At 35.1% G+C, this 72089-nt stretch overlaps 1 protein-coding gene across 1 annotated transcript; it reads left to right on the top strand.

Annotated features, from left to right (window-relative positions):
- Window positions 1–31250: 31250 nt before the first annotated feature.
- Window positions 31251–66504, top strand: LOC149569388 (Pentatricopeptide repeat (PPR) superfamily protein). The gene is made up of 3 exons (XM_089822108.1): window positions 31251–33400; window positions 65715–65858; window positions 66108–66504. Exon 1 carries the CDS (start codon window positions 31394–31396, stop codon window positions 33203–33205), a length of 1812 nt encoding a protein of 603 aa, XP_089678234.1. The 5' UTR covers window positions 31251–31393; the 3' UTR covers window positions 33206–33400; window positions 65715–65858; window positions 66108–66504.
- Window positions 66505–72089: the final 5585 nt, after the last annotated feature.

Below are 72089 nucleotides of genomic sequence, written 5' to 3'. Positions count from 1 at the left end.
GATTTACCTAATATGCTTTCCTCAAAATTAACACTTACACCTAGTATTGGACATTGTGATTCTCAAGAGGATCCTTGTTTGGAACTAGTCGTCATTCCTACCATGTTGGATATAGTCCCTCTTGTGACTTACCCGCCTTCCCTAAATGAAATACAATTAGATGGAGAGAGTAGGTGACACACTTGATTGGCTAGTCCTTCATGGTATCCCTTTTTGTGTTTATTTATTGTACTATGCTTCTCCCATAATATGTTTGTTAAATGTTGTTAGATTCTTTTATATGATCTTTGTTTCTATGTTGGTGCAAGGTGATAAAAGCATTGAACCTATTGTATTATTTCTCTATATGTATCTCTATTCTTCTATATGTTGTTTCATGTTATGTTGTACCTATGCTATTGTTCGTACATGTTTTCTTGTACAATATGCTTGGATTCATGACTTGGTAGCACTGATTATTTTTGGTCTCTAGGTCATGGTTTGAAAAGATTCTCCTTGGTATCTCTTCTATGATCTTTCCTCCTTTGTGATTGTAGCTCTACTTTCTTTGGGGAATCATGTCAATTCATTTGCAATAATATCATCTATATAATGATCATACTAACTCCATAGTAGGTAGATCCCTTATGTGTTCTTTGTATGTTTATGTGGTATTTCCCTTGAGTTGTCTTTTTTTGGGGGCATCTCATAGTGGAAACGTAATCAGTGTTGTTTATGGTTTTGTCAAAGCCATTGCTCCTATTAAAGTGTTAGCAATCAATTTAACATGGGGGCATATGCTCTGCTGACTTATTGCACACATGTACTTTTCAATACATATAAATTATTTTTAAAGTTACATTTTCTTCCTTTTTGGATTTGTGACTAAGTCTTAAAGCATGGATTTATATTTTAGGATCTCTTGATCCCTCCAGTTTCAAATATATTTTTGGTCCCTTAAGTCAAAGGTGTCCTTAAGATTGGATCTCTTTCTACTTTTTCATTTTACTCTTATGCAATAGAATATTCTTAAGAGTGAATCCTTGATGGGTTGACTAGTGAGTAGCCACATTCACTAGGTGGTTCAATTCCATCTTTCCAGTTGCACAATTTCCTTGTGTGGTTCAGAATGGGGCATAAGTTCTCATTAGGTGAGATATTCACACTCTTTTTCTTTTCTCCTTTTTCTAAAGATGTCTATCTTATTGTGATCTTAGAGTCGATGAAGACTTAATTCTCTAGGGGCTTGAGTATCTCTTTGTCTCTTTGATTTTAATAATATTATTTTTTTATTATGATCTACTTTACCAAGATTTTTCATCAAGTCCATACTCTTGCTAATGTGGGGGCTAAATGTATCATCTTAAAATGGAAGCACTTCCATGTTAAGATTGTTTAGACCCACAAGTAATTGGTATGGGGTCATGTAAAGTGCCTTGGATGGGTCTTTGCATCGATCTGGATGTTCCCCCTATTTTGCTTCTCTCTCTCTCTCTCTCTCTCTCTCTCTCTCTCTCTCTCTCTCTCTCTCTCTCTCTCTCTCTCTCTCTCTCTCTCTCTCTCTCTCTCTCTCTCTCTCTCTCTCTCTCTCTCTCTCTCTCTCTCTCTCTCTCTCTAGACCCACAAGTAAGTGGTCTGGGGTCATGTAAAGTGCCTTGGATGGGTCTTTGCATCGATCTGGATGTTCCCCCTATTTTGCTTCTCTCTCTCTCTCTCTCTCTCTCTCTCTCTCTCTCTCTCTCTCTCTCTCTCTCTCTCTCTCTCTCTCCAGCCTATTTCTAACAACCTACTTTGTGAAACTGAGGACTTTGACTTCTGCATCAAGGATGATCTAGTGGGTCAAGGTCAACCTCAACCTTGACCTAGGTCATAGATGACCTTGACCCTAACCTAGGGTAGGGTCGACCTCACCCTTGACACCAATATTTTTTTTCAATTTCCTAAAGTTTTTGGATCTCAGGCTTCAGAAAGTTTCTTTTCCCACTTCCGGGCTAGTTGTTTTGAGTTTCAGAATGGTAGGCTCTTAAATTACATTTAATATAGGTCTATTCCTAGGGTTTAAGGTTAAATGGGATTTAATGCTCCCATCTCGGCCTTCTTTAGGAGTTAGTGCCCTATATCTCTATATAAAGAAGCCTTCTTCCCTCATTTTGACATCTACTTTCCATCTACAATCTATTATCCACTTTCTATGAGCGAAGTTATTATCTACCTTTTATGAAGCACATCCACCTACTACGAAGTGAAGATCTACTAGCATTTAAGCATTTCAACTATTCAAACATCCAATTTATCAAGGAGATCCATTGTTAGCCATTGAAGGATCCAATCTCTATGGAGCCCTGTTGTTGAAGATTTTTCCATCCATATTCTTTCAAGCCTTTTTCTATGAAAAGATACATTCAAGACTGGTGTTGAAGATCTAATACCTTCGATCTGAGACATCCTACATACATTTCTACATTCATTTGGAGCATCTGCATTTGTGGACTCAAGGATTTGAATCCTCCTCAAGGATTTCAACATAAACAAGGTGAATAGTTCCATTTATTTTGTTTAGTTATATTAGAATTTCAATTCAATTTCAAGGTTCATTCCAAATTGGGCCCCCATCCAAACAAACAAACCATTTTTCTTGTAGATACATGTGTGGAACAACGAATTAAAGAATAGATTCAGATACCCTTTTCGTCAAACTTGAGAGATCCGCAAACATAAATTTCGTTGGAGTGGTGCAAGTCAAGGTTGACATTTTAGGGTACAATTGTGCCTTGTTATTAGGGTCAAGGTCAACCTCCCTTCAAAAAGACAAAAGATTTCTGGGTTTTCTCCATCTCAACATTTCCAGTCTAGAATATGTTGTAGAATTCCCCAAAACTGTACACAGACATCAAAAATGAATATTTTCCATATTGTAATGCCTACCCCTACTTGACTTTTCTTTTTTATTGTCGAATTCTTTTAGGTCAAATTTTTTATCATGTTTTATGATTATCTGTACTTAGTTAACGGATTTGATTATATTTCATTTCATACTCAGATGATTTATGTGATGAGTTGTTCAGTCATTTCTTGTGTTTATGTTTATCCTTTCAATGATGATATATGTATGTTCAGTTAGTGATTTCAGTTATCTCATGATGGTTAGATAGATGGATTAATTATATTCAGTTTCTATGGTTACTTACCCCATACTTACATGTGTATAGTGTACGTGTCTTTTTTATATTATGATTGACGTTCTTGATATGGTTGAGCGAGGAAGCTGTAGTCACCTGCTAGTCGGGATCTACATGATGTACCACTCCCCACTATTGCTTTTTTAGTTTAGAATATATGTGTTTGTACATGCGTGGATTCTATGTAGATTGCAGGTATTGAGTATCAACTTCCCTGAATTACTAGGATGAGTGTACCCTATCACAATAGCTCAATGGTATAAGTGGGGAGATAACTCTTGAGTCCAAATTCTAACCTAAGCCAATTGTCCTAGAAAGTAGGACAAGTATCTGAGTTGTTTACCCGTCTGAATTTGTCAAGTGACGTGAATTCATGATTTTGACTTTAGAGTTTGGTTTAGTTTTATGTTCTGTATGATGGGTTTTCATATTTTGTTTGGTGGAGTTGTGATGATTTTCTATTTTAATTAAATCAAATTAAAAGATATTTTATGATTTAATTTAATAGAAATTTTATAAAGAAAATTCATTTTTTAATTAAATTTAATTAATTGAGAAATTAATTAAATAAAGGAATTAAATTTAAAGATTTTATTAAAGTTCTAATTTTGCCATTTTATATTTATTTTATTTAATAATAATTTATTTAGGGTTTTATTTTAATAATAAGCTCTAAATAATAGTATTAGTTAAATTAATATAGGATTAAAGACATTAACTATGAAACGATGGCTTGCAGCGTGAAATGTGAAAAAGCGAAATGCGAAAAAGCAAAATTTGTAAAGGCAATTAACCCAAAATCAGTCTTACAGTGAAATACATAGAAATGTCACCCAAAAAACTAAAGTTTCTGGCAACAAATACATCAGAAGCTTCTAGCCCAAAGGACAGATCAAAGCTCCTCTCTAATAAAACTCAAACAAATCTCAATTTTGCAGTCATCTCAAATTCATTTGCCACTTTGGATGAATTGCAAGATGCGAATGAGCTCAACGCTTCCAAAAAAATCCATAAAGTGGGGGTTAATTTTGATCTTAATTGGACCAACAACACGAGAAAATATAGGTTTTCTTCTCCAAAGAATACATGCAGTAGCCGGAATGATTGATACTCTTATCAATGTTCAGACAGATTTAGATCTTCTATCCTATCTACTTTGAGTTTAGATAAGAAAATCCATTTTTTTAACCTAACTAAATATGCAGGTTCCAATCTTAATCCATTTTATGCCCAGCATATAGGTGATGCCATTAACCCCCTGGATGTTCCTTCAGTTCCTGAGGAGAAGCAATTTAGGAATGGTGTTAATTTGAGCTCCATGTTTGCTCCATCCCCATCCAAGTCCTATATTCTCCCCCACCATAGGTCACCTAATCCTAAACCTTCTCTTCATTCTGATGCCTTATTTCCCCTGCTTCCTAGTAGTCCTCCTAAGTCTAAAAATGAGGTCCTTATCATCAGCGACCAAGATAGCCAAAATCGATTGTAGGAGTGTCTAACGGTTGGAATGTTTGCCATTTGGAATAGACCAAGAAAAAAACTACAAAACCTTATTGATTGGCTTGAGGTGTATTGCTGTAATCAGGTAAGTATTTCACACCATATTGATAGACTAATCTACATTCATTTTAGTGAAGAGTCTGTGAAAAAAAATTTCCTATATGCTTTAGACTATTTTTTTAAAGGTCATGTGGTTAAATTTTTTGAATGGTTACCAGATTGCATGGAAGAAAACTTAAAATTCTAAATACCAACCTGGTTTTCCATTAACCCTATCCCCCTAGAATTAAACCAAATAGGAACCATTAAGAAAATAGGTCATTCAATGGGAGATTTAATTGGATTAGATGCTTCTTTTGAATGCTACAATAACATAAAATTTTTAATTAAATGCAAGGCTGACAATATGAAACTCAAACCACTCAAAATTATTACAAACAAATCTATTTACAAACTAAACTTTTAGAGGTGTGAAGGCAAAATTTCAAAAATTATTAGGTTAGATGATGAGAGGAAAGTCACCTTCAAAACTTGGCCAGCCACATCGGATCTAACACTGCTTTCCCCATGGTCAAAATAAGGAATCATAGAATGAATCTCAAAGAAAATTCACTTGAGCTAAATTATAAGATGGGCATAAAAATAACTCAAGGGAAGAAGTGTTAGGAAATGGAATGGGAGGAAAGGCATGCAAAACAACTTCAAGAAATGATAATAGTATACCTTCCCCTAACAAGAAAGTTCAGATGGAAGAAACTAAGGCAACCAAGTGGAATAAGAACGAAAACTTCCACACCATGAAGTCTGATAAGTTCCCAAGAACTGAGAAGATTAGAGACATACTAGACTTCCCAGACATGTTAGGAATTGAAGGCAACAATCTTAGCTTAGAGCTTCAATCAAAGTCTAATAAAAAGAGCCTTAAAATCCTAGGCACAACAATAAATGAATACCCACAAGATGGAACTAGATTTTGATTGCAAAGTAAAATATTTTGTAACAGAAAAGCCAAAAGGAAAGGAAAGAAACCTGAGAAGAGTAATAATTCACAAGAATTAAATGAAATACAGTTTACAATGAATTATGACTCAAGATTTCAAGACACTAAGACCACAAATAAAGCACTCAGAAATATAGAAGAAATGGTAAACTCACTTTTATTTTGTGATATAGATTCAAACTTTGAAAAGAGAAACCAACCAAAAGATAAATTGAAGGCCTTGACGCAGCAAACAAGATAATATACAAAGGATACCAGTCCATCTAGAAATAAGTTCTCAAATCAGCTCATCAAGTTTTGGCAGACTCCCCTTTCAAGGAAGGAAGGTCCTGAACACAAAATCAATGAGAGCAACATAGAGGGAAACATGACAAAAGAAATCCTAGTGCAAGATTTTCAAGATTTTTTGAATAAGGATCTAGAGGAGGAGGAAGACTTAGAATTAGTGGCACTAAATGAGAATGAAAAGGAAAATCTAGAACTGCTTTCAAAAGAATTGATCTAAGTATTTGACTTTGAGAATTTAAGCAAGAGTAGCAACTCATAGAAAGAAGAACTAAGGCAGCGAGTCCTACAACTAGGTCGAGACAATTATACCTATGAAGATCTTTAAAAATATATGTTATCCTTTGAAGCTGGAAACAAGGTACAAACTTCCCAAGGAATAGATAACAAAGTATCAGTGACTCATCGCAATGATTATGATAAAAATTATTTCAGAAAAGAGTATCCTTCAAAGGAAATTCCTTTCATAATAGAGCAACTCATGAAAGAACTAGGAAATAATGATATTAGCAAAGCCAAGGACAATCAACTGAATATTGCACCAAATATGATTAGAAACACATATCAATTGGGAATCTAGAAGAATCAAGAAGGACTTACTTCACCAAACTATGGTAAAGCTAAAGCCAAAAGGGGAAGGAAATCCCTTAAGGAACTCAGGGAAGCAGATGGGAAGGCAAAAGAATAGCAAAAAATCAGCTATCTACTTAATGAAGGGAAGGGGAAGTTCCTTCCCAAGGCAATATGAAGATTAATACTTGGAATGCTAGGGGCCTAAATGCCCCTAGCAAGAAACAAATATTAAAACAAAACTTAAAACAATTTGAATAAGAAATTATCGTGCTTCAAGAAACAAAGTTAAATTTAGAAGAAGGATCAAAATTAGAAAAGAAACTAGGCAACTGGAATAGTTATTTTTTTGAATCAAGAGGAGCTTTAGGTGGTCTAGGTATGATTTGGAACCCTAGGAAAGTTTCAATAAATATATTAAGTTCAAATAATTCATGGCTAAGCAGTAGAGTTAGTAGCATTAAAACCAATTTACACATTATTCTTGTAAATATATATGGCCCCACATCTAATCATGCCAAAAAGCTTTTATGGGATGAAATAAGTGTCTTCATTAACAATAATAGCAATGAACTCATTTTGTTGGGCGGTGACTTTAATACTATTTTAAACCTAAATAAAAAATTCAGAGGTATTCAACATGTTTCCCAAGCTACTAAGGAGTTTAAGATTTGGACATAGCTGAATAATCTAATAGATGTCCCATTTAACAATGGGAAATATAAATGGAATAATAAAAGGAAAGATTTCATGTATATAGTAGAGAAACTTGATAGATTTTTCATTTAGGGTGATCTCAACAACCTTAAAACTGAGATCCAAGTCTCAGTTCTTCCTATAGTAGGTTCAGAGCACTTTCTTGTTATATGTACATTTGTTGAACCTTTTAAACCAGCAAGAAACCCTTTTAAATGTGAAAAAATGTGGTTTCTTGGTAAAGAATTCATTGAACTCATCAAAGACTAGTGGAAGCAATTTAATTTCAAAGGGTCTAAAATGTTCATCTTTATATCCAAACTCAAAATGATTAAAGAAAAGATTCTCAAGTGGAACAATGATCATTTTAATAACATATTTAAAGAAAAATAGAAATAGAAAGGAAACTAAAATAATTAAATACAAAAATAATTAAAAAGGGAATGAATAATGATAGCTTTAACTTCGAAAAAGAACTATTGGCTAAGCAGGAAGACATCTTGGCCAAAGAAGAAGTCTTTTGGAGACAAAAGTCATGAGAAAAATGGTTGGAAGAAGGTGATAGACACACAAAATACGTTCATAACAACATTGTCCAAAATAGAGCTCAAAGAAGGATAACTAAAATTAAGGACCCTCTGGGCTCTACTATAGATAATCTAGAAAAAATAGTTGAGGTCTTTGTTAGTCACTTTCAAAATCTACTTAATAGCCTTGAATACTCAAACCTAAAAGTTCAATTAGAGATGTTGAAGGCTATCCTGAGAGTGGTGTCCTTTGAAGATAATAATTCATTAAACAAACCAATATTCTTAGAAAAAGTTAAACATGTAGTTTTTGATATGAATCTAGACAATTCTCCTAGCCCATATGGCTTTCGGGCCTTTTCTTTCAAAAGTGTTCGGACATCATTGGTATCAACCTATGGAAAGCCATTGAAGCCTCTAGAAATGGGCGTTCAATATTATCAGAGATCAATAATACCTTTCTTACCTTAATTCCTAAAAAAGAAGATCCTGAAAGCCTTGGTGATTTTAGGCCAATAGCCCTTTGTAACACCATTTATAAAATCTTATCTAAAATCCTTGCCAATCATCTTAAACTGATTTTGCCTAAAATTATATCAGAAGAACAAACCAGGTTTGTTTTAGGTAGATCCATTTTAGATGGTCTATTGATTATCCAAGAAACTATGCACTTAGCTAGCAAAAATAGATTGGCAAGCATGTTTATGAAACTCAACATCCAAAAAGCATATGACATGGTAGATTGGAGGTTTCTATGCAAGGTCCTAGAAGCTTTCAAATTCTCTCATCAATGGATAAATTACATTTATTAGTGTATCTCCACAACCAAAATATTAGTTCTCATTGATGGTACTCCTAAAGGTTTCTTTGAGACATTACGAGGCATTAGATAGGGTGACCCGCTATCCCCATCTCTATACATCATCATGACACAAGCCTTTGGAAGGGCTATAACTAGAGCCCACCTAGAAAGAAAAATAAAAGGCATCAAGGTCATGAAAAATGTCCCTAATATCACTCACCAATAGTATACTAATGACACCATACTTCCTTGTGAAAGCACACCTTCAGAGGCCAGAAACATTAAATACATTATCCAACAATTTATGGAAGCTTTCGGCCAAAAAGTGAATGCCTCAAAGTCCAAATCTTTTTTTATCAATACCAACTCTAATAAGGAAACCTAGAGCTGTAATATTATGGGTTAAAAAAAAGGAACCTTTATGTGCAAATATTTAGGTATATAATTAGAAAAAGGTAGCAGGTCAAACAAGGCATAGCTTAATGTCCTAAATAAATTAGAATCTCATATAGGAGATTGGAAAGACAAATGGCTTACTAAAGCAGGTAAAGCCACTAAGATTAGGGTTGTCTTATCTTCTCTACCTACCTATCCCCTTTCCTATCTTCCTTTAGCTAAAAATATGTATAAGAAGTTTGAAGACAAATTCAAGAAATTCATTTGGAATGACCTGGCAGATTCAAATAAATTGGCTTTAATTAAATGAGACAACATATGTAAACCAAAGGATCTAGGAGGCCTAGGCATTAGAAATCTTTGCTGGCAGAATGAAGCTCTTTGGGCCAAACTTTTGTGGCACCTCTTCATTGAAACAAAACAAAATTGGGCCAAAATTCTATATACCAAATATCTTAACTCGGCTGACCCCTATTCAATTTTTAGAATGAAGTCTCTTCCTAAAGGCTTTGAGAGCTGGAACTTCATTTCTAAATATCGAAATCTTATTTGTAGATTCCTTACCTAGGATGTAGGGAGGAGGGATGAAGCCCTCTTTTGGGAAGACCTGGGACAGACACCCCCTAGTAGATAGTATGGGGATCCCAAAAAGTATTAAGCATTATCTCATAAATACTTGGGGACAAAAGGTCAATGACTACAAAACTAGATCTAGCTCGAAGGGAGATCTCAGATGAAAATGGAAGTCAGTAGATGATTTAGATATAGATCCAAATTCAAAAAAAGTTTTTACGATTCTCCTTCGGGATATGAAAATTAGGCAACTAGATTGAAAGGACAACCTCATATGGGCTGCTTCCAAAGATGGGAGATATAGTGTCAAGTTTGGGTGCAGAGTTATCATTAACTCCTTTGATTGGGATGAAGTAGATATCCTGTCGAAGCTTTGTTGGGATGCATCTTGTCTGCCCAAGGCTAGCCTTTTTCTCTGGCTAGCCTTTCAAAACAAAATACTAATAGATGATTGATTAAAAAAGATAGACATTGAGGGCCCATCAAGATGTGAATTATGTAGGCAAGAGAGTGAAGAAACGAACCACATTTTATACAAATGTTCTTATTCTCAACCTTGTTGGGAGTGGCTTGGATAGAGGTTAGACTAGATGGCTCGTCTGCTTAACTCCCTCCCCAAAGTCCTCAAGGGATGGCCCACTAGACCATGAAAATGTGTGTATAGTAATATTTGGAATATTAGTCCATCTATTTTGATGTGGGAACTATGGAAAGAGAAGAATTTTAGAATCTTTTACAACATGGATATGTGGTCGGAGGAGATTCTCGAAAAAATTGAAGCTAGCATAGTAGAAACCTTAAATTCCCACCTTAGAAAATCTCAGATTGAGGAAGGTTCTTTCTCGTCTTGGGATAGTTTTATTAAAAAGAACTAGACAAATCTTATTAATCCCCTGCTTACATATAAAAAAAGAACAAAGAAGCAAGGGATCTCTGCAAGTGCACTCCACCTCCATTTGGTTGGATCAAGTTAAACATTGACATGGCTTCCAGAGGTAATCTTGATACTATCAGTATCCGGTGCATCATCAATAACACAGATGACAGGTGGATCACTAAAAAAGCCAAACCTTTAGACCCTACCACTAATAATCTTACTAAACTAGAAGCGTTGCAAGCAAGTCTATAAATTTGTCTTGATTTAGGATTTGAGAACATCATCATAGAAGGCGATTCTCAAATTGTACTTAATGCTATCAGGAAACACTCGATGCCAAACTAGGTCATTGATTCCAAATTAGAAGAAGTTCTTAATATTATGGACCTCTTCTCAGATATTCAAATATGACATATATTTAGAGTAGGTAACAAAAAGGCAAATAAATTGGTTGATAAAGCAGTTGATGGAGAAGAATTTCTAATTATTAATAATTCATAATACTTAGCAGTCTTTGGTTTTGGTTCTTCCTACCTTATTTGCATGTTTATCTTATTTTTTCCTATAGTCTTCTTTAGGCTTGTTTTAGTTACTTTTTTGGACACCCCTTACTAGTTGTTTTCCTCTTTTCCATTTAAACATAGGCTTATTATCTCTCTAGGGAGCTAGATTTTTTTGTTATTACCCATTTGGTTACTTTTTCCTTCTATCAGTTTTTCAGCTTATGATAAGGTTGTTCTCTTGTCCTGGTGATGATGTCTTCCCCTGATGATCTCATCATTATTACGTTAGTTCTGCCTCTACCTAAGATGATGTCACTCCTTCTAGGTGCTTCTAGTTTCTTCCTTTGCCCTTTTCAATTTATAGTGTTGATGTTGCTTTCTTTCATTGGTTTTGGGTTTTCTCTTCTCATTTAGATGGATGCAAACATTAGGCTTTTCCACACTTCAAAAATTAGAACCATGGCTTTCTGGGGTAAGGTGAAACTAGAGAGATGGAGTAGAATCCTGAAGCCAATTGATGCCATGACAAGGATAGTAGGCCACTAGCGAAGGTTTTTTCAATTATGAATACACTTGGTGGACCAATACTGATATCATTAGAGCATTCATCGGTGTTCTATCCAAAGCTAGGGTGGAGCCATAGGCCATAATCAAGCTATGTTGTAACATTTTTGACCCAGTCTGGCAAAAGGAGCTGGAAGAAGTAGTTAAAAGCATTGATAGCAAGCTTTGGATTCCACTGTTGAAAAAGTACATGGCTTTCTCCCTAGGCAGCCCTGACCTAGAGGTAGTTTTTAGATGCCCATCATTAGTCATCCGAGAGAGTTTGGTCTTCTATTAGGAATGGCCAAGGATGGAGGCTAGTCTACAATTCCTCCTCCACTGGAGAGGGATAGTATAAGATGAGAGCAAGGACTGGCTAGTAAATTATCTCAATTTTTTAAAAGCCTATATCCACCCTGGGGTGGTTTTCGACAACATTGAAGCTCTAGACTTTAGCACTCCCAATTTAGAGAAGTCCAAAAGGGAGAAATTTGATTACGAATTGTCACCCAACTTTCAGTAGAAGAAACCCAGTGCTATATCAAAAGTCATCATGGTATATTGGAAATAAGGGAGTTCACAGATCTCTCGATGGTGGCTTCTCCTTGTCATTGGTATTGTGTTTGGTTGGTTGTAAGTTCTCTTTGTTTTGTCCTCCGTTCTTAGTTTGGTGAGTGTATTCTCTTTGTTCTCTCTATGGTCAGGATGGTGGTTTTGTTCTATTCCCTAGTTGGATGGGTCCTCTAGTTTTCTCCTCTCCCCATTTTGTAACTGTTAGCAGGGAGGAATATAATTTGGTTTTGTATCGTTCTGTCAGGACCCCTTGCTGTAGTAGACTATTGTTTGTATGATCCTTATATATGGTCTTATATACTTGTATCCTACCTAATGAATAGATTTGGAATTACTATATTTTAGTTTTGTCTCTAAATGCATGGGCATTTGTACCTTTTTTTTAGGAGGTGCACCCTCTTACTATTTCAAATATGGAATTTTTTTCTTAGTATAGAGTAGTTTGAACTCTATCTTTTATTTTGCTTTGTTTTATCTTGTATCCTCCTCTGTTTTAGCTCTTTCTTTATTGGGTTAATTATAATACCCTGGTGAGTGAGAAAGCAACAACAATGATATACTGTGGATAAGTAAATCACATATATGTTAGAAAGCAGTAGCAATTTTATTGATTCATAAATCTAGAAGCTAAATGTCAGTTTGCCAACTGTTTTCAAACAACTTATTAATTTCACTTGGGACCTTTTATAGCTATGAAGGTAGTATTGTTTGTTAGAGTATATTATCTTATTTCTTTCCAAATCAAGTAGACTAGATATTAAATTCCAGATCCAAAGGACAACCTAGACAAATCAGAATTAGATATTGATATTAGTCCATTAAAATTAACTCTCGTAGGTTTAAGGTATCAGATATGATGGGGATCTTCCTTTTAGCGACTTTACATTCTTTTCTATGATTAGTTTTTACCATGTGCTCTATTTCTTTAATTCACCTAGATATATTATGAGAATAGGGTATACTTGATGTTCATAGAGTTACATAGTTAGGTATTAGGCCACCATTGATAGAGTAACATGCAAATTTAATAAGCTCAAATTTTCTTTTGTTGTGTATCTAACCTCTAGCGAATCTATTGTTAGTATAGGGTTTACATATCCAGAATCATGTTTAAGTTCTTGTTCTAATATGAGATATTATTTTCAATATCCTTTGGTGGGTCTCTACTCTAATATTTTGGTATTTTCTTTAAGTTGTTATTTGGTACCTCTACATTCTAATCCTCCTGGATAGTCATAGCAGTTGATCATTAGTCGCTCAGGTTCTCATGTCAGCATATAGTTTTATCGACTCTTCCTAATTTTGTGCACAAGTGGATCATTTGTGCAACATGTTCTTATAGGGAAAGCATTCCTCATAATAGACAAGGAAGGATATTATCGTTATTCTAGCTTTGGTTATCTACTCTGACATTGAAGTTACAAAGTTAAAATTCAAAAAAGTTTATGTATCATTCTAGTTGTACTGGATAAAGATCTATATTGATAACCAAGGTATGCTCCTTTTATATCTATAGCAATATAGGACTAAGGTCCCAGACAAGACTAGAGGTTTACTTCTCCATTCTTTCCTACCAATGCCCGTTTGAATGGAGAAATTTTTATGTATTCTTTTATTTAATATAATCAAAGGCTTCGACCATTTATCAATTAAAAAAAAAACATTATTAGTTAAATTAATAAATATTATATTAAAAACATTTCGCAAATTAATAAGAGAGAGTAAGAAATAATTTAATAAAGTTTATTATAATTAAATTGCATAAAGCTTATGCATGAAATTAAAATATAATAAATTAATTAAAGAGAGAAGAAAAATTAATTTAATAAAGATATTTTAAATTCCAAAAAGCGTGCATGGAGATGCAAAACATAATAAAATATTAAAAGAAATTGATTAGCAAGTTCCCTCCCGTGATTGCACAATCAGAGCCCCAAATTAGGGGAGAACTCTCTATCAGAGATCTAGAGCTCATTTTGCAATTACTAGGATTTGGAGAAGTAATTTTCAGAGAAAGAAGTTTTAGAAGAAATGAGTTTTCTCACATTCTTCGTGTGATTGTGTGTTTGCGTGTTAGCATCAAATTCAAGTAAAATCTTGTGTTTGATTTATGCAATAAGATTTCTATTTTTCAATCTTCTATCTACATTGTGTCTGGATAGATTCATTCTCAGATATTTGTAGATTTGTTTGATATCATTGATGAAACCTTGTTGTGAATCTTAGTTATTTTATTTTCAAACTTATATGTGTTTGAGGAATAAATTTTTTGAAACCCTCATTCTTATGAATTTTAATTAGATGGGTTTTGGATTAAAAATTGAATTCTAGATGTAAATTTGAATGTTTTTTCTAGGTTTCCCTATCAGAGTATTTGATCACATTTTTTATAGAAATAAATAAATAAATTTGATTGTACTACAATTTTGTGATTTTAATAGGGGTATATTTGTTTTGTTTATTTAAACAAAAAATAAAAATAAAAGACGAAGTGGTGGGCGGGGCCACCAACCTCCCACCCACCTCTCCATTCTTCCTTTCGCCAACGGTTGTTGTCATGCGCATAGCAGGCCTACTACGATAGCAGTAGGTATGATTGCTGATGCAATAGTATCCTACTATGACCACAATAAACTACTACGATAGACCTTGCTAGGCCAACAGCCTTTAAATATGTGAGGATAGTTTTGTTCTTATATATGTTTATATAGGCTGATGAGCCTTTAAATATGTTTAAATTTTTAAATTTTTAAATAATTTAATAAATTTTTTCTTATAGCTGTTAATTAGTATAATTAATATAATTTGTTAATTCTATTATTAATATTGTTATTTATTATTTTATTAATATATTAGTAATTATTTTATTAATAATTTATAATAAGTTATTTTATTAATAAATAATTATAATGATTAATAATTTAATAAATTTTGGTTGGATTTTAATAATATTTAATTAAAGGTTTTAATTAAGTTATTATTGAAATGTATATTTTCAGTGTATTGTGAATGGTGATTTGGGAAAATGGGTGAACTTGAATTTTACTTGACGAATTTTATATGAAAATAATTTATATTAATTTGGGGAAATTGATTAGTTATCTTTTGATATTTCGATAAACCTTAGTAATTATAATACTTTGTGAAAATGAAAACGTGAACCTTGTTTGGAATTGAAAACTCCATAAATAGTAATACTTGGAAAAGAGAACAAAAACCATAGAAATCTTGATACTTTGAATCGATGAAAATTGAGACTCTGATTGTATATCAAACCTTGTGTTTTGAAAAACAAAAAATGAGAACATGAAAACCTATAGCAAAAATTGAACTTGTGTGTTTTCCAAAACCTAATGAATTATGAAAAGTTACTATAGCACATGTTGTTTGCGATGTTGATTTATTGTTATGGTTTTGGGGTTGACTTAGCTTTGACCAAGTTAGGATGTTTACCAAAGACTTGGGAGTTTTATTCTTGGTGATGTCATGTTATGATGTGGGTTTGGTTTATGTGCACTTGATTTTGGATCAGTCTTGTTAGGATGATCATATTGGTGAAATCTATGATTATGATTAGTGATATTTAAGTGCTTTCTAGTTGCTTATTTAAGAACTAATGTGTAGTTTACAGTCATTTGAGATCTTTTTCTTTTGTTGAGATTAGGGTAGGTTTTTTGTATGTCATGTTGGGAAGTGGCTTGCAATGGAGGCTGAGGATTTTAATAAGTGATAACATTTCATTAAATGGATTTAAAATGAATTAATAAGATATTGGTACCATAGAAAATAACTAGGGAGGCAGAGTATTAAAAGACTGCCAGGGTAACCTTAGAGCTGAGTTGTTAGTATGCCTTGTCCAGGTACAAAAGGATACTGACACTGCATAGAGACACTAGGGGGTCAGAATATTAAAATTCTGTCGGGTAATCATAGAGTTGGCTCATGCAATGACACTTTCCCACTTGCATAGTAGATTTCCTATGTGTTTGTGTTGCCTCTAGGTTTAGTTGATACTTGTGTCTCGGTACCCTTTGAGATAGTTTGCTTTTAGGCGATTCCTTGAACCTAGATGTTTTTTTTGACTTTTGAGTTTGTTATCCATTTGGAAATTATCTCCTCAACATGGTGAGAGTGGGCCATTTAGGTTCCACGAGGTTGGGTGGTAGTGCATTTTCTTACCATTGAGATCCAACAGTTCAATGTTGTGGCTGGAGTTCCCTATTCTATACTGTCTTTCATTCTAATCTTGTGTTCTTAATGGATGGTTATATTCTAAGTGTATTGTATTTGATTTCATAGATCTTACAAGATGATGTAATCTATTTCATGATGTATATTATTTCAGCCTTTCATACACTATGACTTGTACAGTGGATGATTGTGCATTATGATTTTTGCCAAGTGGCATCCTACAATTATATATTGTGTAAATGGATTTGTATTTGTAATTATTCTATGAGGTGGATTTTGCTTATGTGTTAGATTTAATGTTAATAAATTTAAATGTGATTCAATGTCATGGGAACCTTAAGAGATGTAATCTGTTTGATGGTTGTATGTATGTGAGTTAATGCTTCCACTATTATATCTGTTGTTGTTTAATTATTATCTTTCAAAAAAAATTTTTTGACAAACTTAGTGAAACTTTAGGTTAATTTCTTTTGGGTTCTCTAGCAGGGCACTACACAAATTCAAGGTTAGTATTTGTCTTTTATCTATTTCAGGATTTAAGCACATACTCCTCATAATAGAAAGATCATAGAACCCTCCTTTCTCCCTATTCTCCATCACATGATACATTTCTACATTGATCACTTTTTGGTGCTTAATCAATTTGGATTATTCCTTTTGGAAATTAGGGTTAAGCAAGGAAAAACCTTATTAACATTATTTTCTTTCTATTCACTCGATCCTTCAAATTTTTCTTCATACCACCACTGATATATATTATTAAGAAATTCTTTATCTAGAAACCACCTTTTTCACACTTAAATGGATTTCATGATGGTTTTTGTAATTCACCTATTTCTAGTTTAACAAGATAATGATAAGATGGACTGTGTTTGGGAGAATGATTGTATTGGAAGGATGATTAAAATATATTAAATTTCAAATAAATATAATTTTTTTCAATCTTTCTACTATATTACAGAAGCTAACTCATCTATTATTCCATGCATTATTTTCCACTATATCTGTGATATAATATGTTGATTTGGAATACTTTTCCCTATTATCTTGAAACTTGGGAGAAGTCATTTTATTAGTTATTTCTTTACTTTGATCTATAACTCTATCTCAAGCTTGAACATGTTCACTATTAGACAATCTCCTTTGAATGGGCCTAGTCTCCATGGTTGTTGTATGGGTTTGAACTAATAGATGTCCTTTGTGTGTTTCCTCACATAGAACTATTTGATCTGTCAAATCATTTTGAATTAGAATTAAATCCTTAGTTAGGCTTTTATAAAGGTTTAGATTTCCTTTAATGTCTGCATTGGTCACACTATTGAAGTTTATTGATATTTTCTTCCAAGCCAGTGATTCCATCTTTCTCAGTTCCATTATCACGAGGATTTTCCTTTGTTGTTGTTGTGACATTTTTGAGATCTGCTTGATCTCCCACTTGGGATTTGGTCTTTAGATTATTAGGGTTGAGTAAGTTACCATAGTTGTATTCCTCTATTTCTTCCACTATTTCTCCTTCTTCAAGCATTTCTTCCAGGAAATATATTTCACTTGCCAACCTTGACCCCATCTTGCCTATGTTGTTTTGCTTTGGTATTGTAGGATTCTTAGAAGGCTAAAATTACAAACTTCCTTGGATATGTGCTATCTTATCCTGATTTCTGTTGGAAGTTGTCATGTCCCCTTTTCAAATAATTAAAAATAATAATATTTGCTAAGGCAGGCAGGCCCAAAAAGGTGAAGTTTCAGAAAAAGGGGATAATATTTGGAAGCTAATGGACTAATAAATAAAAATTATTATTAAAATATGTTTTATTAACCCCTCTTGGATGTGAGTTAGGGTTATGCCCTCTTTTAAGGGGTTTGGAGGCATTTTGGGCTCATTCCAGAACTTGATTTTTGCGCATTGCTTTGTTGTTCTTCAGAGGCTGCCAAATCTATGAAGAAGGAGACCCAAGAATGGGAGTTTGTAAGTTTCCAGGAAGGCTAAGGATGGTATTTTGAAGCCATTCCATGTGCATTCTCATGCAGAGTTTGCCTTTGTGCTGAACAGTGCAGATTTGTGGTTTTTCGGGTGTGTTTTTTGTAAGAGTTTGGTGTTTCCGGTTGAGTATTTCATATTAGTTTGGGCTGCTACTGTATTTTAGACTTTTAGATGTTAAAATAGAGCTGAATATATGTATTTGGTCGTGATTATACTTTTTTGATAGATTACTAGTGTTTTTGTGGTGTTTTCGGGCTATTCTATGTTGTTTTTGGGAGCCTGATGAGCATTTTTTTATCCTCCGTTTGGGAGCTGTTGTGTAAATGTTATACGGATCTGAAAATGTCATTTTGTAGGCTGTTATGCTGCTGAAATTTCTATAAAAATTTCCTCTTTCAGATTTACTAATAATATGTGAACTTGTGAAGTTTTTGGCACTATTTCCGGCATACCCGATTTGGGGTTTATTGAGAAACTGGTAGATCTTTGAAAGATTGGTTGTTTGATCTTAAAGATCTGATTAGAGGCTTGAAATATCATATAAAATTAGAAAAGGGACATTTTAGTGGTATCAGAGCTATGATCTTGCCAGCCTGAGGGTTTGTAGAAGTTTGCATGTCAGTTTTGACAACTACCCAAATCTTGCATGTCATAATTTATGGTTGCATGTTGCTTCTAATCAGCTGCATGTCAAAATTTATGGTTGCATGCTACTTCTAATCATTTTCATGTTAGTTCTTGGTTAATTTGGTGGTTTCATGTTGCTTATAATCAGTTGCATGTCAAAATCTATGGTTGCATGCTACTTCTAATCATTTGCATGTTAGTTCTTGGTGAATTTGGTGGTTGCATGTTGCTTCTAATCAGTTGCATGTCAAAATCTATGGTTGCATGCTACTTCTAATCATTTGCATGTTAGTTCTTGGTGTTTGAAGAAGTTATAACCTATTGGGGTTATACTCTACTTTATCCAGAATGGATAGGTATAGTACAGAGTCTCAGAGGACACGATCTTGGACAATTGATATCCAGAGTCAGAACAGTAGAAAGGATGGTTATTTAGACATTCGAGATAAACTTAGGAAAATAAGCCATGACATGTCTGAACAGTTGGTTGAGCACCACCATATGATGAATGACATGTTGTCTGACCCATCTAAGGTGGATAAGTTGACCAAATTTCTATTTGGCAAATTTTCTCACAGGGCAAGTGACACAATTACTAAGAACTTGCATGAGGAGTTTGAGAAACTAGCTTATAGCCAGGCAGAGGTCTCAGATTCTACTCCACCACAGGAGGTAGTGAGAAAGGATATTACATAGATTGATAGTAATGGTCAACTTGATACTCAAATTGAGACAATTGTATATAGGTCATTAAAGGGTGACATCACAGGTATTCAAGATGGTATAGTTACAACAGGTAGTGACTACAACATAGTGGGTTCAGATGATGATTATGAGGATGTCGTTGTGCATGATGGTGAGATACCTGGTAGAGATGAGCAGACATTGAGCATTCATGACTTTGCTGAGAAAGAGTACCAAGCACAGTTAGATGCTTCGTCACATGAGGTTGAGGCTGGTAGTACTTCACACGATTTGTCCAGCTAGCTGAAAGTGAACAAAGATAGTATTGTGACTTCATTATCTCATCATGAAAGGTATGTGGAGTTAGTTGGTATTGGTCATATTACTCAAGTGAGGATTTTGCTTGAGTTACCAGCTGATTCTAGTTTAGAGATATGGACTCGAGATTGTTATATTGGCATTTGGGATTCAGCTGACTGGAGATCTTTAACACTTTTTGGTAGCAATGTTTGTTTAAGTACTATCATGGATTTGATCAGCAGATTGCATGGTGTTGTCTTTTCTTGTGCTAGCAGCTTGTCCGATGTTGGTATTAGTTTTTATACATCAGTGTTGGGCTTTGTTCATATATCCAGTCGACCATACTTGCTAGAATGTGTTGATGATCTTTCATATTTGGCAGTGTGTATAGATGAGTCCCAAGATCATATTGGCATTGATGACATCCAGGAGGATGCAGTGGGCAGTTTTGAAGACTTAGTTTCCTTGGGTACAAAGGAGTTGGACAATAGTGCTACAGTTTTTGATACTCGGTATGTTGATATGAGCTTTAGAGTTGATTCACAGGATATGGATGGTAATACTCTAGAGACTAGTAACTTTTAGGATACTCCTTTAGACAATGCATCAGAGGAGGTTTGTAGGAGACAGTCAAGCCAGTGCCATCATGTGTCTAATCAGTTGAGAGTTAGTGAGTGAGACATTGCTATCACTTGCCAACATTTCAATGCTACTCGTCAATTGTTAGCAGTTTATGGATGGGGTTCTCCTACTAGTAATGAGCAGGGAGGTAGTTAACTTTCCTTGACAGAGTTCCACTCTTTATGGGAGGCTATCTAGATTTTGAGACAGGATTATATACAGTTGGTAGCCGACAGAGATTATCTTATGGAGTGGGGCAGTACAGCATATGATGCATTATTGGCCAAGGAAGATGAGGTGAGTGAGCTTACTCAACAGCTTGAGGTGACTTCTGAGATTCTTGAGAGTACACAGGCCGCTTTCAAGGAGTCACAGTTTCATTTGGCTAAGGTGACCATGGAGTTAGAGCAACTATAGTCTTTACTAGATTTTGTACAGTCACAAGCTATGGTGTCTGATGATCCGAGGATGTCCATGGTTGAGATTGTCAAAGATAGTGGAGATGGGGCTGCATCCATCCTTGATACTAACATTGGCATATCGGGTTCATCCCCACTAGAGTCAGGTTCAGTTGAGTTGGGTGCTATAGCAGATTGTTGTGGTATGCCTGACATGGTGGTGACCTTTAGTACTAATGGCACGAAGACTAGAGATGATGTATTAAAGACCATGTGTGATGTTGGTGAGCCGACAGTTGGCATGGTTCCTGCTAGTAATACTACTCCCTTGGCGATGTCTTTAGAGGTAGTAGTCAATTCCAACTTGGTTAGTGATCGATTGCAGTTAGTTACATCTGGATTGCAGTCTGAGCCACTGACTAAGATTGGCGCATTCTATCAGCATTACATTGTGAGGCATGCTCATCAATTTACCTTTGATGACCATGTTGATGAGATGATGATACAGAGATGTACTTCGGTTCCTAGTGCTTATCATTAGTTATGGGATAGTTTGATGCCTCGAGATGAGAGTTGTGATGGGCATGACATGGCGATAGGTTCTGCAGTTGACAGCTTGATAATACGTGACATAGAGCAGGAGTTTCAGAGTGATGCTTCAGCGGGTGTTGTTATTGATTCTACTCCTTTGGCTATGACATCTCTTGACTTAGCTGGTGATTAGTCACAGTGGGTTGTATCACTTATTCATGGTGAGCTATTAACTAAGGTTGGTTTTTTTTATCAAGATTATATTGCACGGTATGTACATCAGTTAGCATTTGATCCTTGTGCTGAGGAGTTGATGGCAGAAAAACTTGGTTTGGGTTCCATTTCTTGCTGTTTATCTTGTGATGGCTTTTCATCATCAGGGATGCATGGGAGTTATGGTTATGAGACAGTGGTCGGTGATCTGTAGAGTTGTGTTGACTGCAAGAGTTGTACAGTGTGTGGATTCTCCATACTTGGTATAGTTTCATTCGGGAGCATTCACCATTGTTGCAGAGTTGGATTGTACATTCCATATAGGCCAGTGGGATACGTTGATGGTATTTACTATGTTGGAAATTTGATTTGTCCACTTTACTTGAGTTTTGATGTTCTAAGAGTTTGTGTCTCGTGGATTTCTGACTGTGGAAGTTGTGACTTTGGAGTTTGGTTGAGTAGTAATTGTCAGTTTGATTATGGATTCCTCTTGGTTATATTGCAGAGGATATTGCAGGAGCCTGTGTTAATTGACAATAGTATAGTTCATGACTACATTTGGGATCTAGGTGGATTGATTGGTCTATTGTTCAGCCATTTCTTGAGGACAAGCAATATTTGGAAGGGGAGGACTTGTCATGTCCCCTTTTCAAATAATTAAAAATAATAATCTTTACTAAGGCAGACAAGCCCAAAAAGGTGAAGTTTCGGAAAAAGGGGATAATCTTTGGAAGCTAATGGACTAATAAATGAAAATTATTATTAAAATATGTTTTATTAACCCCTCTTTGATGTGAGTTAGGGTTATGCCCTCTTTTAAGGGGTTTGGAGGCATTTTGGGCTCATTCCAGAACTTGATTTTTGCGCATTGCTTTGTTGTTCTTCAGAGGTTGCCAAACCTGTGGAGAAGGAGACCCAAGAATGGGAGTTTGCAGGTTTCCAAGAAGGCTAAGGATGGGATTTTGAAGCCATTCCATGTGCATGCTCATGCAGAGTTTGCCTTTGTGCTGAACAGTGCAGATTTGTGGTTTTTCGGGTGTGTTTTTTGTAAGAGTTTGGTGTTTCCAGTTGAGTATTTCATATCATTTTGGGTTGCTGCTGTATTTCAGACTTTTAGATGTTAAAATAGAGCTGAATATATTTATTTGGTCATGATTATACTTTTGTGATAGATTATTAGTGTTTTTGTGGTGTTTTCAGGCTATTCTATGTTGTTTTTGGGAGCCCGATGAGCATTGTTTTTATCCTCCGTTTGGGAGCTGTTGTGTAAATGTTATACAGATCTGAAAATATCATTTTGTAGGCTGTTATGCTGCTGAAATTTCTATAAAAATGTCCACTTTTAGATTTACTAATAATATGTGAAGCTATGAAGTTTTTGGCACTATTTCCGGCATACCCGATTTGGGGTTTATTGAGAAATTGGTAGATCTTTGAAAGATTGGTTGTTTGATCTTAAAGATTTGATTAGAGGCTTGAAATATCATATAAAATCAGAAAAGGGACATTTCAGAAGCATTTGGGAAATCTAATTTAATATTTGTTGTTTTGTGTATATATTTGAATCTTGCATTATCACCATTCCTTTCTATTAGCACTATGTGTTTTATATGACCTTCAAGTTTCACTAAATTATTTGAATGTTATATATGGATCTTTTAGTGATTATTTTTATGGGTTTAAAATCACAATGGTTTGGTTTAATGTAAACTAAAATCTTAACATCATTTTCTTTTTTACAATTAGCATCAATGTCACAAAATTCTCTAATTGTAGATCCTATAAATTTAAGAATTTAGAATTTTAGTAGTTCTATTGTTATGGATAAAATAATTGCCAAGGTTGGTAGGTTATGGTTTTTGATAGAATGCTCATCAAAGTTAGGGGACCAATTTATAAAATTAATGCTAAACACTTTATAAAAGCAAAGAGGATCTGAAAGAATTTTTTCTCTGATATCTTTACTACTACAATGCAAACAAGCCAGACAATTTGACATGGAGGATATACTTACCTATTGCATGCAAAATCTTTCCAACCATTATGTTAGTTTGGGATCCTTCATTTTAGGCTCATTCTAGAATGCGAAAATGCCTTGTCCTCACACTCAAACTAGTGTCCTTCCCTATGTATATTGCTAATGATTAGGAGATTCTCATTGAATATCTTATTTATGTGACTTGATTTCTATTGTTGTTGTTGTGAAATTTTTGATATTTTCTTGATCTCCCACTTGGGATTTGGTCTTTAGATTATTAGGGTTGAGTAAGTTACCATAGTTGTATTCCTCTATTTCTTCCACTATTTCTCCTTCTTCGAGCACTTCTTCTAGGAAATATATTTCACTTTCCAACCTTGATCCTATCTTGCTTATGTTGTTTGCTTTGGTATTGTAGGATTCTTAGAAGGCTAAAATTGCAAACTTCCTTGGATATGTGTTATCTTATCCTAATTTCTGTCGGTAGCATTTGGGAAATCTAATTTAATATTTGTTGTTTTGTGTATATATTTGAATCCTATATTATCACCATTCCTTTCTATTAGCACTATGTGTTTTATATGACCTTCAAATTTCACTAAATTATTTGAATGTTATATATGGATCTGTTAGTGATTATTTTAATGGGTTTAAAATCACAATGGTTTGGTTTAATATAAACTAAAATATTAACATCATTTTCTTTTTTACAATTAGCATCAATGTCACAAAATTCTCTAATTGTAGATCCTATACATTTAAGAATTTATAATTTTAGTAGTTCTATTGTTATGGATAAAATAATCACCAAGGTTGGTAGGTTATGGTTTTTGATAGAATGCTCATCAAAGTTAGGGGACCAATTTATAAAATTAATGCTAAACACTTTATAAAAGCAAAGAGGACCTGAAAGAATTTTTTCTTTGATATCCTTACTACTACAATGCAAATAAGCCAGACAATTAGACATGGAGGATATACTTACCGATTGCATGCATAAGCTTTCCAACCATTATTTTATTTTGGGATCCTTCATTTTAGGCTCATTCCAAAATGTAAAAATGCCTTGTCCTCGCACTCAAACTAGTGTCCTTCCCTATGTATATTGCTAATGATTAGGAGATTCTCTTGAATATCTTGTTTATGTGACTTGATTTTTGTCTTTTATTTTAATTGATTGGAGGTCTTAGAGGATTATCTTTTGGATTCTTGCCCTGGTCTTGCTTTGAATATTTGGTTTTGGTGAAGAAATTGATTTGCTTCTTTAGTGCATTGTCTTCCACTTCTTTTTGGCCTAGGGTAGTTTTACAAATGGAGGATTGAAGGAGGTTGCTTATTTTAATGTTATGGATGACATCATCAATTATTTGGAGAACTTCAAATTTGTTTGATAATGTGAGCAGTTTAGCATATTTTATTTTATTAAAGTATCAAGATGATTTCACATTGAAATTTGCACTTTCAGATTGCTACACCATTTTCCTTTTTTGGATTTGCATAGGCTTCAAATCTTACTTCTATTGTGAATAATGTATTCAATGCTCCTCCTTCTGACATTCCTCATAGATGATAAAATGCATAAATCTTTTGATGGATGTGAGTTATTGCTTTATTTCCCTAAAAAAATCTCCAACACTAGATACATCTAGTTTGATTTTGCTCTTTAGGGTACAAAATTAGTCAATGTCATCAATTTTCTTTGAGGCTAAGATTGTCAAAATATTATAAATTGAGTGAAAGTCACAAGAGGGCAATAATCAGGGGCTTGCCTTTTGCAATCTAGATACAAGGTTTAATTTGAGGTTCAAGTCATTCCAAGGATTGATTTCTAGGATGTTAAGGCTTCCAGAATATTCTTTTGCACTTGTTAATATTTATTCAAACCTTTTGAGCATGTGGTTGTATATTGATCATTCTGTGGGAGATGTGAGCTTCAGGTTCAAGAACAAAATTTGTTTGATAAAATTGACTCTCTATTAGACTTTTAGTTTTTTAATCATGATTTATGATATCTATATATTTCAAATTATTTAAAATTCTAATATTTTAAAAGATTTTGTTAATTAAATTAAATTAAATTATAAATATAAAGTAAATAATAGTCAACATTTCTAGATCTTTTGAATTTTTTATTAAGAACATTTTTTTAAATTAATAGTTATTTTAGAATTGGTAGAAACCTACAACAAAATTAACATAATCTAGTTACCAACAAATTAGTGTACAACACTTACATCAAATCCCCATCATTGAATAATAGATCATTGTCAAAAGCTAGGATCTTAGCCAGAATTTTTGCTCATTGATGAAATTCACTTTTGATGACAAGAACTTCGTACTAGATACTTCAAAATGAGGTGAGTGTTCGAACATAGAAAAAAGATCACCATTAAAACTTCCACTAAAGAAAAACACTAGCACATACAACTTGATGAAACCCCTAATGTTTTCAGTTGGCAAGATGATTTACCCTCCTCTGTACCTTAAATCCATAACAACTCTCACCAAAACACACAAAATCAACAAATAGAGGAACACCAATTGATAAAATTAAAATAATAGTGGATCAAAATCAAATAAATTGATCAACGGTCATTTATTGAGAAAAGAAAAGCACCAATTTGGATAATCTTTGCCTCCTTTCTCACCACATATCTCATACTATTGTTTCCATTCGATCACATCAATATCTCTAAAATGAATGATTATAAATTTATACAGAAAGATATAAATATAAGGAGATTGATGTAGACAAAGATATCAATAGAAAGAAATATAAATATGAGTACAAGGGAGATGCAAACAGAAATAAAGACACATATACAAAGTAGTAGAGTTGGAGTGAATGAGAGAGAAGGGAGGGAATAACATAAATGGATAGAGATATAATGATATAGAGATGAATAGAGAGTGATAGAAATAGATAGAGAGAGGTAGATAGAACTAGAGAGTTATGGATAGGAAAAGATACAAGATGTAGCTAGAGATAGAGGGATAGAGAGAACTAGATAGAGATAAAGAGATAAATAGAAGTACAAAAAAGTAGAGTCAAATAAAGATTCATAGAATTATTCATAAATAATAATCTCATTCTTTTCTATCTATCCTTTCCTCTTAGATATATTTTCATAATCGATCTTGAATATCTTCAATGTACCAAAGTGCCATTACTCTTAAGTGATATTAGATTTCCACAATCCATGATAATTAGCCGATAGGCTTTCCTTGTGAGGTTGCTTGCAATTAGGAGTTGTCTCACACTGGTAAACAACCTTCTCAAAATGGTTTTCTGATCATTATTTTGGGTGAATGGTCTGTATGACAAATCAAATGTGCACTCAAAATCTTTGTATGTCAAATCAAATCTGCGCTCAAAATCTTCTTTGTAGAATCATATCCAATCATCAAATCGTCAATCCATATGCTATTTTTTTATATTGTCCGACAAAGCTTGATTGGACTACGTTGCAAAGATAGGTAGCATTTATCATGTTATTTAAGGAACTTCATCACTATTAGGTGGGGGTTACAGGGTTGAAGACCTTAAAAAGAACCTACGAAAATGCACCCATCTAGTTCTTGTCTTCGGCTTTAAGGGATGGCATTGCTTCAGATGTAGGATCCCCTATTGCACCTTGGTAGGCATTGGTGCAATGTTATTTTGATTCCTCCTAGAAGCCAAAAACTACTTCACAAAGGGGGTCTCCACATAATGAGACACATTCAATACCTTACTATGCAAATTACTCTTCGAGGTTTTGGATTTCAACACCTTACTATGCAATTTTCAAGGCCATTTTCTCAAGATTAGAGGCTTCAACTCGTTAATTGTGGGAGCAAGTTGCAGGGAGACAGTGCTTGTATTCAAAAGAAAAATGAAGGGCACTCTTGTTGTCCTTCCCAATAACTTTTGTACAATCGGGTGGCTTGTTGATCAAGGAACTAATTCAACATATCTTCACAACCCTGTCGTGCTGTATATTGAATTGCGTCCATTTTGTAGTTGTTCTTGTGTAGAGCCATATCTAGCCTTATTGTCAATAACTACTCTATTTGAGCTCTAAACTGCCTATAATTGATGCAAAGTGTAATAGAACGTTGTCTACAATGTCTAAATTTTCTGCCAAACTGGGCCCAAATCAAAGAGGTGATATTTAAGATCTGTCAAATTGAATAAGGATTGAAATTAGCCAAGATCTGTATATTCACTTCAAGCTTCAAAATTAATTTCTTCAATGTTCCTCAAATGAATACAATTACATGGTGCACCCAATAAATGTGAGATAGTTTTCCAATTTTCCAGTTATCAATAAATATGTCGCTACAACCACAACTACATTTTCTTGAATCTTTCTTAGCTATTTTTAGTATTTGTCTATCATTAAAATTTTTGAGAGCACGTTTCTTTGGCACAATGTTGAAAAGGGTTCACGTGTTTTTATGTGATCTCACACTTGTGTTTTTAAATTTGAAGAGCCAATATATTAATAAAAAGTTGTTAAGAAACCTTTCAAGAGCATTGACTGAAAGAAAGTGTATATATAGTGGCAAATCATTATTCTCTTTTTGTGCTTGTGCGTGCATGCAAGTTGATAATTCAGAAAAAAAAAAGTTGATGATAGTAAGTAAATGAAGAGAGTCCAATGTATTGTGAGTAGGAAGCCACCCACTTAATACCCACTTGGAAAAACATACCTAGGTAATAAATTTATTTCTTCAATTCCCTTGGAATGTATATATCAACAATTTTTTTTATCTCACAATTAATGCTTATTTAGGGTTTTCTTATTGCTTCCAAATTACTATATGGATCACTACAATATTTTTTTGGCAAGAGAATGAGAAATTTTGTTTGCAGGAGGTATTTAATTTAATTTTTTTTTTGAACAAGTTGGGGTTGTTCTTATGTGCTTTCAAATCTATTTGTTATATCTTCTTTTCCAATGCTTCTTTCAAATTGTTTTGTTACAACAATGGTAGATGGGCTTCTGAACTCAAAAAACATGTGGTCTAGTTCATTGACAATCATCTATATATTTCATTCCCTGAAGGATATTGAGTAAAGCATTAATATCTATTTTTAAAAATTTAATTTTGTTCTTTTTGAACTCATTTCTCCTATTCTCTATTAAAACATACTTTTTGAGATTATCTTAATGCACTTTAGGGCCCATGTTCTCTATTTTCTTCAACTTTTTCTTGAGACTATCACAAAATCATTTATTTTCCTGTCACTGAGAGTCAACATTTGACATCAAATATTTCATCCAACTATATAATGGTATGGTAGATCTCACCATTACAAAATATCACAAAACCATTCTCCATAATAAGTGCAATTAAGTGGGGCATTTAAAGATTTGCAGGAGGCTAGCACACTATTAGAGTGTACACTACTATCTTGCAGAGTATTAGTTGAACTGTAAAACATGTCTTGCAAAGTGGGGTACTCCATTTTTTGAGTTTGCAATTCCACTTTGATCACCCTTGTTTCAATCATTTATTTTCACCACTGCTATAAGATACCAAAGGTTTAATAAAGAATCCACAAAACATAAATTAAATATCTTGTTGCGAAGCCCTAAAAAGACTAGCTTCATAGGATGTGTTTCTATAAATCCCTATATTTTTGTAATGCACAAGAAGCTAGTAACAATCTATTGCCCTTTATTTTGTTAAAACCATGGATGATTCGCAACAAGCAAAATGGGTTTTTAATTAAATTTTGTTGATTAGGTGATTTAGTTTTGCAAGTAGAAACTTCTTTATAATCTTTTATCTAATTATAATGATTTTATTGGTATCATTTACAAATTCAAAATATTGATTTTCTCTCTCCAATTTAAAAAATACAAAATACAATATTTTTTAGCAGATTTCTTGGTATTTTCTACTAACCATTGAAATCAAGAATAAGCCATACTGAAATTTTTGTCAAAATTCACTATAATTTTCAAAAAAATAAAAATCAAACTTGCAATTTGTCCAAAAGACCTTTATTAGTTTATTTGCAGTGATGATGACTTTAATATGTATGTTTGAATTTTTTAGATATATATAAATGGATGGATCTAAGTAGGTTAACTGCAATTTAAGTTTTTGCCCTTGTGGTATTTTTCTTAGTTTTTATAGTTGTAGCCTAGTAGGTCCAATGTTTTGAATGACATCATTTATTAATTATTTTTCATTATATCTAGTTATGCCTCTTGGATGGAACTAATGTGCATTGCACTCTGGGGAAGAAATAGGAAAAAAAATACGATGGAGAGGGTCAAACTCAATAAGATATAGAGATTCTACTATAAAGAAGTTGCATCAAGTGTGTTATTATGTCCTTTTCCACATTATTCATAAGAGTGATTATTGTTCTTATTAATTGATTTGTACATACCAATTTGTTATTCATAAATAGTACATATTTAATTCAATAGATTAATAATCAATGGTTGGGTGTTTCATTGTTACAACACATGATTTTAAATCAAAAATTGATTTGTACATACCAATTTACATATTCAATTCAATAAGTCAATAGTTTGGTGTTTCATTGTTAGAACACATGATTTTAAATCATCACTTTTTTTCTATTGCAATGAATAATAAAATGTATTAATGTGTGTCAAAACAAGCTTCATTCACATTATTTATCAACAATACATGTGCTTATACATGCGCTGACATAGGGCAATTCAAAGTTGTATTTGGCAATAATGCTTACATTTACACAATGCATAATACATAATAAATTTAAATTTATTTGTTTTTAGTTGTGGTTGTAACTATAGATACCCTTTTAAGAAAAAGGTGAATGTAAATGAATAAAAGACATAATCTCTTGTCAAAAAATAGGAAGATAATGAAGAGAAGAGAAAAAGCTTAAAACAAATAATTTATAATTATATTCATAAAATGAGTCATGTTTGGATCCATTCTTTAGGCCGTTCATGACATGAAACATAGTCTTTATCTCATAAAAGTACTTAACTAAGATTGTTTTTAACTTTCATTGCATTTAAAGAGTTAATATGTGCTAGTGAAGTAGGAGAAAAAGAGGTTCTCTCAAACAATAAAAGAAAGCATAACACATTTGAAATACACATAATTCAAAAATCTTCTCGCATTTCATACATTCGAATTTCACACAATTTAAAATGGACTCTAAATTGATCTTGAATTTTTTTCAAATATTCATAGGTAAATTTCATAGATTTAGATTGTCAATTAAGGAGAATATTATGTGAAGTTAATTATATGCCCCATTTTTTTAGTACTAATATTATTCAATTTCTTTACATGGAATTTATTTTTCTTATCAATTACACCATTTTCTCTTCTATGAATTTATACCTTCTAATCAAGAATAGGAGTAAGAATATTTATAGTTATAAATACAAGAATTTCAATGTTCCTACAATGATATATGCGTCTACACTAATACTTTTATATGTTTTTTTTTCTTTATAAAATTTTATTTATTCTTTTCAATCAAATACCTATGGGAGTATCCCTTGCACCTTTTTCAGGTGCAAGTGCTAGTAAATTCTTGAGCGTACCAAAGTGCCATTTCTCTCAAGTGATATCAGATTTCCATAATCCATTTTTAACCATCATCGCTTGCTCTTATTATTAAATTAATAAGTTCATAAAACCCAACATTTTTAAATACGAACGAATCTTTTCACGATCCACTTTAGCTGTGCTGGAATTTAAGCAGAAACTTGACCTTTGCCCCGAATACTCAGTTTCATTTTGCTGCTGTGGCGAAGCGTTGCCAAGTTTCCGTGCAAGTTCTCTTTGTCATTTATCTATATTGTGCTTCGAAATTAATTTCGTTTTCTTTCACAGTCCTCTCTGCACTGGATCCTGATGGTAAAAATAAGTATTCACAGGCCAGCTTTTTTGATCAATCTCTTCAATGGCCACCGGCGATATCATAGAAGCTTACCAATTAATATACCCATTTCGCGTGTCCTTGCCGTCCATCCTTCCTCTAGCACAAATCATAAAAATGATAGCGCAGAAATAGTTCAGAAGCTCTACATGGCATTGAAAGAAGAACCCACTTTCGATTCTCTGAAGAAACTTTCTCACAGATTGACGGCTGATCATGTGATTCAAATACTACTTAGAGGGCAATTAAAAGTGGGTTGCTTGCTGGATTTTTTTAACTGGGTAGGGCAGCAGCAGGGTTTCAGACATACGGTTCAATCCTACTGTACCATGATTCATGTTCTGTGCCAGGCTAGAATGTTCCCGCAAGCACGATCTCTGCTGGAAATCATAGTCTCAAGGAAGGGACGCCATTCAGCAGCTTCTGTTTTCCAGGTACTTGTAGAAACACAGATTCCCAGAAAACATACACCACCTGCAGTTTATAATATGCTAATGAATATATACACACGGTGTGGAATGATCCCAGATGCCATTCAGTGTTTAAGGTTGATCAAAAAGCACAAGTTCGTGCTTTCGTTGCAGACCTGCAATGCCATAATCGGTGGTTTTCTTAAGTCTCAATCTACTAATTCTGCTTGGGATTTATATAATGAAATGGTAGAATATGGAGTATGTCCCAATGTCTATACATTAAATATGGCTATTAATTGTCTTTGTAAGGATGGGAAGCTAGGAGAAGCATGTAGCTTGTTTGGTGAAATGGAGAAGAAAGGCCTTTCTCCTAATTTGGTGACTTACAATACTTTGATTAGTGGGCATTGTAAGAAGGGCCAACTAAGTGATGCTTACAAGCTTTTGACTGCGATGGTGGAACAGGGCATTTGCCCTAATATTGTGACTTACACCGCTTTGATTACTGGGCATTGCAAGGAAGAAAGATTGAAGGAAGCGTGTAAGTTGTTTGAGGAGATGAAAAGAAGGGGTGTGATTCCAGACGGTATCATATGTACAACATTGATTGATGCATACAGTAAGTTAGGCACAATTGAGGCTGCATTGAATCTATATGATGAAATGGAAAATAAAGGAATAAAACTTGATGTGGTTGCATACAATGCACTTATCTATGGGCTCTGCAGGGCTGGAAAGTTAAAGGAAGTTAAAAGATTCCTAGATCTAATGGTAAGAAAAGGGTTGATGCCTGACAAGATCACTTATACTATCTTAATTGATGGATTCTGTAAGGAAGGTAATTTGGAAAAGGCTCTGGAGATTCGAAACAAGATGGTTATGAGAGGCATGAAGATGGATAATGTTTGTTACACTGCTCTGATAACTGGACTTACCAGGCAAGGAAAAGTTGTAGATGCACAAAACATGTTGCATGAGATGTTGAAGGCAGATTTCAGGCCGGATGATGCAACCTACACAATGATTATTGATGGACACTGCAAAAATGATGATTTAGAAATGGCTTTGAAGCTATTCAAGGAAATGCAGCATGGCGGAGTGGTGCCTGGTGTGATACATTATAATGCTCTTATCAGTGGACTTTGCAAGAAAGGCCAGACACGGAAGGCAAACATGCTTTTGAAAACAATGATTGACAGAGGCTTAGTGCCAGATGATATTACCTACAACACATTAATTCACGGACTTTCCAAGAAAAGAAACTCAGAAGTATCTAGGAAGTTACATGACGAGACTGGTTTAATTTCAGACTTTGCAGCTTACACATCACTAATGGATGAATTTGAAAACAAACCGGAATTTACAAGAGAATAATACCCTTGTTTGCTATTTGCCAAGAAAACCGCAAAGTTGCATCAAGCAACAGCCAAATAAGTTGATTTTGAAGACGGGGAAGAAAAGGAACAAAATTAATATTGAGGCTTTAATCAAAGGAATAAACTTCGCATTCTTCCCAAAAGATACTACGGCGTGTCTGAATATAACTATATTCATGCCAGTATTCATGAGGTAACATATCATTTACACTGTTTAAAAATCATAAGATAAAATCCTTTGTGCTACCGTCTCTCTCTCCCCTCTCTCTCACTCTGTGTGTGTGTGTGAATTCAACATTATTTTGGGAATAGAGATATCAATACAGGTCATGGCACTGAAAGCATGTCTCAACATTGGCAGGATGACCAAGGCTAATATTTGTTTTTTGGGCAGTTAATTTTATATATATTAGTAGTCTTAAAGTCGCAGCTTATAATGCTAAATTCTAATAACCTAGTGAGATTGGTGGCAGATGAAAAGATACAGCTTAGGGTTCCAAGTCTTGACAGTTATTTTGTGTTAGTATTTAGAAACTGTCTCATCTAAAGAGTTTTTTGGCATCTTGCACAACATTCATGTTGAAGTCGACAAATACACTTATGAGTTGGATTCCATTCCTTGTCACCCTTTCATTGTAATCGAGTTTTTTATGTGACAAGAGATTCTAATAGCTACCCTTTCATTGTAATCGAGTTTTTTATGTGACAAGAGATTCTAATAGCTAGTTGGGGTCTAGGAGTGGATATCCTGACGGGGTTGAGGGTTAGGGTCCCACATGGAGGTCTGCAGGAAACACCTTCATTTTCTTCAAGGGTCAACAATCAGGCAATGCCTCTAGCGGGGACAAGGAGTAGCAAACCCATCAGCAAGCCCAAATTAAGGCCTTAGAGACTGCACAAACTTTTACAGCGCATGTCATTTTTCCAAATCTATCTCTTAGGGGTGAAATTAGATATTTGGCACTTTCCAGGTAGGACTTATGGAAAATCTATTGGAGAACCAGCCTCAGCCTTGGCCTTGTACCAGACCCATAAAGTTACAGTGGGGGAGGGTGTTTTTAGTGACCAGATAACATAGGTCATATACTTCTAGTTTTTTTGTTGGGCAGAGCTGGCAAACAACATAATTATATTCTCAAGTGTATTTTGTGCTTTATTTTTTGATGACTAGAGATTATTAAGGTAGTTAATTTGTAATGAATATTGGAACAGTGGGGTTCTATTCACATAAAAGTGCACTTAGTAAAGCATTTGGTGAGATACGATGGTGAACTTGTTCTAGTTTCTTTTGAGTGTTTTCTTGTGGACTAATAAAGAGCTATGAAGTTAGTTATGACACTATGTTATGTTGTGATGGGTTTTAGCTGGTGTAGTTTAGCATGGAGAATTGTCTAAGTCTTGTGTCACTATTGTTGCAATTACAAGTCATTTGGAGGTGAAGTCTCAGTTGCATAATTGTTTAACTTACTTGAGTGTGTATGATAGTGCAAGTGGTGGTGCATTGTTAATGCATTATATGCAGTGATGTCTAGGTGCATGGTGACCTTCTAGGGAATGCTCAAAGGTATTGCAAGTAGCTAGAAGTAATCAGGTGTTTGTGTTTGCTACCACAAGCCATGGATGATGGTGTTTGGCTGTGGTGTAGGAAGGCATGCATGTAGTTCTGGTGAAGATGGTAAGTAGGCTTTGACCAATTGCGAGCAATGATAACTCCCTATTTGCAATGGTTATCTATGTGAGTAGTTCAAGTTCAATGTGATGTGTAATATGATATTGCCCATGTATGGTCATGTTTTGGTTGTATGACTATTGGTATTTATATGGTAGTTAGATATTTTAGATGGTTGGTATTCCATAAGGTCTTGCTGCCTATATATACTTGCATGTACAGATGGAATGAAGTTTGGTTAGATGCTAGTTGGAGGTCGTATGTTGTAGTCTACAGCTTGAGATATTTTTCAGGAGAGGCTTTTTGTATTTGGCATATTTCTTGTGAATGCAATTGTTATTGTCTTTTCATTGGTGGGTTTCTCCCATCAGAGTTTTCCATTTGAATTTGTTTCATCTGTATGCATATAGTTTCATGTATTTCCATATTGTACTAATTGAATAGGTATAAACATAATTGGGTTTGATCACACAATTTTAAGGTGTTCTGTTATCCTTTCCATTGATCAATTGAAGCCAGGATTAAATTACCAACTTTTGGTATCAAACCATGATTACTTGGGTGAAGCCATGTCATTTTGTGTCATAACTATGCATGTGAATGGTGAATATGTTGAGAGATTGCACTTTTGGAGCCTTGGTGCGAAGGTTTATTGTAGTATGTATAGACTAGTTTCAATGGGAGCCTTTGAAGGATCTTGTGAGGATGTAGAGAAAGTGTTGTTAGATTCATAGTGAGTAGGTCAAGGTCTGCTATTGAGTAGTTCATTGGGCAGAACTTTGAGCTATGGAAGTTCAAGGTAGAAAAACCTCTTGGTGGAGAGATATAAGTGGATATTGGTATCCTCTTTGGTGAAACTTACAGGTATGTTTGATGAGGAAATTAATAGATTAGATAAGAAACATAGACATGCTCTTTGTTTATGTCATTCAAATCTTGTATTGATTAATGTGTCAAAATAGCCCTTTATATATTTATTTTGGAAGAAGATAGGAAATTTGTATTAGTGCAAGAGTCTAGTAAACTAGTCTTGTAAAGGAAGTTATATTCCTCGAAGATGAAAGAGCTAGATTTATGAAAGAGCTAGGCTTTGTAATTGACTATCTCAACACCTTCAATATGATTATGAGTCAATTAATGTCAACACAACTTCAGATGGAAGATGAGGATAAGTGCATTTTACTATTAGTTTCCTTACCTCATTCATGGGAAAAGTCTATTATGACAATTATTAGTAATTGTTTTTCACCCAACCAAAAGAACCCTTCGATGATTCCTCGTATAATGCTATGTTTGTGAGGAGTAGGTCTGAGGATAGAGTGGTAAGGAGAAGGGTGGTGGGGATATAAAGTCTAAGAAGGAGGAAAGGTCCAAGTCTTTTAGTGAACCTTAAGTAAAACGTTGAAATTGTTGCAAGAGATGTCACACAAAGGAGTGCAAGTCCAAGAAAGAGGAGGATTCTTCCCTTGCTGTTGATGAGCATGGCAGTGATGCTTTTATATCTACCAATAATATTGGTGATGATTCTTGGTTGATTGACTTCAGTGCATTAACATTATAATTAGATTTGAATTTGAGTTACTAGGGTCACGTAGGACAGACTGTTTTGAAAAGCATGGTATGTGTGAATACAGTGGAAGATCTTTCAGTTTTTTTTGTTGGGTTTGCGTTTTGTCAACATAGTTCACCTTAAAAAATGGTAACAGGTGATTTGTTTCAGGAAGCATTATAGCAAGGGCAAGATTGGAAGTGATTCATAGTGATGTCTTTAGTCCCATGGATGCACACTTAATTGTTAAGTCTCTATACTGAGTCTCTGTTATTGATGATTATTCTAGATCAGACTCTGTGTATTTTTTAAGGAAAAAGTTTGTCATTTTGGATAGGTTTATGATGTAAAAATTTAGATTGGTGAGAAGATCAATTTGTTAAGGTTAGAGAATGGTCAGGAGTGTTGCTCCAAAGATTTTGAGCATTTTGTAAGCATATTGATACTATTAGGGAAATGACAACAGTCTACACAACACAATAGAATGAAGTAGTTGAAAGGTTAAATTGAATTTTGTTGGAATGAATTAGAAATCTATTAAGCAATGCTGTTATAGGACAAAAGAGTCTTGGGTTGCAATGGTTAATAACAACTCTCTTTTAAAATAACAAATCTGCAACTGGAAGAACTACAGAAATAATAAAGAACACATCCACAATATCTCCTTCGCACAATTCTGAACATCAAAGAAGAACACTAACCAACAATGCTGAGCACTCAATATAATTCTACAAAAACCACCTTCATGCCCTGATCTGAGAATATAGTCTTAAGAGGAAATATGACAATATCTGTTACAAAAAAACATCATCAGCAACCTTAGACTTTGATCACTGAAGAACACATATTGCACCATACCAAAAAGCGATGCTGCAGCCTCTTATCCGTTGCATAGCAATGACAGTTCATTTTCTTGAGCAACTCAACAATCATGGACTTGAGTCTCTGCAATGATAAATGGTTACATTACATGAGACCCTTTGAAGTCCCAGAGTTACTGCAGAATCACTCTTCAGTATTGAATTCCGCTTAGATAACTGACTGCCACAACACACAACTGAATGACAGTTACAAAGAAAATGAATTACATGAGCTGGAGTGACAGAAATGACTCTTCAAGAGATAAACGTTCAAATACTCTTCATAGTCTAAGTCATCCGATCATAGGGAAGAATTAGACATCATAGTGAATAGGCAACACATACAACCCGTACGCTGGAGTCATCACAGGTATATATTATAAAAATGTCTCCCGCTGCTACAAACTCCGACACCGCCTCTTAGTAAAGCAAATATTTTTCCAGATTCTCATTTCATGGAGTCTCTCAACATGACAGTCACAATGGCTACAACCATTTGTGAAGAAAACAAAATTTATCAGGGAGTCTCTCAACATGATAGCATCATATTGTCACTAAACATGATGTTCACCATGGCTACTCCCATGTGTGAAATAAACACTAGCTCTCATCACAGAGTCACTCAATGTGATGTTGTTATGGAGTCTCTCAACATGACATTCACTATGGCTACTCCCATGAGTGGAAAGAGCAACAAGGGCTTTCACCTCAAATTTTCCATCTTAGAGAAAAATGCATTACAAGGGTTTCACCTCAAATTTCTCCCTCGCAGAGGAAAATACATTACAAAAACTTTCACGTCAAATTTCTCCCTCGCAAAGGAAAATACATTACAAAAAGTTTCACCTCAAATTTCTCCCTCTCAAAGAAATATGCATTACAAGGGCTTTCACCTCAAATGTCTTCCTTTTAGAGAGATATGCATTACAAGAGCTTTCAACTCAAATTTTTCCCTATCAGAGAAAAATGCATTAAGTTCATAATTAAAACAATTGAATGCCAAGACTCCTCAATAGAGACACCTTCTCAGGAAGTGCAATATTCTAACAACTTTGATTATCACAATAAATTACAATTGGCTCCAATGTTTGACCAAGCAATGAGCTTTTGAAGCCACATTGCTTGTCAAGCTTGTTGATCCTCTGCAAAGAACTTGACACTTTCCCTCTTCTACTCAAGCTTCCTCTGAATCTTTAAGCACTTTCATTAACCTTGTAACCTCCTCGTTCAAGATTGCTTGCAATGCTTGCCTTAGGGGAACAATTTTCAATATACATCTCTAAAACTTCTACCATGCTACAGACTATGATTGTCCTCGACCTTATCTGAGATCACCCTATATTGAATGAGTTTGCAAACCTACCAATGTCAAATCCAAATTGACTCTGCAATTCTGTTCTCTGTAGCTAAAGAGTTTTACTAAGGATTTTTAGCGCCCAGCCTTGCAATGCTGCAACCCACTTAGCTAACATTTCACTTCTTCACAAAACTCTTTCTTGATCCCTGCCTCAGAAATTGCAAAAAAGTTCTCTATAAGTGAACTCTCCTCTATTGATCTTAGAACCTTAATGCTCTCAATTTGTGCCTTGAATTCTTGGAATTTAACTCCCTCTAGATGCTATTTCCTCCTTTAGAAGTAGCTGATTGCAATAGATTCTCCATTGATTAATGTCTTCATCTTTCTTGATTTCCTTGGTGATGCAAACTTTCCATCCAAGGCTGACCCAACTTTGTTCTGGCACATTTACTTAGAGTCATGACTGCAAGCTAAGTCTTCATTTATGTTCATTTCTTCAGTCGTGATGACTTCTACACTAGATGTTTAATTTCTTGCTCCTTTGAATTCCTTATGCAACTTCATATAATTAATCCATCATCCTTTTGCTCCTTGATCCATCTTTTATTTTAGAGAGATTAATAAAAAATCATAAAATCAAACTATCTTGAAGAGGAATATACAAACCAATGCTACAAGAATACATGAATAATTATTCTAAAGTGTAACATGCATGATTGCAGCTAATTCCAAATTGTGGGACGTGTAATTCACCTCTTAATTTTTGAGTTTTTGTTTCTCAAACGCTATCACTAGCCCATCCTCCATCCATACCCCACCTAATCCTTCTCCTGATGGATCTTTCACCACTAAGAATTGCCCTTCAGGATTTGGCACCTTCATAATTGGTGCTGAGGTTTGTTTTTCTTTGAGAAGTTCGAAGGCTTGTTAGCACCTTTCGGTCCACTCAAACTATTTTCCTTTTTGCTGAAGAGAAGTAATGGGGTATGCAATTTGTGAGAAGTTCAGGACGAACTCCCTATAGTACCTTGCCAGGCCCATAAAGCTCCTGATTTCTTGCAGACAAGCCATTCTGAAATTACTATAATTTTGGCTGGATTTACTACTATTCCTTTGTTAGAAAGGATATGCCCAAGAACAACTTGTCATACAATGGTGTTCTCGAAGTCATTGTAATACTAAATGAAGGCGCTGTAAGTGCTCCTCTTTGTTCTTGGAGTATATTATAATATCATCTAGGAATGTTAAAACGAATTATCTAGGTAATCGTGGAATACACTATTTATTTGTGTTACACGGGGACTCGCACCGCCCTCCCAAACCTTGGAGTACCCGTCCTTGAGACCCTCCTGCACCGAGTACTTGCATACCCAAGTACCCCCACCTTCGCCATTTCGCAACCATGCTGCCACTGGAATGGGGACTTGGATTTCTATTTGACTTTTGATTTTTGAATGTTACTATTGTGTATGTAATATGTTACCATGTTGAATGTTCAATGGTTCTAGTTCAGGTTGCAATTTTGCTATGTTCAAGTATTTTAATGTGGTATGTTCTACTGAAACATCATTTCATAACAAGCATTTCAAGTTCTATATGTATACTATACAACACTCCTTGCCCCGCCGTCCCGATGTACCCCAATACTGGTGTTACATTGCTAATTGTAAGGTTCATAAAGGGTAGTTGGCACATTGGTTAATCGAATCGGTAAGACCGTGAACTTGTAGTGCTTATAGCGAGTTTAGAAGGCCGTTTTATGAATATCTTCATCATTAAGTCTTTATTGATGATATCCTAACTGTAGATCTATTTTCAAAAATACTATGGCTCCTCGCATTTGATCAAAGAGATATTGATGCAAGGTAAAGGATATTGTTCCTTATTGCTACCTTGTTGAACATTCTGTAGTCTATGTAAAGACAAAGGGTCCTATCCTGCTTGAAAAAAATGACTGATGCCCACCAAGGTGAAACATTAGGTCGAATCAACCCTTTACTAAGCAGCTCCTGCAATTGTGCCTTTCAACTCCACTAGTTCTATGGTTGTCATTGTATTGTTTGCTTTAGATATAGGTTCTACACCTAGCATGAGATCCTTAGAAAAGTCGAAGATTCTTTTTGGGGGTAGTCCTGGTAACTCTTCTAGGAATACATCCCAAAAATTGCAAAGATAAGGGTATTTATCTTTGAAGGACTATTCTTGATCTTCCTCCTTATCATATTCCATTGCGTCGTGGTTCTTAGTGCTGTAAATAAGCAAGTCATCAAAGTAATTGATTTCCTTAGTTTCATCTAGCTTCTCCATCTTGACAAGAAATAGGCAACACCCCTTTTTCTCACTACGCCGCAATTGGGAATCAGAGAGCTACCTCAACTTGACTTCACATTTGATGCCTTGAGGGTTACTATATTGCCTAGATCATCCAACATTCCATTGTTTTACTGAAACAACCCACTCTCGCATGGTGTTGCCACAACCATTTCATTCCCAAGGTGATGTCATATGGTCTAAGTGTGCTACATACAGGTTTACCTCTATTGCAAAGTTGGAAGCTCAACCTTGGCCCTGAACAAACATTTCTCTACCTAAGCTCTACATTGGTTTGCATACTTAACTGACCATGCGTCATCCATATACCCAATTCTTTTTGGGAATCTACTAAGAATTTTAGGTGAGATAGAATTTTATGTGGCCCCTATGTCTATTAGAGTTGATATAGTGTTTTTGTAGAGCATACTTGTCACCTTGTTAGGGGTGATTTAGAAAGTTTACCTGTATGTTATCCATTGTTGCATGAATTCTTTGTTGGAAGGTTGTTTTCTGGTTAGGAATGGGGTTCCTTTGTGCTTGTCCACCTAGTGTTCTGGTGGGGCATTGGCTTGCTTGGTGTTCTCCATATGTGAAACATCTTCCTAGTGGATCCCTCTTTTCAATTGCCTCTATTGGGTTTTACCATTTTACCTCAAAAACAAAGTTCTGTATTCTTTTATGTGTCTTGGATTCTGTTTGGTTTTGATAGACTTTTCACCTCAAAAAACAAAGTTTGTATTCTTTTATGTGTCTTGGATTTTGTTTGGTTTTGATAGACTTCTTCTCTCAAAAACAAATTTTTGTATTCTTTTATGTGTCTCGGACTTTGTTTGGTTTTGATAGATTTTTTACCTCAAAATTTATGGTGGGTTGTGATCAATTTTTCACCTCAAAAATTGTGTTGGGTTTGCGTCAAATTTTCTCGTCAAAATTGATGTTTTGTAAACTTCAAATCATAGTATCTTGCAGTCTGTTTTGGGACATCATGCTCATTTGCAAAGTTTGGAGAGTTTGCCAATTTTTCCTCAAAATTGTGTTAGCTGTTCTTAGCGGTTGTCTCTGTCTCCAGGGAAGAGCAACTTTGTTATCCAACATCAGGTTGGATGTTTTGTGATGATTTCTTGTCAGATCTTTTGTTGATTTTGGGAGGGTTAGTGTCAGACGCATCTTAGTGTTAGAGTCAGTGGCAAGCTCGTCTCTTGTTGCAGAGCATTTTGAAGAAGGGACATCCTTCTCTGTTTTTTTTTGGACGGCTTCTTGGTCATTAACATTTTGTAGATCCAGAGAGGGTCTCAACAACAACATAATCTTTTGGAGAATTTGTGACCAGAAGACAACACAGCTAGATGATGACCATTAATGGAGGGTATTATAATATTGTAATGCTTCTTTAATGGTCATCTCAGTTAGTCTTTAGTTTATTAGGCAGTTTCTATTTTTGTCACAATTGTTTCTTGAGAAACATTGTTATTGTAAATCTATATAAGGAGCTTTCATCTCCTCTGTTTAAGAACAATAACATCAATTTACCATAGCATTTACTAAGACCTGTCCAATACCTCCAATGAACACATACATGTCTGCAACTAAAATCTAGAAACCGTTATAGCAGTCTATGCAACTCAAATAGGGCAACCAAGTTTCTAAGCTTCACAAAATGCCCTCAAAACTTGCCCAAATGGTATAAGTCAAAAACATCAGACTACAGGAGATTGAACAACAATCTGACATTCCCAGCAAAATAAGACCAAGTTTCCAAAGAAGTCTTTGTATTGTGCCCATCACTAATAAAACCAGTAACCACTCGAAAGTTTCTTTCAATCATCTCCAGTTGCATAGATATAAATGTTTCCCATAGAAATGATATAGCTTTCCCTTGCACTGAAGTCTTGAGTACCCAAGAAAAAGGTAGACAACTAGGTTGCCGTTCAGTTCATACTACTTGTAACAGACTGAGATCATCCTCATTTTCTATCAATTGCGTATGAATAGCATATATGGATCCTTGGTTCTAGCTGACTAAATCTCCAGTTGTGCAACTCAAACACAGTTGAAAGATCATATCTTTACTATAGTATTTAAACCAACAACACAAAATCCGAGTAAGGAATTTGGTACTGAAAAACCTATATAGAAGAACCGTTCTTAAAAAAAGCGGAAATCTAATGCAGATTCAACAATAAAAATTATCACCTCTAATTTCAGAATTTCGTTTGCTCACAAATGTACTACTGATCAGCCAGTAGTATGTTATCAGGATCAGACTCTATGCTGGAAGCTCTAATACTTTCTGAAAGCCACAATTTCAATCCTTAACATGGCTATAATACAACATCTAAATTTCAGAGGAAAAATTAATGTCTCAGAATAAAAATCCCTTCGAATTGACTGTACGTCTTTCTGAGGTGAAGCATCATCAATATTTGCAGAAGGAGCTTGATATTTTGGTCTTGATAAACAATCTCTGGCAAAGTGACCATACTTGTCACATCTGAAATATTTGATTCTAGAGAGATCCTTCTTCTTCGGTTCAGAAGCTGAATCTGAATCCCTATCTCTTTTTCTCTTAAACATTTTTTTTCTCCTTTCACTTCCTTTCCTTTTAAATGTATGAGCAGGAAGAACATGATTCTTCATGATGATATTTTTGACCATTTCCTTTTGCATCTAATCTGAACTCCTCTTGAATACAATCGGCTTTGAGACGATCAAACTTAGATGATTCATATCTTCCACTAATTCCTTGATTAAGACTCCCAAGAATGAGGGAGACTGTTCATGGCCAACATAACCAGATCTTTATCTTCAATTCAATCTCCAATGGCACTAAGCCTATCTTTCAATTTTGTAATTTTCATGAAGGAGATATGTAATTCTTCTTTAGCCATTTTTATATTGAGGAGCTGACGTCTCAAGTCCAGAGCTCTGCTAGTATTATTGAATACATACAAGCTTTGAAGACTCTCAAACATTTCTTCAGCTGAATTTGATTTGGATATAATAGGCACAAGATGATCTTTTACAGAGTCAATCAATATCTTCCTTGCCATAATGTTATTCTTCTTCCATTGAGCTTTCTCAGCATTATGGGTTGGCTCAGGCACATCCTTCTTCACATATTTTAAAAGATCATTCTCTTCTAGTGCACTGAGAACTCTGAATTTCCATGATGTGAAATTCGATGCACCATCTAGCCTATCTTCAACTTTGAGCCCATTCACCATTTCGAATCCTGAAAGAATCAAACTAGAAGAGAAGAACAAAATACTTTGAAACTGGAATAAATTTGACTCTGGATCTTTCTTTAAACCCAGTCTGGTACCATGTTAAATTTCAAACCAGAATAGCATAAGATAGAACATGACAAATCAGACAACACAAAAACACTGAAGTTATCTTAGGAAAACCCTCCAACTTGAGGGGAAAAACCTAGCCCCACTAAGATCGATACTTCATTGAAAAATCAGAGTCTGAATAGAAAGCTTGTGAAGCTTCCAAGTCTTCACATCTAACTCTCTTTTAGAATAACAAATCTGCAACTGGAAGAACTACAAAAATAATACAGAACACACCCATAACCTTCACACAATACTGAATATCAAAGAAAAACAGCACTAGTCAACAATGCTGAAGACTCGATATAATTCTACAGAAACCACCTTCACACCCTGATCTGAGAATATAATCTTAACAGGAAATATGACAATCTCTGTATTCCAAAAGAACATCATCAGCAACCTTAGACTTCCATCACCGAAGAATACATATCACTCCAAACCAAAGAGCAGCGGTGCAACCTCTTATCCATTGCATAGCAATGGCACTTCATTTTCTTGAGCAACTCAACAATCACGAGCTTGTCTCTCTACAATGATATATGGTTACATTACATGAGACACTTTGAATTCCCAGAGTTATGCCAGAATATCACTCTTCAATATTGAATGCTGACATAATGAATGAAGGCTGCTTAGATACCTGACTGCCATGGCACACAACCGAACGACAGTTGCAAAGAAAATGATTTTACACGAGCTGGAGTGACACAAGTGACATTTCAAGAGATAAACGTTCAAATACTTGACAGTCTAAGTCATCTCACCATAAGGAAGGATTAGACATTGAAGTGAATAGGCAACACATTCATACAACCTGTACGTTGGTGGAGTTATCGCAGGTATAAAAAAATTGTCTCCTGCTATTACTAACTTCCTTGGACAGTATGCACAGTTCCAAGTTTCAGCGATAAATCTGCCAGAGGGGATTTCGTCTAATCCAGCTCAACCAAAGTGCAAGTTTAAGGAGTAAGAACTCTTGAGATCCTTCATCCACCGCCAAAAATCTACCCAGAGTATTACCAATAGCTTCAAAACAAGAATCAGACCAAAACTGAAGCAGTAAATTTGACAGTCTTACCCACATGAATTTTCTAGAAGCGTTCAGTGGCCGGGTTGAAAGCAACTCAACGACATAGCGGTAAATTTGACAGTCTTACCCACAGGAGTTTTCTTATCTGTTGCATAGCAATGACACTTCATTTTCTTGAGCAACTAAACAATCGCGAGCTTGTCTCTCTATGATGATAAATGGTTACATTACATTTACATGAGACACTTTGAATTCCCAGAGTTCTGCCAGAATATCACTCTTCAATATTGAATGCTGACATAATGAATGAAGGCTGCTTAGGTACCTGACTGCTATGGCACACAACTGAATGACAGTTACAAAGAAAATGATGTTACATGAGCTGGAGCAACAGAAGTGACACTTGAAGAGATAAACTTTCAAATACTCTTGACAGTTTAATTCATCTGACCATAAGGAAGAATTAGACATTGAAGTGAATAGGCAACACAATCATACAACCTGTACGCTGATGGAGTCATCGCAGGTATTAAAAAAAAATGTCTCCTGCTACTACAAACTTTCTTGCACAGTTTGCACAGTTGCAAGTTTCAGCAATAAATCTGCAAGAGGGGCTTTCATCAAATCCAACTCGACCAAAATGCAAGTTTAAGGACTATGAAAGAACTCTCGAGATCCTTCATCCACCCCCAAAAATCTACCCAGAGTATTACCAATAGCTTCAAAACAAGAATCAAACCTAAACTGAAGCAGTAAATTTGACAGTCTTACCCACAGGAATTTTCTAGAAGGATTCGGTGGCCGGGTTGAAAGCCTTGTACCAAGGTTTTGGCAACAACATATACTAACGCTCTCAGCTCCATGTAAATCACACATTACTTTCTTTCTATCCTGTTAATTGTCAAACATCACAACAAAAAATCCTCAGACACCAAGGTAGATTTGAACATCCCCTTCCAAAATGGGACTCCACTATTTTGATATTCATTTATGCTGTTCTCACAAACCGTGCCTAGAACCCTAAGATCTACCTATCAAGCCCATCTACATGTATTTTTTTCAATTTCCACAATCTCTTCACCCAAATAGATTGATAGGCTATTTGCAAGGGGTTCAAGCCATATTGGTTCGTACCCTCCTGACTTGCTTTCTTAGTTACCTCTGAATACAGCCTGCACGTTTTTCATCAATCCTCGTACCCCCTCAACACCTTTTTGTTCCTTCCTATTCCTGTCTTTAATACCATTCCAGGGCCCAATATAACCAATTTCATGTCTCAAGCAGTCTCATGAGGTCTAGACCTATTACCAAAGGTAGGGGATGCCTTACTCTTCTCGAACCCCTTGAAGTCCGTCCTTTGTATCCTTCGACATAGAAGATCCTCCTCATGTTTGGTTTTGAAGACAGTCCTCATCCACAGCAAGGCTTTCTAATTGCAGGAGGTGATTAAATCCTCTAGAATTGGTGTTCATACCATCTTTATTTTCTAGACAAAAATCCCTAAATACATCTCCACTGAAATTTCTTGCTGCCTCCCATTGAAATCTCCTTGTTCGTCAAAGGGAGAGGTTCTAACACCTTGTGTTTGCAATTGTAAATCTAAGGCATCATAATCCAAAGAAAATTTTCCAGTGAGCGTCGCTGAGGAGCTCTATGGCGATGCTGAATTGGTGAAACCTAGCCGCAAAGGTGGAGGGAGTGGGAGCCATACAACTGGTGGAACCCTAATTTTTTGAGGTCTACATTTGCATATTGTCCTTAATCTTTTCACCCTACGATTGTATTGTTCTATTTTGCATATTTTAGGGAAAGTTTTAGTGATCTCTACAAATTGCCAATCATGATTAGTCTTCACCATATTTCTACAAAATATTATTCTGACCAACACATTCCAACATTTATCTCATGAAAGCACATTTCATTTGAGGGAATTTTTGCAGAATGGTGCATGCGCCTTAGAAACATATTTACAAAAAAATCCTTAAGAGCCTTTTCCCAAAAATCCATCTTGTGCAAATTGAAGACTATGCCATGAGATCACAATCTGAGCTTCCATTGCATCTATGAATTCCTTTGTGATTGAATTGAGTGTTTATGTTGTGCATGATTCTTCAATGAACAACTTTACCCTTGTGTGCGCGACTTCTCAATATAGAAATATCTTAACCAGGCCATTAAAATTTGCAACTGCACCATTTCACGTTCATTAGTCTGAGACTCCAATTTGGTGCGAGCTTTTAATATGGTCGCTATGATAAATTTGTGTTCCCCAATCTTGGTGAAGACAAAGAGTGACATTGGAATTTGCTCTTTATATTGAACATACATTGTGCTTATCCTAGAGGTAGCAAAGGTCAATTAAAGGAGTCGTGGATTTCTGGAATCATAACAAGGTGCCTCGATTGATTGGCAATTTGCCTCAAGGAAATGCCATCAGATGGAACGTAATGATTGCAAAATATGCTTGAATTGATATGCAAGGGAGCTATCAAAATATTGAATTGAATGGACAATTATGTATGGAGAAATACGGATAGAACGAAAGGGCAGTGGAAGAAAGTGAATATTCAGATGGAAGGTCATTGCAATAGAACATGGTTCCAGGAAGGAACATTAATAGTGGCAGAGTGAACTGATATCAGGAAAGGAAAATAAAATCAGGTAGAGCTCACTGGTGATTTGGCTTGTGAGCAAAATTTCAAGCAAATGTGAATAGCGATGGAGAGGAATGCTACAAGTTAAGTGGAAACAAGGTCATAAAGGCTTGGCAAATTGAATGCGGCATCAGTTGAATTTATAGAAGCAACATTGTTTGGGAAGAATTAGAATACTGGTAGGAGGAAGTTGTATCATAATTATTGAAGACATGGATCGGTTAGTCATCCTGTGCATTCGTGGCGTCAAGAGGTTTACGTGTTGGTTTACCTATGTTAAGTTAATGAAGATATTATCATACTCGATGATGAAGCAAGTGATATAAAAGCTCAAAGTTTATGTTTTCCTGAGGATGGATTAACGTTTCCTAATCATGCCAAAGCGCAACATTTAGAAAGTCATTAGTGAACTTTACTATGTAAATGTCGGTTTAATTTTTTTTAATAAGTCACATCAGTTGGAAACAATTGGGTGACTCTTTGGCATCATATGAATATAAGTACCTGAGTCAATAGCGACATCGATTTAAAAAAAAAGGAATTACTAAGAAGTATTCAGATTTTGTAAGGGACTATAGATGAAGGCTTGACTTGCAAAATGAATTAATGTTTTATTCTTTCATGATCAATAAAAATTCTCAGTTTTTTGTTTATTTAAAGGCAAAGAGATAAACTACAGTTTGGGTTAGTCCCTTATGGTCACCAAGGCAATTAGTGAATAACTCCTAACAATTCTTGTGTATTAGATCCTTCATAGCATTTTTTGTTTGAAAATCAGGGATAGCGTGAAATATACATGTGTTTCTTCATCCGTGTCTAATTGGACTACCCTCAGAAGAAGTTAAAATCCTTCTAGACTAACATTAAATTGCATATATGATTGATCATTTATGTTTAGAGTATAGGAACAATTGATGATATTTGGATGTATGTCGTCCCATAAGATTGTACATAAGAGTCTTTATTGTGAACTCTATTGCCCAAGTACACAAGGCATTGATCTTTTAGAATCATTGAAAAGTAGTCATTGGATTCATAGTCTAAGTTTGTGATCCTTCTCTATATCTCCTCCTTGCAAGCATCAACTCAATTATTGATAAAATCTTATATAAACATTTAACCATATCAAAGGATTGGTATAATTTTATTTCGATTGAGTTTAAGAATTTTGGCCAACTTAAGAACCCACGAGATTTAAATTTGATATAGAAAAGATTTGAACCAAGTCACAGGGGTTTAAGGAAGGTTTACCCGCCTAGGTTTAGCGAAGCCTAAAGTGCAAGGGAATTAAATCAGGAGGTTATTCCCATTCATTGGCCAAAATTGATTGAGTAATCCTATTGGAGAATCAAAAAAGCTCTTGGATTTCCAATTTGTGGTTTTCGGCACCAACAAATTGGCGACTCTAAATGGGGAGAGTTTCTCACAATAAGTATTGCGAAGTTACCTAGAAATTCTTGTTTTGTAGACCCGAATCAAAACACATTTTCAAAGTGTACTTTGTTGTAAGGAAGAACCCATAAGACCCAACAAACAATAATTTTCTTGAAAGAGGTGGCGACTGTTAAATAAAATTTCAGTTAGTACCTCTACTGAGGGAGAAGACTAAGAAGGAGATGGTAGATAGTTTTATTTCAAACGTATCAATCATTTCAAAGAAAACCTTTTATTCCAGATGGCATTAGGCCATTGGATCTTAGAAGACTTGATTGTGAACCTAACAAGTTATTCCCAAAGCTCTCAAAGCTTGTACCAAAGTTCCATGGAGAATGAGATGAATCAACATTTCAGCATTTGGATGCATTTTATATATTTATAGAAGGTTATGAAATTTTTGCAGAAGATTAGGTGATGAAGTTGTTTGTTAGGACATTAAAAGACAATGCGAGACAAGCATATGAATAATTACCTACACAAAGTATCTCATCTCGGAAAGAATTTGAACAATGGTTCTTATATGAATTTCATGATGCAAGTGTGTTGTGAGGTTTTCACACATCGCCCCAAATCTTGGGGACCCCCTTCTTTTAACCGCATCGACAAATTTTTGGTTTGCCCAAAAATTTTGGGTTTTGAAAATTTCATGCCTTGGCACCTTCAGGACAAATATGGGAGGCTTAGCTTATTTTCACCTGGTTTCAACTTGATTTTCCAGAGCTATCAATTTTACCCCTAGGTCGAATAATTTTCTAAGTGAATTTCAACTTGGCAGGATAAAATTGTGGATTTTGTACTTAGATGTTTTCTTTTGAAAATTTGGTTTTAACCTTGTAAATTTGGATAATTTTCAAAAGAGATTTTAATTAGACTTAAGTTTTTGGAAAATCTCAAATTTTTCTTTGGTGAAAATTTTTAATTTTGTTGAAATGAGGAAAATTGCAAAAAATCGATTTTGGGTTCTAAATGCAATTTTAATTTTTTAGCTTGGCCAAATCGATTTGGTAGAAAATTGCAAAAATTGGCTTTAATTGGATTAATTTGCTTTGAAAACTTTTAAGTTTTTAACGAATTTAGTAATTTAATATTGAAAAAATGGCTTTTGGTTAGCCAAAATCCAAATTTAATAACGTATTAATTACTAAACCCTCATTAAATGGAAATATTTAACACCCTCAAGGCCATTTAATTTCGTTTTGCAATTTTGAGCTAATTGGCAAATTTAAAAGTGCAATTTCCTTTTGACAAAATTAATTTTTTTGAGCTAAGTATTTAATTGAGGGCCTTAACTTGGATTTAATTTTTGTTTTTTGTTTTCTCCTAGACCAGGTTGGCCAGCTTCGATGAGAAGGGAATTGGCTATAAAGGGAGTCTTCTCCCCATTTCATTTTCACAAATCATTTTTCTCCTCTCCATGTTGGGCGAATTTCCTTGAAGGCAGATTTTTCCAGACTTAGGTGACTTTGTGGAAGGCAGTTTTTTGCATACTTGGGCAATTTTTGCTTGCATTTCTCCATTTTCATGTTTGGCAATTTCTCAAGGGGCAAACCTTTTGCAGATTTTGGTGGTTTTCTCCTCCATTTATGGGCTGTGATTTGTGCCCTAGGTGGCATTTTGGGCAGATTTCAGACTTCATGCTTGGGCGAATTTGAGACAAAGGCAAAATTTTCCATTCTTAGCATTTTATTGAGGCAGATCTGATTCTGATTTTTGGGCAATTCATGGTGAAGGTCTGATTTTTTTCTGTTTAGGACTGCATTTTTATATTGGATTTTGGCAATTTTGTTGGGAGAAGAGATACATATGAAAGTTTGATTTTTGCATAGAAGGCAAGTGTTGGATAGTTTTAGGAGTGTAAATTTCTAATTTGCAAAGGGATTTGAACTTCTTGAAAGTCATATCCTAGGTTCCAAAAAGTCGCTGTAAGTTTATTAGTTAAGGTGAATTTTCATCCTCTAGAGTTGCAAGGAGTGCTTAAGCTGACATCCATCTTTTGTTCTAGTCTAAGGATTGCTCCGCTTGGTTTTTTTGCCTTTTGGTCCACCACTCTACCATCCCGTAATAGGGTGACGAGCATGGAGGATGATAGTGCAAGTAAGAATCCCAAGCGGGCGAACACTAAGAAAGACAAAGAGGATATGATGCCCAAAACTTCCTCCTTCTCGAAAATGAAGAGAATAACCGACACCAATATCTGTACAGTGGACATGATACGGATGAGGGATAGACTGAAGGAAGGACAATCCCCCTTGGTAAAAAGGATTTACAAAAGTGGAATTGTACATGCAGCGGCCTTTCCTCCCACATTGCCCTGTCTAGAATTGATTATGGAATGTGCATCCAGATTTGATCTAAACTAGTAATTCCATCATTTTTGATGAAGGGAAGAGAGTGTTGGCCAGCATTGGCGAACAAGCAATTGAAGAAACATTTAACATTCCCCAATACAAGGGCATGACAATTGTAATGATGGATCAAGCAACTAAGTCATTTCAAGATAACCAAGGGGCCTATTACACGCATCTAAAGCAGAATTGGATATGCGAGGGACGAAAAGGAGTTAACAGATCATCGAGGCTTACAATGGCAGATTTCAAACAAGAATATGGTGATCTCGTTGTTCTGCTCAGTCGGATCATGGGCCTAGCTCAAGGGATGAGATTTGAAAATTGGATGTACTTCTTCATTGATGAGATTGAGAAAGGGAAAAGAAGGTTTGATTGGGCCAAGATCATAAGCGAGAACTTAGAATTGCAACTCAGAACCGTGCAAAACCAAAGGCAATTCTACATGGGCTCCTATCTGTTCTACCTAATTGCTAGATTGTACAAGAGTCCGGGACTTAAGGCCTTAGGAGAAGTTGGTAGCGGATCGGGACAATATTTGGTACATGAATGCTATCCGAAGCTCCATTTGCACAATAACAAAGATTACAAGATATTTTGCGATGCCTTCGCCATGAAGACAGTAAGGGTATTACAAGGGACACTTGCTAAGAGACTTTCATCGGAAGCAGAAGCAAGAATTAAGAAGTTTGGGAGTTGGTTCATCCAATTTCCGCAGTTTACATACATTAGAGTGGCAGGAAGTACAGTTTGTCCCAAGAGGCTTCCAAGGTACCCACCCGACAAGGTAGTTTTGTTAGAATTGGCTAGACAACTTGAGCACTATGATAGAATAATGAGAAACGAAGAGAAAACAGGCATTTCATTCTCAATCATAATTGGCAATGATAGTTGCCCAAATTGGGCCTCCTTTGAAGCCGCAGAGAAGGAATTGGAATGGTATCATTTAGGATGGTACAGAGCAAGGCAAGGGTTTGACTCTAATGGTCTTATCAAGGCATCTCATGGAAACGAATTTGGGCATGTTCCCACCATAGAAGACTTTTGGGCCAACGCCAAAGATGACTTTCATGTGAGAAAGCTAGTTTCTCAAGGCTGTTGGTGAACATGATGAGGGCTATTAGATGGAGAGGCCTTGATATTCCGGATCAACTGGAGGATGATGGAAATGTGTTGAGAGAAGACTATGATACAGTAGAAGGAACATAATTGAATCCAGTGGATTGGGATGACCATCAGGATCCTTCCTTGGAAGCAGTCACAAGGGTAGTGGATTTCCATACTGAGTCGTGGTATAATGAAGGACTAAGGAAGCTACAAAGACAAAGGATCATGAGATGATGAAACCAAAAGAGAGACAAACAAAATCAGTCGGACCAAGGAATGAAGGAAATAGCCAGCAACGGGAAATAATTAGAAATGGCAAGAAGAAAGTTTTGGAGGTAGAGAAGGGCAGAGAACATCTAGAGCCTCCAGCCAAGAGACAGCATGCAGTGCCATCAAGAGAGAGTATAATTGAGGCTAGAGGCCAAGAGGTCAATTCGAATGATAAAGGGGCTGCGGTGGAGGTGAGCTCTGATTCGGAATCAAGTGGCTATAGTGAAAGCACCGAATACTCTCCTCTCTCGGAGAACCAACAAGGAAATCATATGGAAGAAACTAGCAGAGAAGAAGATGGACCAATCGACATCGAGGCAGTAAGTCAGGAACCCGAGGCTGTTGGTGATGCTTTGTTAGTCGAACTAAATCCAAATTTGGGGAGATGCACTGCACCACTATGGTTAAGACAAATGCTTATGCCAAGAGGCGAGGTGATAACTGCCCATACAACTGAGGACATACAAGGGTTAATAGAAAAGGGTGATAGCGAGAACCAAAAACAAATAGCAAGAACAGTGGCAAGGGTAATTAGGAACGACAATGATGATCATCGAAAGGTTCAGATTGCTATTCCAACAATCAACAAGGCAGTGAATGAGATTGTGGCCCAAGAATACGAGATAGTAGAACATAACTTGGGAAGGAATACATAAGATATGGAGTGTGAGGAGGTCCAAGAAGGTATAGCATCAATCAGAGAAAGGTTAGGGAAGGCAAATGAAAGGATAGTAAAGTTGGAGGCCGAGAACAAATATTGGAGAGATAGCCAGCCCATCCAACAACTGCACCAGGCAGCCCTTCCTCAAGACAGCGGGAGCAATACAGGAGAGATATCAGCTCAGCTACATGAAGTCAGGGATTGGATCCATGATACAATCCAAGATGGGTGAAATTTCTTGCCTTCCTTCATCTCGACATTCCAGTCATTAGTGGCCATTAGAGACAATTTCAGGTTATTCAAAGAGGAGTGGAAAGGTTTCCTTCCCATCAAAGATTTGGCTATTCCTAGGCTACAAGCGTTCATTGGGCTACCAGAGGCATATTTGCAAAGGGCCACATTGGTTGATGAGAGAGGATCGAGTATTGTTGAATCTTGGTTTGTTGCATTGACTACCAGATTTAGAACACTTGAAGAGATACATAATGAGATTGCACGACACAGTCCAAGCGTCGACACTTCTATTTCAACCATGATGAGCGATGTTGAGTTGGCACTTGATTTTGAGGATATCAGAGAAGAGGATTTCAATGAAACAGATTTTGGATCGAGGTTGGATGAGTTGGGGAAGGTTGCTATCAAGAAGAAGCATTTGGGCACCCTTTTCTCTCTCAATGCTTTTATTGGATTTGAGAAAGAATATGAGAAGGATCACGAAAGGATACTACAAGCAGCAAGTGGCATGGCGAAGTCAACGGAACTCAGGGCGAAGCACACACCTTGTCCTCCTATGGAAGAAGTTAACGAAAGGCTAGCTAAGTTCATTGCCTTAGCTAAGAAGATGAAAGAAAAGGGAAGATTTATATTAGAAGATCATTTGATGTAAGCCCAAGTGGCAAATTTCCCCTTTCTTGTAGAATAGGACAAGTGTCTATTTCTGATTGGCCACCATTTTGGTGCCTTCTCATTGGTTGCCACTTTTTGCACTTTTTTCATTGGTCCATTGATGAGGTGGCGTCTTCTCATTGGCCAATGGGGTGGCAACCCTAATTAGGGTTTTGAGGATCCAATCTGGATCATTGATCTTGTTTTGATCTCCACCGTCCGTTGTATTTCTAGCCCCTATAAAAGGCCATTTGCTCTCATTTGTAAGGTGGTTAGAGAAATTGTTGCGAAGATAATACCAAAATTGCTCTCTTCTTCATTGTTGCGATTTGCATGTTGATTAAGAACATCTGGTGTTATTGCATGTTTTCTACTTCCACATGGTTAGATTTCATTTCAAGTTGTTTAAGTTGTTTAAGTGAAAGTAGAGTAGATGGATAGTTGTATGGTAGCATTGGTAAATGTTTGATAGGGATCAATACTAGGCCACTAGCATCCTAGCGGTTGGGTGGGAAGCTTTGTGTGGTAAACTAGTTTATTATTCCTTCGAATCATTGCACCTGTGGAAGTGACGCTGTTGGTCAGCTCTCATTAGGTTCGATCCCCGTCCATTTGCTAACCTTCCATTCATAGGAGTAGGAGTAGAACAGTGAGTAGCTGGGTAGTTGAAGTTTAGAGAGGAGAAAGTTAGAATAGATCAAGTATCAGAATGCATCCACTCACCTTCCACCACCATCGCCACCATCAACATTTTCTGTCTCCGCACATTTCACAAACCGAGCCACCATCACCTTCATCCCATCAAAGTCCAAGTCATCCTCAACAATTTACGTAAGGCCGCCTACGTGATTATCAGCGAATCACATCGATAAAACTGAGCGAGTATCCAACGGTGTAAGGAACATTGGAGTTATACTCATGTCTCATGAGCATTAACTTTTCAAGAGAGGAGTTGCATGTTTGATATCCCGTATCGAATATTCAAATCCTAATATGTTATGTAAGTGATACAAAACTCGCATCAACAAAGTGAAGAAGATAACGTGTTATAAACAAGTGGAAAATATGAATTACATCATGGAGGAAGATCCTAATATGTCTCTACTTGATGCCGTTTTTAGTTTGGAGAGATTTGAAGAGGAGACTTCTACCCAATTATCCACGAGGATGGTAAATACATATCAGAAGATACTTGTAGACATTATGCCTTCATGAAAAGAATCCATAAGAAAGGTCAAATAATTGAGGATCTTAGATTAGCTTACTTGTATATGTTGCTTAAGATTATGGAGCAGGACTGCTGTAAATCAAATCATGTTGCAGAATTTGATGATGAAACCCTAGATCATAATGAAGTAGAATATAAATCTAGGGATCTTTATGTAGAAGATAATGAATGCAAGATCGAAGATGCTTATGAGTTAAGTGATGTTTCAGATGCAGGAGAAGTTATGATTCAGATGGAGGAAGAGCCTATCAATGGTGAAATTTGCATGACAGCAGTAGACACCAATAATCATAGGGAAGATGATCTTCTTAGTGTAGAAGATTTCTGATTTACTTGAAATAGAATATCAAAAGCACATTGAGAAACATGTTCAAAATTTTCTACATCCCAAATCTGAAGAAAATAGGACTACGAGAGCACAAGAACCAAATGATGTTTCAGCTTCAGATACAGAATTTGTGGATCAAATTGAAGAAGAACCCACCCATAATGATACTCATATGACAACAAATATCAGTGAATGTAATAATGCAAAAGAAGATCTTCTCAGTTCAAAAAAGAAATATCAGCCTTATTGGATGTAGAGTATTAGAAAATTGTTGAGAAAAATACCTCAATCCACCACAGTAAACAAGTTAATGGATCAGTGAATATCCAGGGGGAACTAGATGAAGGGGATGATAAGTCGCAGGAATCAAATAGTGAAGATGAAGTAGAACTCTGCATATAGTATATGAACAGGAGGAAACTTCAGAAGATAATGTTAATGAAGATATCAGTCTTGTTGACCAAGAAGATGATGATTCTCAAAAAGATGAATTTAGTAAAGGTATACAATTTGATGTTATCTTGTGTAATGGAACACCCGATGGTCTAGATAGAAGCTCTCATGAAGGTATGCCTGAATTCTCTATGTTCTTGAATCCATTGTTTGAATAGGAAGTAGGAGAAGATATGTCTGAGTTCTCTATACTCTTTAATCCATTGTTTAAAGAGGATTTTCTATGCAATCAAGTCCATCAGCATCATGATGAAGATAGCAGGCCTAATGCCAATTTTGAAGTGGATAAAACTCGTGATATAATCTTCAGTTCATCTTATGAGCAAGAATTATATCAAACATGTGAAACTGAGATGAATTCAAACAGGCACAATGAGGAGAATGTGTTGAAGAATAGTTCTGAAAATTATCCAAGTTCAGATTTTTGATAAAAGAGAAGTAATATTTCCTGAATATGAGCTATCTTTAGAAACTTTTTGTGAGGAGAAACATCATCTCGAGAATGGAGATGTAGCCAATTGTATGCAAAAAGACATCCAAACCTCAAAGGCTAAACGTAAAGACTATGTTGATAAAGTGAAACCAATAAGTATTGTCCACAAGTATGATGCACCTAATACAGATTTGAAATACGGGCAACAAACCGAGGGGATGAAGGAGAAACACATGTTATGTAATGGTCGTTTTTTGAAATTTGCCAATTGTACTAAGGAATGATATAATACCATGATCATAATGGAGCAGTTATTACATGATCAAAATCGGGTATTCGATAGAGGAAAGGATTGAGGTTCACTTTTGGGGGGCATAGGGCCACCCAATTTCATTTTGCATCAGGTTAAGTATGGTTTGCTCCTCCAGGGATAGTTGGAATCTCATTATGCTTGTAAGGGGCATATGTCCCCAACAAGAGCCGCTGATGGTGCCCTATTTTTTTGGGGTCTCCATTTGCACACTATCCTTAATCTTTTCACCCTATGATTGTATTGTTGTTCTATTTTGCATATTTTAGGGCAAAATTTAGTGTTCTTTAGAAATTGCCAATCATGATTAGTCTTCTCCATATTTCTACAAAATATTGTTTTTACCAACACATTCCAGCTCATGATACCACATTTCATTTGAGGGAATTTTTGCAGAATGGTGCACGCGCCTTACAAATATATTTACAAAAAAGCCTTAAGAGCCTTTTCCCAAAAATCCATGATGTGCAAATCCGAAGACTATGCCATGAGATCACAATCTAAGCTTCCATTGCATCTACTAATTCCTCTGTGATTGAATTGAGTGTTTCTGTTGTGCTTGATTCTTCAACGGACGATTTTACCCTCTTGTGTGCACCTTCTCAGTATCGAAACATCTTAACTAGGCCATTAAAATTTGCATATGCACCGATCCATGTTCATTAGTTTGAAACTCCAATTTGGAGCGAGGTTTCAATATGGTCGCCATGATAAATTTGTGTTCCCCAGTCTTGGTGAAGACAAAGAGTGACAATGGAATTTTCTCTTTATATTGAACATACATTGTGCTTATTCTAGAGGTAGTAGAGGTGTATTGAAGGAGTCATGGATTTCTGTGGAATCGTAATAGAGTGCCTCAATTGTTTGGCAATTTTCCTCAAGGAAATGCCATTTGATTGAACGTAATGATTGCAAAATATGTTTGAATTTATATGCAAGGAAACTATCAAAATAGTGAATTCAATGGACAACTATGTAGGAAGAAATCTAGATATAACAAATGGGCAGTGTAAGAAAGTGATTATTTAGATGGAAGATCGTTGCAATCGAACACGGTTCAAGGAAAGAAAATTAATGGTGGCATAGTGAACCGATGGAAGGGAAAATAAAATCAAACAAAGCTCACTGACGATTTGGCCTGTAAGCAGAATATCAAGCAAATGTGACTAGCGATGGAGAGGAATGCTATGAGTTAAGTAGAAACAAGGTCAAAAAGGCTTGGCAAATTGAATGTGGCATCAGTTGAATTTATAGAAGCAACGTTGTTCGGGAAGAATTAGAATACTGGCAGGAGGAAGCTGTATCGTAATTATTGAAGACATGGATTAGTTAGTCATCTTGTGTATTCGTGTCGCCAAGAGGTTTATGTGTTGGTTTGCCTACGTTAAGTTAATGAGGATATTATCACACTTGATGATGAAGCAAGTGATATAAAAGGCCAGAGTTTATGTTTGCTTGAGGATGGATTAACGTCTCCTATTCATGCCAAAGTGCAAGATTTAGAAAGCCATTAGTGAACTTTACTATGTAAATGCCAGGTTAATTTTTTTTAATAAGTCACATCGGTTGCAAACAAGGTGACTTTTTGGCATCATATAAATATAAGTACCTGAGTCAAAAGAGACATCGATTTTTAAAAAAAAAGGAACTACTAAGAAGTATTCAGATTTTGTAAGAGACTATAGATGAAGGCTTGCCTTGCAAAATGAATTAATGTATTATTCTTTCACGATCAATACAAATTCTCAATTTTTTGTTTATTTAGAGGCAAAGAGATAAACTACAGTTTGGGTTAGTCCCTTATGGTCACCAAGGTGATTGGCGAATTACTCCTAACAATACTTGTGTATTAGATCCTTCATAGCATTTTTTGTATGAAAATCAGGGATAGTGTGAAATATACGCATGTTTCTTCATCCGTGTTTAATTGAACTTCCCTCGGAAGAAGTTAAAGTCCTTCTAGGCTGACATTAAATTGCATATATGATTGATATTCTGCATTTAGAGTATAGGAACAATTGATGATATTTGGAAATATGCCATCCCGTAAGGTTGTACATAAGAGTCTTTATTGTGAACTCTATTGCCCAAGTATGCAAGGCATTGATCTTTTAGAATCATTGAAAAGTAGTCATTGGATTCATAGTCAAAGTTTGTGATCCTTCTCTATATCTCCTTGCTAGCGTTAACTCAATTACTGATAACATCTTATATAAACATTTAATCATATTAAAGCATCCATACAACTTTATTTTGATTGAGCTTAAGGATTTTTGCCAACTTAAGAATTCACAAGATTTAAATTCACTATAGAAAAGCTTTGAACCAAGTCATAAGAGTTTAAGGAAGGTTTACCGCCATGTTTAGCAAAGCCTAAAGTGTAGGGGAATTAAATTAGGAGGTTATTCCCATTCATTGGCCAAAACTGATTGATAATCCTATTGGAGAACTGTGGTTTTGGGCACCAACACCAGCCATCCCCTCTTAATAGAAATTTTAAGTTTGGGATGTACTCTCTAGGCAGAATGCAAATACCCCACTCGACATCCCACAAGTAAATCAAGATCCAAGATCTTGGGGGCCCCTCAATTGTTGACGCGGTGCAGAGTAACCTTGCGAGGTTTAAGCCTTGGTTGTAGGCACTACATGCAAAAGCCCTACCATTTTCCCAAAGGGTCTCCCCTAGGCTATGGCCAAGTCTTGCTTATATTGTTTGGAACTTTGGACCAACTCCCAAAGGTTGGTAGTGCAATTCGAGCTTGAGTGTAGCGCACTATATATGAGTGTTCATACATTTCTGGACGTATATTTCAAGCTTCAGCTGGATAGCACCTGAGAAAATAAATCTATTGTAGTTAAAAGACATTGTTGATCTTGCAAGTCTTCTTTGCTATGCCGCTTAAATGATTTCAATTAAAATTACACAGATTTCAATTAAAATTACACATTATCTAAATGGAATCAGTAACAATTACAAGCTGCATTTTTCAGAAGTTTCCTTGTCTGAAATGTTTATGTACCCTTGTTGTCATTGACTAAATATTTTATATACTGTAAGTAGGATAATGTTACTGTTTAATCTCGATTTTGTCAACCTAGTAAAGCATCTGCAACAAACAGGGGCCAGTTAAAATTAATTCTATATGATGTTATATGTAAATTCCAAATGTTCCTCAAACTCTAACAGAGAAAATTCATGATCTTTTAGTCATTCATTTTGCAGCCAGTGGTAATATTGAAGATATTGACCTCCGGAAGTCTTAAAATTTTCAACAGCTGTCACAAGCAATGATTTTCATTCTGTTTTCTTACGTAGCAAACAAACATGACATACTAATTTCACTATGACAGTATTCACTTCACATTATTTGTGAATCAGAAACCATCACTAAAACAGTTTTCAGAAAGCTCTAGCATCTTTTCTGTATTTGATGTGCTTTCAACTTACAAGCTGAGGTTCTTAAAGATTTTCCTTAAATACTAACACAAACCTTTACACTAATTAGTTTCTAAGGATACCTTATATGAACGCATTCTTGCTGCCAGAATTTACTGTTGATTTTATCATATAATATTTAGTTGAAAATCTATTTTCCAATATTGGGTCTGTAACTCCCCGCCAAGGGATCCAAAAGAATTAACCTAAAGTTTCACTAAGTTTGCTAAACATTTTTAAAAAAAAAAAAGTAAGAATGTATAACATACACATCAACACATAGTAGCAGAAGCAACAACATGTAATCATCGACAACATACATTGCAAGTTACATTTCCTAAGGATCCCAAGACGTTGAGTCACGTTTAAATTTAATTAATTCTAAGTCTAACAACTATCACATACATATGAAAGAATAATCAGAAAATCCCATGTCCATAATATACATTTGTTCCGAATGCCTCTTGGCAAATTAATTCGGAATGCTCAATCATCCTCTGTACAAGTCACAGGGTATGAAAGGCTTAAAAGAATATACATATGTAAAGATAAAGATACAACATCCTCAAATCCATGATACAAAGTACAGTAAAAAATATATGAATCTATTCACCATACATGATACATCCATACATCCATAATGATAAAACATCTATCATAAAATCTAACCATCCATCATAATAATCCAAGAACATAGTGAAGATAAATGCCAATCACGAAAACTCCAGCCACGGTGACCACGGAACGGATCTCAATGGTAAGAGTAAAAGCACTACCACCCGACCGCGTGGAACCTAAATGGTCCACTCCCACCGTGCTGAGGAGATAGTCTCAAGTCCCAAATAGGATAACAAAACCTATAATCATAAATACTCTCTAAGTCCAGGAAATCCTATAAGTATGCTAACTCAAGGGTTCTTAAAAAGATCGACATCTAAATCTCAGAGGTACCACAAGACATGTAGGAAACCTAATATGCAAGCGGGAAAGTGTCATCGCAAAAGTCACGTAGAAGTTACCCGAGCAATCCCTTAGGAATCTTGGGTCCCTAGTGATCCCTGCAGCCACTAGTATCCCTTCGTACTGATGAGGCATACTATGGAATGCAAGGTCGCAACCAAGTGTTCTCTCTACCCCATCCTAGCCTGTACTAGCACTCAAGGCATGGGAGAGAACATACAATTATCTTATTAGGTTCATTTAAGTCAGTATTTAGGTGAGATGTTTTCACTTGTTAAAACAACTTACAATGGGTTATTCCAGGCAACCTCTCAGGGCCCCGATCCCCATTGCAAGCCACTTCCCGACACTACATATAGATAACTTACCCTAGGCTCATGAAATCACAAATCAAAGAATCACAATAAAATCACCTTAGTCCTATACAAGCAACTGAAAAACATCATAAAAGATAAGCCACAAAAATTACATCAGTTCTTCATGAGCAACAGATAAGCATCAAATAATAATCATATGATCACAACAGTTCTCTATCAGCAACTGAAGGCATCAATGATAAATCACAAAATCCAATGGTTCTCCAATGAGCAACCAGAAAGTATCCCAATAGTAAATTACAACACTGATCGAAGACTCCAAAATGGTTATCAAATATAACTGATCGAGACTCAAAAATGGTTAAGTCAGGTATCTCAAATACATACACTTTAGCTTCACACCAGGAAACTAGAAAGCAATAACAACGAGTAATCACAAACATGTCATAGAGCATATCAACACATCGCCAGGGTTGGTTTAAAAGATCAAGATTACAACAACATAACATCACATTCACATAATCCCCGAACCTTTGGTAACAACCTAGGACTGGTCAATGCTAGGACAAAACCCAAAACACCCCATAATACAGATAACACATAGAAATATAGAATAGTCTCACAATTTGATTTAATCTTAATTATATAATGTTAATTCAAATGTACGGGTTTCTATTCTCGTTTCCAGTGTATAATTTAGGTACTTATGATTTACAATATATCCCTTAACCTATTCTTATATTATCCACTCTAGAATTATCAATTATTAATAATTAATATAATTACTAATAATTTCATTAATTAAAAATAAACTTATTTTAAATACATTATTATTTAAATAAACAATAATTAAAAAAAAACTTTGTTAATACTTTCATTTAAATAATAATTAAGAATTATTAATAATCTTATTAATAATTTTATTTATTTAATAATAATTAACAATATCATTAAAACATTTTTTTTTAATAAATATTATTAATTAAAATAATAATTAATAACAATTAATATTATTAAAAATAATAATAAAATATCAAAAAAAATAATAAAAAACTTTATAACTTTAATATAGGCCGTCGGCCTTTTAAAGAGCCGGCACGGCAGGCCTGCTGACGCAGGGCCTGCGGCAGCAGACTGCCGGCGGTAGCCTTTACAGGTACGGGGGGGTGTGGGTACTCGCGCCCCCCTCCCTTATTAATATAAGCACAATTTTTTTTTTTTGTTAAAAAAAACTTTATGATATATTTTTATTTTTCATTTTTTTAAAACGATTTTCTTTTTCCCAATATATATATATATATATATGTATATATATATATATTTAAATAAATGATTGAAATTTAAATGTGATAGAACGAACCACTCAGATTTCTAAAAAAATATTCTTTAAAAGAATATCGTATAAATTATATATATATATATATATATATATATCAAATTTCTTCTCTCTCATTTTAATAGAATTTTCCAATCAAGATTATTCTTTTCTTTCAAAAGCTCCCCCTAGTTTAATTTGTAAAAATCTATCATCTAGAACGAGGATTTCAAATTGATTTATTCTTCCAAATTCATTATGTAGATGAAATATGATATAGTATCAACAGTGAAAATCAGACAATTCAGATTGATAATCCACAAGCACGAAGAAGACAAGATTATTGAATTGCATAATTCAACCCATGATCAAACACAAGACCCTACCTCAATCTGATGCTATTAAGCAATCTCCAAAAAACTGTAAGAGAATTCGCTCCTCTTTAATAACCTTCTTCTGAAAATCTTCTTTAGAATTCGCCTTCTGAAATTTGCTTTCAAAAGTTGTCTCCCAAAATTCCTTGTCCTTTTTCATGTCCCAATTCCTGTCTCTCCAAGAATGAACCCCCAACGTTGTGATAAACAATTTTCTTTTTCTCAAACTGGGGCACTAATTGTGCGTTCACCCGAGAAGACTCTTTGCACAACTCAGTTAACTCCAATTAACCTTCCTTATCTTTTATTTTAATTTGCGTTCATCTTTTATGCACATTAAGTTGATTTATTAAATAACTTTATTTAAAATTCTACTTGACTTCTATTTTTAATCTTTATTACTTTTAATCCCATGCGTACTTTATGAAATTAAAATAACATTATTATTTCCTCTATTTTATCTTTTAATTTATTTCTTTATTTTCAACACATGATCGCATCATGCAATCTTACAACTTTTAATAATTAATATATTTTCACTTTTTACTTTATTTTAGAAACTTTAATTGATAAAATATTTAATTAACTTAAATAACAATAATATTTAGCATTTATTTAAAAATGAACTCTAAATATATTATTATTAAATTAAATAAATATTATAATGTTCTAAATTATCCTTAAACTTTTATCTCCAAATTTAATTCTTTTTATCTAATTAATTTCTCAATTAATTAAATATAATTAAATATTAAAATACCATAATAATTTTCTATTAAATTAAATCATTAATTAATCTTTTTAATTAAACTTAATTAATAGAAAATACATCAAGGACTCATAAAGCAACATATGAAAACCCATCATAGAAGAACACATACTAAATCAAACAAAAAGGGTTATAATCACGAAATAACATCATTTGATGCATTCGGAGGGGTACTTAACTCAGATACTTGTCCTAATTATCAATTAGGACAATTGGCTAAAGGGTTTAAGAATTGGACTTAAGCGTTTATCTCCCCTCTGTTACCATTGAGATAATGCGATAGGGTACGCTCATCCTGGCAATTCAGGGAAGTCGATACCCGGTACCTGCAACCTGCATAAAATCCATGCATGTACAGACACAATATTCTAAGCTAAACAGACAATGGCAGGAAGTGGTGCATCGTGTAGATCCTGACTAGCAGGTGACTACGACTCCCTTTCTTAACCACATCAGAAACACCATACATAAGGAAAACAAACACGCACACCATACACATGCAGTATGGGGTAAGTATCCATAAGAAAGCACATGTGATAATAAACCATATAACTAATCATCATTGATAATTGAAAACATTGAATAATCATCATAAATGCATGAAATATAGAGTACCAAGTCATCTCATCATACAATAAATTGAGTGTAAAACAACATCTGATAATCTGAAAGTAATGCTACTAAACATCAAGTATAAAACTGGCCTAAAAGAGTTTGGCAATTAAAACAAAATGTGAACTAGGGGCAGGCACTACAGGGTCTCCCAATTCCTAGTAGTTCAAGGGTTCTTAATCAAGATGCACTATATTTATGATCAATTTTCTGCTGTGGGAATCTCAGATTTGGTTTTTTTATTAATTAGGCTGCAGGATTAAGTTTTGTTTTCTTCTTTAATAATTATTTTTCTCAATTTAATGATTATTTAATTTCCCATACCTCCTGCTTACTCTCTGTGCCAAGTCCTAGTCGCCTTTGACTTGGTCCTGTCTTGTCTCACATCTGGGTACCATGACAGCCACGGACAATAAGAATGTGGAGATAACTGAATATGGTTGTGAAAATTGTAATAGGTGTTCCATGCATGTGATATTCATCCAAAGATTTGATACTTTAGCAGACAAAGGGATTTGTTAAATGTAATTGGGTGTAAACCATTTGATTGGCTGCAGGTTCATTTTGGACGAGAAATGTACAGTTTTTGAAAGAAACTGGATGTGGTTGTAACTTGTGATGGCCTTTGTTCTAAATATATGGGGCTTCCATTTCTCTCAAGTGATCCACTGTTATTTGAGCATCTTTTGCATTAGCCACAGGCAAGTTATTTTTCCTAGAAATTGTTCTTATGTCTGTTGCATAGGGTCTGTAATTTTTTTTTCTTGATTCTGCCATTCTTTAGTTATTTGCGGATAATCTTCGTATTTATCATGCTCACAGATTCCCTGTTAGAATTCAGATATGCTGAAGACTTATTGCTGATTCGATCTAGCTTTGAGGATTTCAATTCCCTTTATGTTCAACACTTTTAATCTTGTTGTCACTAATGTTCAACCAGTATTTTGCAGGGGCGAGGAAATATTTTTCACTAAATTGTTGACCATCTTGATTCTTGTTTGGCAAAATGATGTCCATTGTTGGGAAAGTTTCCTTCCATTCTTCTTTATATAAAATGCTGATGGGCACGTGGATAGATAGCTGAATATTTCTTTGGGGTTGTAATGAGCATGACTTCTGAATAATATCACTTTCCTAATAGTTACAAAACTTAAAAAGTTTTGCCATAAATCAAGACAAATTGGAAATCACCATATAAAAACCCAGTCTTTTAAACCTAAAAATTGTGATTTTTATATAAAAATGTCGAAATTGACTTTTTGCCCATGAATAGCCAAAAAGTGGCCATAACTGTATAGCCATTTTACAATAATGAACTTGCGAAAAAAAATCAGCAATCACAAGTTTTGGGCCTGTGCAATTGTTTTTGCCAATGTAATGTGGGTTTTAGTGGGTTTTTTCATTCCACTGATTTTTTTAGATTTCAGAACCTCTTTTTCAGTGTAAGTTTTGAGTTTTTTCAGAGTTTAAGGGTTTACTAACTAAAGTAGATGAACTATTGTTTCTGTCCACAACTTTCTTTTTCTTCACTCTTGTATCTCTCCATATTTCTGTCTATTAAATATATTTGATTGTTCTTTGACCTTTCTCCTCTTTTTCAGCTTCTATTATATACGACAGATTTAAGATTTCATATTTACCCATTTGCGAGCATAGCAAACCTTTATCTCTCTACCTAAAATCTTCTGAGTATCTTCCAAATGTTCTTGAGTCATGATGTCCAAAACTCTCCTGTTCACAAATAGTGAAATATCACTTCTGTAATGCTGGCAGGTGGGATTCATCAACACAAGTATACTTACGGTGTAAAGAATTATCCAGCTTAACTGAATATAACAGTATCTAGAAGTTAGCGTGTTATGCAAAAAGCTATTAATCGCGTTATGCAATACTAACAGAACTAAATAAGTGAATGTGATCTTTACTGAATACTATACAACTTCTCATATGCTTTTATGTTGGAATCATTAATGTAATCATACATAGGGTCCAAGTTGTTTTTCCAGCTTAGCTTAATGTAATAGTATGCAGAACTTGGCATGATATGTAACAAAAGGCTCTGAATTGCAATAAATGATGACGCTTCGATACTAAAAGAAGAAAATATGATCTTTATTGCATATTTCTTATGACAGTTTAACATAATCACTATCCGGTTACTTGGTAATAGTAATCTGCTCAAGTACCCGCTAAGCAGTGAAGTACTTGGATTAATTAATAAAATAGCTTTTTGATGATATAGTTGAGTTGAATAATTTGGTAACTCCCAACAGGAAAATGAGCAAAGACAGAAGACAATTACTACACATTAAGATCATAATTTGTCATATAAAACCTTGCTTAGTTCACTTGAATTGTGAAATGGCTCATCTGATGGGTTAAAATCTTGTAAATTGAGACATTTATTGCAACATGGTTTGGGGTCAAATCTTTGTATTGCAGGGTCCTGGTAGATGCTGTGTTTTATACAATAGGTTAGAAAGAGTTCTTCATTGTATGAGGTAAGAACATTTTCCCGCTCCCTGATCCAACAATCAGGTGGATGCTTAAAGTGAAAATATTTAGTCAAAAACAGTATAATGTGGGAGGGCAGCCTGTTGGACTAACTGCCAGCCTTTCCCTTTGGGATTCATGACATGGTTTAACCACATCCCATGTTCTATAAGTCTAGTGGTTGTATCGGACATTAACAGGTCGATTTTTTGGTGCAACAACTCTAGCTTGTAACTAGTGGTATCAGAGCTTGGTCATAGGTTTGAATCTCCTCGGGTAATGTTGAGAAGGGAATAGTTGGACTAACCGCCAGCCTTCCCCTTCGGGATTCGTGACATGGTTTAACCACCTCCTGTGTTCTATAAGTCTAGTGGTTGTATTGGGCATTAACAGGTCGATCTTTTGGTGCAATGGCGACTCTAGCTTGTAACACAGCCTGCTTTCCAAAAATAAACTGGCCAGTTTACCTGATCAAAGAAGTGTGGAAAATAGCTGTCAGCTAATGCAGGTGTTATACAGACATACAGTTCTAATCAGCTTTGTTTCAAGTACCATCAGCCTCACCTAGTAGCAGTTTTTGTCATTTTGCCTGATGACACTGCCGAGACAATGTCAGTGCATTTTCGTGGAAAACAGTCTTATCATATGAGGTCCTCTGCTCTGCCATATCATTTTGAGAATCTGTAGCAATTTTCAGCAATAGTTTTTTTTTATATGAAATGTTTCAAATGGATGCTTTGAATTCTTAGCCACCAGTGCCATCCCTGCACAATAATCTTCTTTGTAAGAAATAGATGCAAATGATGAAAATGCTTCTGTTTATTGCTTATCCAGAATTAGTATCTTAAATTGATTGCTTGAGGCACAAAAGAAAAAACAGTTCCCCACTCCATTGCACCCCTCCCCTAGTAACTATAATTAATATCAGCTAGATATATGTAAAGTCATATTAGAGTTGGATCAGACTTGGCACCAATAATTGGTATAATGAAAAATTATTAAATAAGGAAAAATTTACATAAGGTACATGCTTTTCTTTCAATTCCAAAACTACATGTTTTTTTTTTTTCAATTCCAAAACTATTCAAATAATGTGAAGAAAACTGCTTTGTTTGCCCTCAATTAATGGCATGTTTCTCTCTTATGGGTTGAAGTTTGCCAAATCTTTTGCTAAGCTTAGTTGGATCCAGCCATATCATGCATGTTGATATCAATTTTGGACAACAGAGCCTCGGGTTAATAGGTTCTTCACTACTAGAATGTCATTCACTATCTTCTATACAAATCACAAATCATACAGCAGGACATTAGTGTTTTGAAGGATGCATGAGTTTTAGTTTATTCTAGAATAGCACTAGAAAATTTAAATTCAAGGCATGATCAAATTGCTCTTAAATAGCACTAGAAAAAAGGGGTATTAGTTTATGTGTGAGTATTAGTTTATTCTACAGGGCATGATTAAATAACATTAGTAGTAGTTTGTACACGAGAAATAGTTTATTCTAGAATAGCACTAGAACAACAGTTTCTCTCCCTTTTTCTGCATTGTTTGGATTCCTAATTTTCCTTGACTAGATCCCAGTTTAGAAAAAACCTTTTCGGGTGGGTGGCTAATTTATTGTCAAAAGAGGTTTTTGGTACTATGCTTAACTGTGTACCTGTCCTCTTTTTAATGAAATATAGTTGTCTATTAATATGAGAGTAGAAATGTGCGAAGAAACAACTATCAAAAGGTATCTGTCCCTGAGGGTTTTAGCCTCTGTCCCCACTTTGTTGACGTTCTAAATGTGGGGATGCCTTGGAGATGTTTCCGAGGCATTTAGCCCAAAAAATCTACTTGTCAGGGGCATCTTGGAAATGTGGTAGAGACAGCTGGCCATCCTTGAAACATATTGGGGACGTCTAGGACATCCCCAAACATTTTGGGAATGGTCAGCCATCCCCATTTTTTCCAGTAAGAAACAAGAAAAAAATGCCCAACTTAAAATAAATAACATTCCTTAATGATGCTTCTGGTCCCCATGTCCCTCTAATCAGTGCACGACAAAATGCTCCATGACTACCATTTGACTTCATTATAACATTAGAAAAATTTGCAGCCAAGTTAAAAAAACAAAGCAGCAGGGCTTGAAGGTGTTTGAAAAATGAACACTGATTAGAAGCAACCATCATACTTTCCTTTATTATGTTTTATGGCTTTTGAGATTTGATTGTCATTTTCACATTTGTAGTGCAAAGTTGTAGACTTTGGGCATGGAGTATTACGATGGTGTGTTTTAAGGATACTATAATGTATATGTCAATATGATGAAAACTTTTAAAATACATACATATCCTCTTGGTTGTCCCCAAAAATGGCCTCAATAATTCCCATCTTAGAAACACATCTCATCCCAAAATCTTGGTGGAACATACAATTCAATGTTAAAACATACTCAATCAATCAATACCATCAAATTACTATGAAGAGGGGTCTTGACCACTTGGGTTACACTGCCTTCTATTAAATATGCCTTTTTCACCTTAGGTTGGCTCCTAACCAATGAGATTCAGATCTTCCCCATCCTTGGGCCATCTTGTGGTTGTGAATCTTGTATATTAGGTGAAATTTGAACACTCCTCAAGCGCTAGATAGAGAAATCTACTTTTGTTGTTGAGGATCCAACTCTCTTGCCATTGGGGAAGATTGTAGTAAGGAGGTGGTGACCATCTACCTTGGTGGATAGTGTGTGGAGACTAGCTTGAAGATTGCTAGTTAATGACTTAAAAACCTCCCCCATTGACTTTTAGAGCAACATTAAATAGACTTTGAACAATCATCCCACTTACTTTGATGGAGGATCTACCATGGGGAGTTGAAGAGGTTGGAGAATTATTAATAGTGGAGGGGGCATTCCTTTGGTAATCTATCAAAACTAACAATGATTGATAATGAAAATATTGGAGTCAATAACAAATTAAACGATTGTCTTTAATCCTAAGATTAGTTGGAGAACATGCCCTAATTAGAAGAGATTAGTTTGAAATTTGCCTTAATTGCCTAATAGAACATTGTGCCGAGTGAAAGGGTTAGCTCAAAGAAGCCAAAGCAATCACTAAATCTATTTGGGGGGTTTAAACTACTATAACTTATAATTTTTTTTGGTGTGAATTATCTATATTATTAGTCTTTGTGCACATGCATATTATAGAGCAATGTTATAGAGTGCATTCTACCTTCTCTAGAAATGTAATAAGTGCATAAAAATGTAGAATACTTATATTTGAAACCTCAAGTAATTTCGAAGTTTGTGTTTTGTATTATATTAAATTAATATGAAATACTTAGTAAAATTAGGAAGAAAATTGAGAGTACAACTAGGAAGAAACTTGAGAGTTCTTATTTCACTACATTCCATGACTTTTTTGGTAAATTAGGGGCCATGTTTTGGGGATGGCATTGTGTGTGTGGGGTGTGCTTGTAATATTAACAACTATAATTCTTCGTTAAAACAAAGGGTCCCAAATCTACACAATCCCAATGATGAAATGCTAACAAGCAACATAATTGTATTAAAAAAGGATAGTACTAAGTAAAACTAAGTCCCATTTAGATTATGCTAATCCATTGCAATACTCTAAGCTAGCTTCTTTAAAACCTTGCATTGTATGTGTGTGCATGTATGCATGTACATTTGGGCATGCACATGTACAAGTAGGTGTGTGTGTGTGTGTACTTGCGTGTGTATTTGTGTGCATACACACGTGTCAGTGTGCAATAGTAACAACTACAATTTTTGTTGTTTTTTTTCAAACAAAATGTCTCGAGCGACACAATCCTAAATGAAAAAATGCTAACAATAGGCATAATTGTATTTAAAAGAAAGTACACAATTGTGTCCCATTTAGATGATGTTGATCCATTGCAATAGTCTATGCTAGATTCTTTAATACTTTGCATTGTGTTTGTGCGCATAGTAAAATGAACTATACTTTTTGTTGACTCTATTAAAATAAAAGGTCCCAAAGTTACACAGTTCTAAATGACAAATGTAAACAATAGGCATAATTGTATATAAACAAAGATAGTACTTAGTAAAGCTATGACCTAGTTAGGAAAGGTTGATATGTTACCACAATCTTTGCTAGATTCTTTGAGACCTTGAACTTTAGAATCACCTGACATAGGGGTGGAAACTATCAATTCTTTTGCACTTCTTAGAAACAAAAGAAATAACTTTATACAATTCAAAGTGTAATAAGACTATTCACGAGTTGAATAATAAGAGAAGTTGCATTATTCTAGGTTGTTCAATTTTTCTAAGTTTCCATATTGGCAAGCTATGGTGGATGCAAATTGCAATTTGAGTCCTTGATTCAAAATCTCTACGTCTCCTGCTTTTAGGATTAACATTTAAGAGATGTAGTCCAAGATGTGAGAAATGACCTTATCAAATGCT

Source organism: Cupressus sempervirens, chromosome 3 (assembly GCF_028749045.1).
Source record: "Cupressus sempervirens isolate cs-2001-9-10 chromosome 3, ASM2874904v1, whole genome shotgun sequence".
In the NCBI taxonomy this organism is placed as follows: Eukaryota; Viridiplantae; Streptophyta; class Pinopsida; order Cupressales; family Cupressaceae; genus Cupressus; species Cupressus sempervirens.
Note: the sequence above shows the minus strand (reverse complement) of the source record. Positions and strands in the feature narration are given on the sequence as shown.

What these genes read in the sequence shown, in the direction of transcription:
- LOC149569388 (XM_089822108.1), top strand. Translation starts at nt 31,394, where the DNA reads ATGGTAAAAATAAGTATTCACAGGCCAGCTTTTTTGATCAATCTCTTC.